General features: G+C 36.3%; 7 protein-coding genes across 7 annotated transcripts in view; 3 read left to right on the top strand and 4 right to left on the bottom strand.

Moving 5' to 3' along the window:
- Positions 1–7169: 7169 nt before the first annotated feature.
- Positions 7170–13334, bottom strand: LOC134650826 (uncharacterized). The gene is made up of 11 exons (XM_063505758.1): positions 12989–13334; positions 12709–12884; positions 11771–12424; positions 11400–11568; positions 11053–11216; positions 10657–10810; positions 10040–10191; positions 9406–9462; positions 8707–8791; positions 7816–7931; positions 7170–7404 (listed from the first exon to the last, which is right to left on the bottom strand). Exons 1-11 carry the CDS (start codon positions 13332–13334, stop codon positions 7234–7236), a joined length of 2244 nt encoding a protein of 747 aa, XP_063361828.1. The 3' UTR covers positions 7170–7233.
- Positions 13335–14070: 736 nt separating this feature from the next.
- Positions 14071–19466, top strand: LOC134650679 (zinc carboxypeptidase A 1-like). Its single transcript, XM_063505611.1, has 7 exons — positions 14071–14352; positions 14562–14667; positions 14766–14977; positions 17213–17370; positions 17713–17832; positions 18285–18423; positions 19338–19466. Exons 1-7 carry the CDS (start codon positions 14136–14138, stop codon positions 19445–19447), a joined length of 1062 nt encoding a protein of 353 aa, XP_063361681.1. The 5' UTR covers positions 14071–14135; the 3' UTR covers positions 19448–19466.
- A 1941-nt stretch (positions 19467–21407) lies between these two features.
- Positions 21408–34010, bottom strand: LOC134651009 (uncharacterized). Its single transcript, XM_063505979.1, has 12 exons — positions 33555–34010; positions 33272–33482; positions 32645–32768; positions 31338–31444; positions 30663–30860; positions 28620–28826; positions 27806–28269; positions 26986–27283; positions 24827–25066; positions 23342–23532; positions 22447–22576; positions 21408–21809 (listed from the first exon to the last, which is right to left on the bottom strand). Exons 1-12 carry the CDS (start codon positions 33755–33757, stop codon positions 21507–21509), a joined length of 2676 nt encoding a protein of 891 aa, XP_063362049.1. The 5' UTR covers positions 33758–34010; the 3' UTR covers positions 21408–21506.
- Positions 34011–35142: 1132 nt separating this feature from the next.
- On the top strand, positions 35143–40351 carry LOC134650999 (nuclear distribution protein nudE-like 1). Its single transcript, XM_063505968.1, has 7 exons — positions 35143–35446; positions 35667–35820; positions 36103–36239; positions 37243–37379; positions 38472–38624; positions 38878–38960; positions 39851–40351. Exons 1-7 carry the CDS (start codon positions 35373–35375, stop codon positions 40232–40234), a joined length of 1122 nt encoding a protein of 373 aa, XP_063362038.1. The 5' UTR covers positions 35143–35372; the 3' UTR covers positions 40235–40351.
- A 3612-nt stretch (positions 40352–43963) lies between these two features.
- LOC134651004 (phosphatidylinositol N-acetylglucosaminyltransferase subunit Q) lies at positions 43964–50256 on the bottom strand. The gene is made up of 7 exons (XM_063505974.1): positions 49700–50256; positions 49382–49507; positions 47293–47428; positions 46761–46905; positions 46357–46549; positions 44541–44655; positions 43964–44210 (listed from the first exon to the last, which is right to left on the bottom strand). Exons 1-7 carry the CDS (start codon positions 50249–50251, stop codon positions 44059–44061), a joined length of 1419 nt encoding a protein of 472 aa, XP_063362044.1. The 5' UTR covers positions 50252–50256; the 3' UTR covers positions 43964–44058.
- Positions 50257–50836: 580 nt separating this feature from the next.
- Positions 50837–56662, top strand: LOC134651013 (putative RNA-binding protein Luc7-like 2). The gene is made up of 8 exons (XM_063505982.1): positions 50837–51076; positions 51425–51519; positions 53682–53780; positions 54107–54325; positions 54766–54978; positions 55144–55384; positions 55502–55544; positions 56471–56662. The coding sequence occupies exons 1-8, from the start codon at positions 51016–51018 to the stop codon at positions 56604–56606; spliced, it is 1107 nt and encodes a 368-aa protein (XP_063362052.1). The 5' UTR covers positions 50837–51015; the 3' UTR covers positions 56607–56662.
- Positions 56663–66229: 9567 nt separating this feature from the next.
- Positions 66230–67105, bottom strand: part of LOC134650998 (protein PHTF1) — a 19171-nt gene continuing 18295 nt past the window's right edge. The window contains exon 16 of the mRNA XM_063505967.1: positions 66230–66450. Coding sequence (XP_063362037.1) covers positions 66301–66450 — 150 coding nt within the window. The 3' untranslated portion in view covers positions 66230–66300. The remainder of the gene's footprint in view (positions 66451–67105) is intronic.

Here is a 67105-nt window from a genome sequence, read left to right as displayed (position 1 = left end):
AAAGAAGAATTTTGAGTGATGTCGTCAATGTATGGAAATTGTACGATAGTTTACATTTGGGATTGAATTTCTGTGTTGTATTTGTGAGTAAAAATATAAGTAGATAATAATTTGCTAGTTTAGTTATCTAGCTTTCAAAATCACACAACAACTCAATTACTGTTAAAGGCAAAACTGTAATGCATGTTGCTCAAACGGAACCCCATATTTTGATTTTTGGATACTTTTAGTATCGATTTGTAGAGAATTACAGCAAATAAAAAATATTATGCCGTGAAGAGCCGGTACACGGCTTCTTCGTGAACAAATTTACGTATAATTTAATGCAGTTATTAAACATTTCTTGAACAAATTGATTGCACAAAGTGAGCTCTAAATCGAAAACGTCATATACCGTCCCCTTAATGAATAAATCGAATAATACTTTTTCCTGAAGGCAAATTCAACTTGTTTTGATGACAGCGTGTGACATGACGCAGTAAATTGTAATATGCATAGAATTCTTTGTAGTTTTTAGTTATACTTGTGTAGGCATGTAATTTTAATTTTAAGTTTATCACGAATAAAAAACGTGATTCTGATTTTATATTGTAAAAAAAACTATTTGGCAACCTCACAAGCTACCTACCTATCGAAACGCAACATGAAATAGCGTCCGAAGCAGTATACGGGACGTTACCTAAGTCATAGCTAGTCATTAATATAATAGCTAACTGGTGGGAGGCTTGTGATGAATGTTTGTGATCTTAATATACGTATTTTAGTGCGATGCTAAGGTCATCGAAACTGCAGTGTGTGCTGTGTACGTGAATGCTGATTGGATTTTCTTTCCTGCTTTATCAGACTGGTGTGTACCTTAATAAAATGATTAAACCATAAAATAAAGGTTTGTCGAGCGCACCGCAATATTTTTCTTGGGAAACATCGCAAACAAAGATAACATCAACATGACAAATATTGGATTGGTTAGTACGTACCTACAACAAAACACGCCGGACAATAAGTAGTAAGTGTAAGTGTAAAACAATGGTATATTTAGTATGTCGTAGAAAATATATCTAGATTCTCAGAATGCGTACTAAGTGTACCTACTTACTTGCATCGCTATTTGTAATGCTAACGTGAAATGAATGTTGGTAATAGTTTCAGGCCGCGTAGCCAACGTGCCAATCGCTTACGCTCCGTAGCGATCGAAACGCAACTGTCACTGTCGCACTAATATGGAAGAGTGATAGAGAGACATAAATCGTTTCGTAGTCGAAGCGATAGCGATTGTCAGCTTGGCTAGGCCGGCAGGTCTGCTGCCGGTCTGTATAGGTAGTATTACGAGTCGATAGTATCTAAATAGGTACAATAAAAGTTTCTGTCAATAAGATTCATTTTAGATACAACGTTTTATCGCTGACTGTATTACTTTGCTTTCAACAGGCAACTAGTACCTATTCATTAAGACAAGCCTAATAAACCCAAACACAATTCAGTTGCGTTTTTTATCACAGAGTTCCTATGACCACTTCCTGTCTCCATCATCAGATCATCTCGATGGTACTAGAATACTGCATTGTCATCCAATTTATATACTTACATATGTATGCAAATTTTCAGCTTTATCCGAAACCGGGAAATGGGTCAAATTTAAGATTTGCAAGATTTGATTACAGACAGACAACGTGAAGGTAATTAATAGAAGAGACAACCTTTGCGATAAGTGATTATTACTAATAGGTATTAACGTTCTAGGTAATCATATATCAAAAGTAAATTCATCAGGATTATGCCTGAACTTTTGACACAAGAATCTGATAATCCTACTAAAAACGTAAAATCGTGTTCATTAGCATAACGCAGAAGTGCTACAACTTTTCATGAATCTATAGTTTAATTTTCTATGCTAACTAAATTGACTTGGAACCCATGTCTAGACAAGAAGACAATACATGAAGGGAAGTATAGGTCATGTTCTTAATGCATAATACGGGATACGGGTCTTGAAAAATATTGTAATAGGTAGACGCCTAAGATATACCTTATAATTACCTTGGTGTCAGTAACTTCATAAACAATCTGTCTGAAAGACAAAAACTAGGAATATGAGTGGTAGATAAAGATACTTGCTTATGCCTTAGTAATAATTATAAAACACCCATTCAAACAGCGTGTGAACTACAAATAGAGGAAGTTCAGTAGGTAATTACTTCGCGTAGAAGAAGTTATGGTTTGTATTTACCGGCCTACGTTATCCTTATCATATATATGGTCGTTTAGTGTTGTATGGCGTTATATCTGAAGCATATAATTATTCCAATCTAGGTTTTATGTAGGTACACCGGTCATTTGTAAGATTATATCTTAGTTTTTAATATATTTTCAAAGAGGAAGTTGTCTATAATGACCATTCGTCGAGATCTTTGTTATTTTTATGTTGTTATGTCCTTGATATCTCGAAGACGGACCGTTATAGAAAATTATTTTTTGTTGTCATCACGTCAAGACCTGATTATTGGGTCCTGGAGAAATCGAAGGAATATAGTGATTAAGGTGTTTTTTTAGTAACTCGTGAATTTACAGTAAGAAAGCATCATTTTATGAAGTGGAACTGCTGATGAGGACCATAACAAGCAATAAATTAAATTAATTAAGTAGTGACTGATGACGTGATGACTACGGCTACAAAAGTAATAAGTAACAAAATACATAAAACGACTAAGACCAGGTTTTAATTTATGGAAGGAAAAATATAGTCACGTTCCTATTATTACTGTGAGAGTAGGTACGTACCTAACAAATTAAATCGTAGCGCACTACATCACGTGGAATGCAAGAGATAATACCGAATCTAATCAAAATAATAATGATTATCTATCGATTATTACACCGGTGTATAACGTACCTACAGACGATAAACCAACACGAAATTAATTACCTATAATAATAAAATACCTACCTGATTTCACATTTGAAATGGGTATTTACTGGTTTTTATCGAGCAGATAATTTTTTACTATTTTTTTTTCATGATTTCTTAGTTCCAGAGATGACAGAACAGAACCAATGAGAAACACTTTTCTGAAACTAATAATACATACTGCTAGTCGGATACAAAACTTATTAGTACATATTTAAAGATATTTGTAGGTAATTTATCTAATTAACAATAGCCTCAAAACTAATTAAGTATTGGATCTGAGTTAAGATTCGATTTTTCAGGATCTATGCACAGTCAAGTAACTTCAAAACTATCTAATATACCCTCACTTTTTCACGAAATAGGCGCCTATTTTGATCTTACTCACATCCAGTATCAGTTTATGAGTTTAACTATAGGTAAGTCTGGTAAACTTAATTATAACCTAGTGATTATCATATCGTTGAACTGCATGAGAAACTGTTTGTAAACAACGGTTTGTGATTACAAAAACACACTAAAACACGTCTGCAACTTGTTGCAAAACACACAAACATGGAGACACCACAACACATTTTTGACATACACAACTTCTCACCATTGTGATTCACTGTCACTTTGTTTAGCAATTTTTTTTTACTTTTCGCGAGCAAAGGCAACGCGCGCCTGTCGGACGCAAATGAATTCGTGCGCGTGGTCTTTCTCAGTTTTATATAAAATATATCGAGCGGCATGCATTGAAGGATGGCTTATCCGAATACCGCTCTAACTAATCACCCGTGTTGACGCATTTACGTTAACACAAATCCATCGCAACAAGGTGCCTTTGATTTGTTTGTGAGAACCCTTGTCTCACCAAGGTATTAACTGATGGGGATGACACATTTTGTACCTGTGCATTACACACTTAAATTATATTGACTTGGTAATCTAATCTGAAGAATACAGACAAGGAGCGGTTTTCAGTGTCTTGAAGAAGATGTTTAAACAACTTTTTAACTCTACAGATTGATCCAAAAATACGTGGACAAAAAATGTACTGCGGCATAATGTTCATAATTTTAACAAACGCTTGGGTTTGTTACCTATCATAATTTGTTGATAATACGTTTTGGTTTAGTTAATTTTATGTAGGTACCTAGTTTAAATTTAATGAAATTTTGTAAAATACGTGTAGGGTACCTAAAGGAAAAAAATATTCGTTAAAAATGTCATCGTATTTTTGGGCCATCGCGTAAAGTTGGCTTTCTACCAAAAAGAAAAATTAGCTTAATAACCTCCATGTGTGGTCGTAAAGGCCAGAGTACGCCGGCTGCGTGTCCGTAGATGTGCACTTGCGCGTGTGCTAAAATGTTTGAGCCGTGCACGCACACGCCACGCAAGCGGTGTGCCGTCTCTCATAAGGATCTGTGTATTACAACGTGCACGTGCACGTCTACGCACACACATCCGGAGTGCATAGGCCTTAAACGCGCGCCGCGAGTGCACACATATGTGTGCTATAGTAGATTGCGCGCTTTATACAAGCCTTGCTTCAGTTGCGCTAATTAGATATGCAATCTGAAGCAAACATAAAGCTTGTAACAGACTATCGGACCGGACCGCGACCTTGGAGCGTCGCACCCATAAGTGAGAGCGAGAAACATATATCTCTTTCTCGCTCTCACTTATGGGTGCGACGCTCAAGGTCGCGGTCCGGTCCGATAGTCTGTTACCACTATAATAAGTGTGCACTCGCGGCGCATTCGCTGGATTTAATCGCAAATATAGGGTTCGCTATGGGTTCGCTATAAGACGCATCATAATGGCTCGCTCCCTAGCGCGCTATTTTTTTTTAATCATTACCCAAATACCTACACCTTATAAAACTATATCACTACGAGTAAAAGTTTGTTTGTTCTGAAGTTAGCAAAAAATCGCAGTAAATATGTTTAATTAAGATTTAAAGTTTGCATAGGTACACCTACACACGTTGATATATTAGATACCTATATAATAGTAATCTATATGTGTGAATGTATGTATAATATCAATTTAATGAAATGTGTACAAATTGTAATCAAATCACCTACTTGTAGCCCTCTTATATTGCCGTGCCCTTGCAGGGTGTCACATGTATACCTTTATGTTCCATTCCATCCATGTTTGTAATGTGATATGCAATAAAGTATTCTATTCTATTCTATTCTATTCTAATCTCAACACTAATCTCCGCTGTATGCTGTTATCATTTCAAATATAGTTTACTGATTGGTTTTGTCCACCATCAATAGTGTACTTACCTACTTGTTATTTAGCTAACTGCGTTATGCAAGTGTGCATAGGTGTAGGTACTTTTAACTTATATAAACATACAGTTGTATGCAATATAGGTAATAGCAGTCAATAGGAAAATGAAAATTAGGGGAAATCTATAACTTGAGATCAATTATATTGGATATTTTTTGGAAGCGGTGGTGGCCGAGTGGATATGACGTCCGACTTTCAATCTGGAGGTCGCGGGTTCAAATCCTGGCTCGTACCAATGAGTTTTTCGGAACTTATGTACGAAATATCATTTGATATTTACCGCTAGCTTTTCGGTGAAGGAAAACATCGTGAGGAAACCTGCATACATCTGCGAAGAAATTCAAAAGCCCTCTCGCGCATGAGAGGAGGCCTGTGCCCAGCAGTGGAACGTATATATGCTCACATTATTATTATTATTTGTATATCACGGGCCTATAATCCTGGTTTTTTGATAGGCTTGCGTGGGGACTGGGGACACAGATCCAACACGTAGTCCCCTTGGAGAACGTTATGTTATGTAGAACGCCTGCTTATTATTATTATTATTTTCTTATAATTGTTCTGCATTACTTGACATTGTTTCAAAATTAGCTGTAGCCTTTACTTAAATAATATTGGAAGTAAAAAAAAATATATCATGAAAATCGGCTTTTTTACTATCTCGCGGAAATTCATATAAAAACGTAACAACCTACGAAAAAAATACAATTGTGTAATATTATTGTAACTTAGTATTTTGCCTATTATTTCCAATCAAAGCTTTACATCTAAACCTATGTCATCCAGAAAAAAAAACTTTTCTGAGACGATCTTTTTTTAATTCCAATATTTAAGTAAAGGTTACAGTTAATGTTAAAACAATGTCAAGTAATGCATAAGAATTATAAAAAAGATCCCATATAATTGATCTAAAGATATAGTTTTCCCCTAATTTTTATTTTACTATTGACTGCTTGTTTAAAAAGTAGATTCAAAAAGTCTATGACAATCTACATCACTGCTATTATATTGCACACAACTGTATATAGGTAGGTAATAAGCATTGAACCTGATTTTAACTTTCACTATAGGTACAACGGGACTTAATCGTATTGAACTTATTTGGAAATAAGTAATTTCCCTGGCCGTCAGGATTGGCGCCATCAGGAATTTCAGCGAAATATTTTTATACATATTGTACCTACTTTCTATGTACCGCTTCTTAATAACCTTTTCGATCACGCTTTGATCATTCTGGCAAGTGTCGGGGTAGGTACAGCGTTAAGTCATCTCATCTATGGCCTAATAATAGCAGGCCACCTGTGAAAATACCTCCTACCCTACATATAATATACCGGGTGGGGGCTGTCAGGAGCAAAAATTTTTACTGTAGGCTGTACTCCTTCAAGATTGATTATAAGATTTATAAGCTATATGTTGCATGTCTGTCTTTGTGTTTTCACAATCATAAGGTACCTATATCAATTACAACACTTCGTAATTATAGTATACCTAAACAATGACAATGGATATAATAAAATACCACTGATATACAATTAGTCATAAGACAAAAAGTTTTACAAATAATACCTAGTTTTAGCTACATAATTATAAAATAATTACAAGTCTCTTAAACAACTTTACACTCCTCCAAAGAAACTAGTTTAGGTTAAAAATAATATCAATCTTTGAAGAATCCATGCAATGAATAGGAATAACATATATCGACCATAGAATTAAAAGAAATTGCAAGTTGTTTTGTAAAAAAACATTATTATTTTGCCATCATTCGTAATTTCCAAAATGCCACTCAAGCCCCAACATCGTTGGTTAAATCGTTCGTCATGTGAGCAGTGTGGATACCTTTATAAGTAGTTGTCTTTGTGGTAATTGGATGTTTTACTTACCGAGAAAACATTTGTCCTTTTACGTTCTAGTTAAATGAAACATGGATATGAAACTTTCACTTGGAGTGTCCTTGAAAGTCCTTATATTTTTGACCCACTAAACTCTTCTGTAACTTTAACTAGAGGCGTATCTTCTATCAGTCTACCTTTAGTTCAACTGTTAAAGATGAGTATAGCGGCAGACAGAATGAATAGGTTTGGAAAAATGTTCTCGGCGCCTGACGGGGGTGGGGAGGGCGGGATGAACGCTTTAATTTCCATTGGTCCAACATTGTTTTCCAACAGTAGAGTGTCCATCGCTGCGTACGCTTCGTGGACGACGTTCTGTTAAACAAGAGAAAAAATATAAAGCATCAAATAGCAATCTTTTTATATTCAAGTTTTTGACACGTATACATGGGGTTTCGAGAACACTTGAAGGATCTAAGTAATTTAGGCTTCTAAGGTTTTTAGAGCTTGTTTTCACAAAGAACACAACGAAACCTATAGCAACGACATAGATATCACTGTAGCTTCACTAAGTTCCATGCCCACTTGTTATAATGCAATTTACTTTGCGATATTTGACTTGAGTTTTTATTACTAACAGCATAATATGCAACACGCTTCACAAATCGATCATGTTCATACTGTATGTACATTGTGCAGATTATGGTCCCATTCATTAGTCACTAAGCATCAACCATTTACTCATATCGTCATTACACAAACAAAATGTGCGCAACAATAACTCACTTCCGACATTAGTTTCGAGTTGCGGGAGTCAGTGGCTCGGAACATCATGATGGTGTAGGTATTGTCAATGCCTAAGTGGCCGTCGATCCAGTCTTCGATCCCGCCTGCGTACAGCGCTGTAATAAAATCAAAGTAAGTTAAAGGATCCTGACCGAATTGTTTAGTCATCCTTTTGTATTTCGAGAACTAGTTTTTCTGCTCTATAGGTTAGATTTGAACCCACGATTATTAACCACCACATCACATAGGTACATAACTGCAGCGGTTATGTTCTTGTGAAGTTGTGAATCCTGCTTCTCTGAATCCGTAATATCCGTATGTTTGTGGGCGAACGAAGGGCCTCCTCTAATATAGCAGCTCAGAAAGTTTTCAGACTTGACGGATATTGGGAGGCGCGTTGTTTAAGATCTGCACCGCTTGAGCGGCAATCACGTATGGCACTACTGGAAAACCACGCATGGAACAGTTCCAAATAATCTAAATCACCTGATCAAAACTAATACTATCCGTCTAATTTGTGCATCGTAGCCATATTCAGTTGGGTATTTCACAAACCGCTCACGTTGCATAACAATGCCGGACAGATCATAAAATGGCCAATTATCCGATCTGGCTAAGTACAACAGGTGATGTATGTAGGGTACTTTTATGACATCGTGAATCACTAAAGTAAATAGTCGCAACAATGTGTACCTAAATAAGTATAGGTATAATCAATAGTTATCTCTGTCTAGCGTGACAATAGTACATTACGATACAAGTGCGAAAAAGTAGGAAATACGCAACGAGTGGCGATAAATTAAAACACGACCGAAGGGACTGTTTTAAATCGACAAGAGTTGCGAATTATAATAGTATTATGGAATTATTTGAATATGCATGCATCCTTACGTAGGAATTCTGAAGTTTGTCCCGCGACGTACGGACGCCCGCTGATACCAAAGGCAGCTGCAGCCGCCCGAGACGCCCTCTTTCTCTGTAGGTACACACAGACGGTAGTTATTATAAAAACTTAAAAATAGGTGAACGTCTCTTTAGACGTTCGCCAACCACCACCAACGAGAAAACCAAAAATATAAACGTTTTCAGAGCTTAAAGCCCGAATTGGAAAATGCTTATGCTGCCACATTGGTTGCCGCTACGTGCCCTGTAAGATATGTTACGGGTACTAAAATAATAGTTTTTAAAACGGTTAGACCCCCAACAGAGTGCGGTCAGGAGATCCGCGTTCTACTGACCTCTGAAGGCTTGAAATACACACGCAATGTACGCACAAATTCTGTCCGTGCGTTCCATTTTTGTTTTTGTTATATAGTACGTACTTACGTAGATTTCTAATAAAGATTGAGATCAGAAGAGGCAATATGTTGGGGCACCTGATACAACAAAAATAAGCTGGATGAATGTACGTTACCCCGCCGACAAGACAACATATATGTCGTCGTTCATCTTCTGAAGGAAATATAGTGGTTTATTTTTTTTATGGAGCCTCTACGAACTTAGGTTAGATCGATATTTTACCTACCTAGGCCATAGGCTATATGTTAATACCTAGGCTTAACTGTAAATGTATGGCACAGGCATTCTTACATAATTAGCATCGAAGGCACGCTTCTTTCTTGTGTGCGAGTAAGGATACATGACCCCCTGAAATAAAAGATGGGTTTAAAGAACCATTCCAAGTCTTACACATTTCCTTATTGGGTTCTTATACAAGCCTCAATGAGCTTACCTACTTTGTGTGACTAGGTAGAACTGCGTAAGATTGTTCTATAATATTTGTTTATTTATTATAGTTGCACAAGTATGTGTTAGTGGTCCTTTTTTTCTTATAAATTTACTCAAAAAAGATATGGTAGCCCTGAATAATATATTTATGATAAATAAGTACCTATGTATTTAATTATTTTTGCACTTGATATAGTTAAAATTTAAAAATACAGTGTATATATACCTACTTCTTATTTTCCCAGCCTGTAAGTATAAATAACAATATCTGGGAGACTAAGCTCTGAAAACATATAAAAGCTCAAAAATGCGAATTTTACCAGAGATAAGACCTAGCTAGATCGATTTTTCGCTCCCGAAAACCCCCATATAGCAAAATTTATCGAAATCGTTGTAAGCCGTTTCCGAGATCCCCGAAATAGGTATGTAAATATATATACAAGAATTACTCGTTTAAAAAGGTATTAGATATGGTAGATGTGCTTCATGTGCTAACCAGTACGTCACCCTCCTTGAGTGCAATGAACGTGGATATAAGAATCTTCTGCCCGTGCAGGAAAGTGGTGAGTGCGCGTGTCTCTCGCTCGCTGACTTGTCGCGGCCCCGCGTATAGGTCTCCGCACGGATGCTCTGCGCGAAGCTCCTCCGCTATGAACAAAATTCATAATCAAAACATAAATACGAGTAGGGAAGCTCGAAAAATAATAAAATAATACAATTTTATACAAACATGGACCCTGAAAAGAATACTTACACTTCTTTAGATATTATCTACTGAACTATTACTTATACCTATTTTATATTGTAAAATAGCTACGTTAAATGTATTAGGATTAAATAGATTTAAAATATTATCACTTCCTTTAAGGAAGAAAAAAATTACACTATCTCCTTAATGTAGGTATGTAAATCATAAAGATAATGATTAGGTATTGATAATAATATAAAAATGTCTGCACGTCTTTTGTAGGTACCTATAATATTAGTGCGTAAAATGTAATATAGTACTTTAAATGGTGCGGTGATGATGAAAGATACCTACACATGCTGGTTTTAATTTAATGTACCTAGGTAGGTATGAAATGTACAGGCAAATTAGCAGCAGGAACAAACCTGGTATCCATTGGTATTCAAAGTTGCGGTCAAGATTCACGCCATAACAAGGGTGCACGATGCATCGAAAACCATACGACTCGCAGGGCTTGCACGATCTTCGCCCGTCGCACACCTCCCAAGATTGTTGAAGATTCTTCTTCCACTCACGACGCTGATTAATCCATTTCAATGTTAATTAGCGATTAGATTGTGTTACTAACTGAGATAATTACATACGTAATTGAAAAGGTAATCAATATAGACGGATAGGAAAAGACCTTCTAAAATTTTATTTAGTTATTCAATAAAAACGCGGATTTGAAAAACATGAACTGAAAGAAATAAAATAAAAAACTCCCAATACATTTAGGGAAAAATTGTGCGCCCAATTCAGGATTCACCTGTAAGACATACTTGCGTGAAAGTCATGGAGTAGTCATATCCATCCGGGTTGAACACAGGAATGACCCAAAGCCTGAATTTTTTGAGCAAATCCCTCTGAGCGTTAGAATGCTCAATCAGCTGATACAGGAGGTACATGGCTGCTGACACCGCATGGTGGTCCCGACCTTGAATACCTGCCAAAAAATCCATCAATACCACCCGAATGCCAACCTCCTCATCTGTCTATTCTGTCTATTATAGACATCCTCTTAGATTGACATATAAGTAGATCTGAATTCTAAATGATGAGAATTACCTTAAACTTATCAAGTTATCACATCGGATTAAACCTAATTAGAAGTTGGGCTGCACTGTACCTGCAACTATCATTACGATGTCCTTGGCTGATACGACCTGACCGCTGCTTGGGTCGTCTACTATCATCATGTATATTGGATTGTCCATGGTGGTTAAATTATTTGCTGTTATGTCAATCAACTTTACTATGGGGCTATTCGCTTCCCATTGCTTTAACTGCCTTACTATCTGTAACAAAAATCGATTCAGTTTACCTTAGGTAGGTACATTATAGTTTATTTTTGAATGGTACTTCTACCTATTTTTTAAGCAGTAGGTACCTTCGTGATGCCTCAGTGTAAAACTTTGTATGTATATTCAATTCAAGATTGTGCCAGCTATGTTCAATAAATCTAACACTAATAATATACCATTTTAAAAATGTACATACCTCTGGAAGTGTTTGAGGCGTATTAAATGTCAATGGCCTATAATTTAGCAAACTGCACGTGGGTTGCCTTCTGCTTCTGCTGGTCTCTACAGCCTTTGTTGTTTTCGATTTTAGAGGGATGGTAGCCGATTTCTGATTGCCACTAGGAATACTGTCAATACTGCTGGTTGTAGGCTTAGTGACCTCATTTCTTCTATTACTATATTTAAAATCAATATCAAGACCGTCAATTTCTTCATCCGACTCCGCATTCACAACCCTTTTTGCTAGTTTATCTGTTTGTGTGTCACCTTCTGGTAAATCTTCTGTTTTATTTTTACCGTCATCAACGTCACTATCATCATCGTTATACAACGTAATATGATAAGTGACCATATCGAGTTCCGTCGTTTGCCGTGTGGGAATATTTTCTGTTTCCTCAGTCATGGTGGGAAAATTGGTAACAAATTCAGGTGAATTTGTTCGAGTCGCCTTTGTATCAGTTTGGATTGCATACCTTGCTAAAGGTGATAGAAAAGCTTTTAATTCTTTTGCATCTTCTGATTGTGGATGTAATATATTAAAATCTTGCACGTCAAAGCTTGTTCGCGTTTGATCAATAATCGGCAAAGGCGAAGAGCGTGAAGGAGTAAATGGAAGAATCCTTTTCGTTACCTATTACGACATTTTAACTGATCAGTCATGTAAAATATCAACTGATATTGAATTTAATGAGGAGAAAAATGCACACGACATCATTTTGCAGCGACACAGGATACGAGAACGCACTGCAATCTGAGTCTGCTGATTCGATGCTGTTTCTCGAATCTTTCGGGCTAAAAGTGTGTGTGTTGCAAAAGAACTACATTCAAAGAGAACCATTGACAGTATGATACATGAGAGTGTCGCTGAATAATAATATGACCGTAATGAAGGTTCTAAGTAATTGTGGTACTTACACTAGGTGGAGTAACCGGTGATAGCTGTGGTGTCAGTCTTGGATAGAAAGCAACAGGGGTGATTGGTGCGAACTGTTGAGCAAGAGCTGGAGTTCTAGTAATGAAATGTGGACCAGCTGGAGGACTTTCATCCCTGTTAGAATGTTTTTGCAAAGAAAATGGTGGCAGTACGTGGCCTGTAATCAACAAAATTATCGTGATACCTACCAATATATTTTAAAACATACCTTAGTTAATCAAAGGTAAGGTAGAATAAGATTTTTGTAATTAAAGTAATTACCTTGAACTTCTTTTATTGGGGGATATATGATATCATTGTCTCCTGTTGTCCTGACAGTAGTCGGGGGAACAAACCGGGTGTACTCAATGGGTGTTGTATCAAATTCTGACACTTCTGACGTCGGCACTGGCGGCACAATGGGTCCTCCGATTATTATCCGTTCCCCTGCCTTGCTCCCTGACTGTATATTAATACCGACGACTGGGGTGGAATAAGTAGGACTAAAGACTTCGTCATCTACTTTAACGATGAATTCTCGCTTCGACGTCACTAAATTCGACTGCCACCTTGTGTACTCTGACAATTGTCTTTTAACGCGTAATACTATAAAACAAAAGGTAAACATTAGGTAACCTGCATTTTCCAATGAGAATTATTCAGTACCTACTTACACGTCATTTGTTCCCTTGGGTCTTGAATGCTGATATTGGTATGTATGCTGACACATATCTGTGTAAAATCTAAAAATATCAAAAATATGTGTAATTTCATGATAAAATTCTATCCATCATCATTTGACATATATCAAAACAAGTTTTCTTCTAGTTACTTTTTCTGATGCCGCCAGTGATATCAACATATTTTGCAAGAATATAGTGATTACATGATTATAGGAAGACTCGTTCTCTTTTCTAATGTTTAGAAAAATATACACTAAAGTACCTAAAGAATATTATATTCATTTTCTACCTATTTTTGCACTTGACTGACTTGACTTGGACTTTACACGAAATCTGTTTGAAGCGTTTGAAGCATGTTTGAAGTTATATTTTGACATTCGTTGTGAACATGTTGTTTGTGTTCTTACGAAAAGAAGTTACCTATATTTTTAGTTGCCTCTTTACTTTTATAGCCATGCGTTTGCAGTTCAAACTCTATCAAATTACAATACTGTATTTCCTTGGTGCTACATATATGTTATTTTTTCCGCCACGAAATTTCAAAAGGTCATTGATTTAGTTTTGTTATGATTATGATTTACCAGCGTATTTTACGTCTACAGTCAAGTCTCTAAAAAAAGGAAATGTGTGATGTTAAAATGTCAAATTCTAAAATGGGGTTTGGAATTTGCTGCCCGATCAGGAAAGTAGGTCTTACGAGGATAAAACAATAAACTATTGTGAATTAATTTAGATCAGGAGCAAAAATGCGCAAGATAAGGCGCATTGGACCTGAGCTTACATACAAGAAATACGTCGATAGCAACGATGTGGTGTTAGCGGCCGAGCGTATGGTCCGCGAGGCGCCTGACGTGGCTCGCCTGTTGTACCTTCAGCCGAAAACAGCGCAGAATCGCAGCCTGGTCGCTTTGGAGCTGCAAAGTGATAGACAGAGCAGTAAGCCTGGAATTCTTATCATAGCTGGTACGTACCTACAATCATACCTAGGACCTATCTAGAACACGCCCGAAGGGAACCATAAATTTGACATTCTGGTTTGACATTTTGGTATTCTGGTAGTATTTAAGGTGTGCTTGCAGTAGCAAGCACACCTTAAATTTACTAAATTATTTGTCAATACATATTATCAGATACTACCTAATTCGAACGATCTATTCTATTCTAAATTCTAGCACTAAATGGAATGGCATGGGGAGCGCCGAATGCAGTTCTAGAGCTAGCAGAAAAGCTTCTGTACGATACTAATTATCAGACACCCTTCTTCAATGACTACAATTGGTAAGATAGGAAAATATTCGTACATTGCATTGCATTGATTGCAAAATTATCGAATAATGTTAATATACCTAACGAATTTACTTGTCATTTCTCTCTAGGTATTTAATCCCAATGGCAAATCCCGATGGTATAAATTTCACTCAAAGCCAACGCTCTCTAGCGCCACTAGACGCTAACGAATGGGCTGTTAATTTAACAGCCAGAGCCAAGACCCGCGCTGATGAGTGGCACAAGAATGTGGATACCGGAAACGGGACGGACACATGTTTTGGCACTAATATCAATCGTAATTTCGCATTTCATTGGCAAGGTGAGATATGTGTATATAAATAATTTTGTAGGTGCTCAGGGTCTACCGCGAAAAATGTAAATCGAAATTTTGTTATCAACATCTCTATCGCTCTTTCCGTGTTTGCGGCAAGTTTGCGGTAGGCCCTCTGATATAGGTATTAGGTAGGTAGGTACAGTATATGTCACATAGGTATGTGCTTGGACAGCTTTAGTGGAGGCGTTAACCCCGTATCATAGTATACATGTAGTACATGTGTGTGTACCTAATCTAATAGCAAGTACGTGGTTAACAGCTCACTTTAGCTGTCCAAACACATTGTACTTATAGCTCGTAAATAAGTGTGAGTATTAGGTACATATGTCTCAAGGTTTTAAGTAAGTACCTAACGCTTTCCTTCTCAGTTGTAATTTTAGCGAATTACTTAGTACTTAAGTACGACGTGCTAATTTCCACAGGTTTGGCACGTTTCTGCCATCAAGATTATTACCTATAAATAAATAAAGTGCTTACCGTCGTTCGCTGTTAACTGACTATTCGTACACCTTTTAAGACAATCAGTCCAAATGGGAAAATCAAATTGTCAATTTTATCAGAAATTAAAAATTGTCCCCAAACGCGCATGTCGAAAATTTGCACCTCCTTATTCCTGATTTGATCGGTTACAATCGGATCAAATATCCGCGAGCCATGTCATTTGTGCGTCCACACCGCACAATTAAAATTTCAATTTTATTAGATTGTTTGAATAAAATCCCGCTGTGGATTTTTTTTTCGCATCATGGCAAGATCTGCTTACAGTCACTTAAGAGAAAGGGGACCACTGCTTCTCCATCCAAACGTAGTCCCCATTTTCCTCTCTTAAAGCGTTTTGCTATTTGCTGGCTGTACACAAAAATTGTCCCGTACTGTAAAATCACGTTTTTAGATATATTATGTGCCTACGTTATTATTATATAAATGTATTATGTAGGCATGGAATCAAGCCTCGAAAGTATCTACCTCCAGTACCTACCTACACTTTAATTATTTTATCGTAAAAAACCTTCGGATCCTAAATATCATTAAGTAACTATGTTCAATCTTATCATTTTAAAAATCATATTTCAATTGATTAGATAGTAAACATTCTAATTTTCACTGATCGCTTGAATCACGTTTCAACTTTCGTATTTACTGCCACCCGGATAACAAGAAGAACAGTAAATATGACTATTCCAAACAAGTGTTCCTCTTTCTTTGGGGTCTTTCTTGCCCGACCCCACCTCATACACCGCATGATTGTTATGGTTAAATTTAAAGATGATGTAGATGTCGGCGGTCGTTCGTAGGTAATTTCCGCCTAGCATAAAGTTCCTGAGTAATGTTTGGACGATAGTCACATTCAACCAATAAATAAAGATCCTAGAGATAGTTATATATGACTATGTATTATTGTATTAACAGTATAAGTGTTTTGGCATATCTAGAGCTGTAAACTTATACTTGTATTTATTTAAAGAATAAAGAATAAAGGTATAGGTAGGATAGGTTCGCTAGGTTGCTTTAGATGCACAAAGGGCAACCTGTTTAGAATTGTTGATTTTCACGTTTCACTATATGCCTAGGAATTTCATAATCTAGCGGATATAATGATCGGCCGCCGACATAGATATAACTAGTCTAGTGATCGTTATCAACGTGCAGTTTTCGTAGCAAAGGGTATGGTTGGCAGAAAAAACAAATACATTTGAATATTCACTTTTGTTCTTAACTATAAAATAAATACTTATCTTAGGATTACACGTCTAGATATAACTCTTTACGGTACAAAATCTTTTCCGCCCTTTAAAACAATGTACGTCAAATGACATTAAATGTCATAAAAATACAACTATAGTTGCGTGCAATATTTTAGAGACTTAAATTAACCTTCCTGTGACTTCCGTTAACGTAGAAAGGTAATTTAGCTATTTAAAATGGATTTTTTCCAATCGACATGAACAACTGACAGGTAAATATGTTGAGCAAAGTTTAGTCGTTTACCTATTCAGTATAATTTGTATAAGTGATTATAAATATGTATATAAATCTCATAATTTGTGAAATATATATATATATATATATATATATATATAATGTTTTAAATACTTCCGTATTTGATTTTTTGTCAACCATACTTTGCTACCAATACAGCACGTTGATAACGATCACTAGATATAACTTCTTGTAAATATTGTAATAGTATCCAATTATATGTGTCTTTTAAACATTCAGATGATGTCAGCAAATCTCCCGATCGTTGCTCTCAATGGTTTCCAGGCGTTCGGCCATTCTCTACAAACGAAGCACAATCTATACGGAAATATGTCGACAAACTTGGTGAACACATTCAGCTTGCTATTCATTTACACGCAAGCTTTGTCCCTAAGAAGGTAGGTACAAATACCTACTAGGAAATGAATTTTGGCACCCATACTTATTGGACAACCCGGATCCTATTCCATTCTTTACTGTTTTCGGGTTTGACTGGTGACACGTGGTACCTACCAAAGGTTTTACTTTCTCGGGAATCCTGTGTTCTAAGTTCTAAAGAACGTGGAAATTATATTTAGATACAAAAATGGTATATGAACAAAAATCTTAAAAGCCCTCAAAAGCTGATTTGATAATTTTGTCCGAAAGAGTATAGCTAGATTAGAGTCTAGAAGTATCTTTAGGTAGGTACCTACTTAGATTAGATATCCAAAATTCACACAATTTCTTTTCATTTCTAGGAGTTCATGGTATACCCGTGGCGGTATTCGCTACGGATGCCAAGTAACCATTACACTTTGCAAGATATCGGAGAATATGCAGCCAGGTTATCGCGTCAGTCCGATGGAAGAGTATATGAGGTCGGATATTAGGATAAATGTCTTAATTTCAATTGTTGATCGTCCTGTGTGTGTATTTTAATGCCAGTTTTTTGGATGGCCCCACGTTGGGCGCCATATTATAAAGCTATCAAAGGATGCAATTTAACACCGGAATTGTAGATTATACAACAAAGGCCAATCTATTTTCTCAGAGGCAAGGCGTGGATAAATGGGTATTTTTATAATTCAGCAGGTACTTATATATATCTACCTAATTATATAAAAATCTGCTCTACGGTACATTTCAATTGCAAGGAAAAGAAAAATAAAATTATAAGGTTTATTTATCGTAGGTAAAAGCGTAGCGAGTGGTAGCGATTGTGTTGTGGTTTGTGATTCTTGAGAGCTCTATTATTCCTATTCTATAAAGCTCTTACTCAGATGCGACGAAATATTTCTAACCAACTTTGCGATGTTGTAATTGTAACCAGGTGCACCAAAGTAGCAACGACGGGCTCGTGGCGGGCTCGGTGATAGACTACCTGTGTGGCGTAGTGGGGACCGATCTAGTGTACCTACTCAAGCCTTATCACAAGAAGTTTCCAGACTATGACAATACAAATCACCTCAGTAAGTTTATCGTGTTCAGAGTGTTCTAATTGGCCCCACGTTGGGCGCCATATTATTTACAATTCAGAGTATACATTCGTTGAAGCTATATGCATGTAGCGTTGTATATTGTATAGCAAAATACCTATGGGTGGGTATATCGGTTGTAGGTATGAAGGACCTTTGCGTCAAGTACCTATAACTAGTTCAAATAGTGCCTAAGATTTATTTCTCAACCGCTGGGGTGAAAACGTGTGTACACGAGGTGAGAATGATATATGTCGGTGATCATAAAATTCCCAGACATATTTTGAAACAATCCCATTACGATCCGTCGCCGACATCTACACCTTATGATTTTTTAGTATTTCGCTACGCTCCAGATTCTAAATGGATCTCGACCTCAGTAACTCGGAACCCAACTTCAAAATTGGGACTATAAGTGCTAAACCGGAATTAGCTCTCTTGTTGCACTTCACAATAACTATTTTACTTAGGTACTTTATTAGAGGTAGGTTTTGTAACGACTTGACTAAAAAATTTCATTTCAATAGATATTCTGCATCCTAAGCGCTGGTGGCCTAGCAGCAAGAGCGTGCGACTTTCAATCCCGAGGTCGCGGGTTCGAACCCCGGCTCGTACCAATGAGTTTTTCGGAACTTATGTACGAAATATCATTTGATATTCACCAGTCGCTTTTCGGTGAAGGAAAACATCGTGAGGAAACCGGACTAATCCCAACAAGGCCTAATAGTTTACCCTCTGGGTTGGAAGGTCAAATGGCAGTCGCTTTCGTAAAAACTAGTGCCTACGCCAATTCCTGAGATTAATCGCCAAGCGGACCCCAGGCTCCCATGAGCCGTGGCAAAATGCCGTGACAACGCGCGGAAGATGATGATGATTCTGCGTCCTACCTATCACTGTTGTTCCCACAGAAACGTACGTGGAAAAGGCGACGTCTGCCATCCTGAGCCTGGTCCGCGGCTGGCGCAGGAGCACCAAACAAAACACGCTCACCTTCTTCGGAGTTGATGTCGAATTCTAGACTAAACTCTTGTTATTTTTATTAAATCCTTACCTATATCGTTTCTTTATGTGCCTATTTTATTATTTTTTCTACTCCCGTACTTTTATTTGTCATTTAAAAGGTCGTACATACACACCTTTAAACCCCTATGTTATAGTTGTCAAGACAAGTCTTTAGTCTGTACCCCAAAAAAGTATTTGTGCATACACGCAGTATCTTTTTGGTACTTTTACGATACTTCGTGTAATCACCACTTAAAAAATATTGTATGAAATACATTGTTGCCAACCTAATTTTAATTGTCATCTCTGACAGTGAGTACTAAGTGCATGGCTGCCAATCTACAAAATATTCATTAGTTTCTATAGTAGAAACAATAAAATTGCTTCAGAAGTCAGAAACGCGCATGTGACACCCGTAATATAGCAAGATCCATAGACTACGAACACCGCTTAGCGTTGCTTGTTAGTTTCCATAGGCTACTGTGGCCAAAATCGAGAAAAAAACTGTCCAAAATTGTAATTTAACTAAGAGCAAGTACCAGGGCCTCATGAGTTACAAGAAGGTGTCGCTGACCAACCGGCCGTGGGGCGCGGTGGCCGGGTCGCGTATCTTAGCTGTATACTTTTGGTTACCTACATATATGTCTTATATGATTCCGCTTGTTTAAAGTATTATTTTTGTTGAATGAAAAATATTTGTTAAATTTACAATTTTTTGTTCAAAGTGCTTGGTAGTAGAAACAATATTGTATGCAACGTTGTTTAACTGAGTCAAAAAATACTCGTGGCGTCTTTATTAACAATTTTCGGCTTCGCCTCAAATTGTTACTCACGCCACTCGTCTTTTTTGACCTCTCTTAAACAACGGTTGCATAAATAGTAGATTGTACAACAAGGGCATAAAGTGACCCATTTTCAACCGAGGCAATTTTTTGGTCTGAGCGAAGCGAAGACCAAAATAGTAGACGAGGGTAAAAATGGACATTTATGCCCTTGTTGTACACTTTGCTTTTCACTTCGATTGCGAGGAAAATATACATACAAAAATATCCAATATTTTAGGTTCTTTTCCCGTATTTATTCAAGACTAAAGAAAATTTTATTCGGGCCGGTCGGGGGCGCGAGGCACGCCGGGCGGGAGCGCGCCGGTCGGGCGCGGGCGCGCCGACAAGGCTGGCAGTTTGTATGGCAGATTTTGGACTTTATTGCTAGGTCGATAAGGGTCGCAATAGATGATTTTACTTTATGCTCTACGTATAGAACATAATAAGCAACTTTATGTCGTCTACGCACGACATAAAGGTGCACTTTTTGAGCATGAGAAGTGAAATAGTTATTTGTACAACAAGAGATCAAAGTTTGATATTTCTTCGAGTGCTTATTTTGAGTCCCGTGCAAGCGAAAGATTCTATACTCGCTACGCTCGTGAATCTAATTTAGAATCTTGAGCGTAGTAAGGGACTCAAAAGCGCACGAGATGTAAATAACTTTGATCTCGTGTAGTTCACAAAACTTTTCACCTCAGCAGTGAGAACATATTAGAGAACCCGAAAAATGTATTCCTTCTTCATCACTTACCTCTATTCACTCACGTTTTCTTAAGATATACATGGATATACCAACAATTAAGTTTTCACCTCAGCAGCTCGAACAAGGGTACTTTGCTACTTAAAAACAGTGAGCAAAATCGCATTTTGCTCACTGTTTTTAAGTAGCAAAGTACCCTTGTTCGAGCTGCTGAGGTGAAAATACTATTTCATGTTTGTGATAGTCAATTTGTATCTGTGGATGTGGATAATTTTATTCCACGCCAGTTTCAGCTTTTACAAAAATGCTTTCATATGTCCGAATGATCTTGTCTACAGGCCGCATTTCTCTCTCTCGTTAAATTATTATTTTCTCAAAAATAACAACAACGACAACTCGATAACAGTCAAGACAAATAGGTATTGATCATAATAAAGAAAATTACAACATTTTATCGTAACATTTTTATTCAGCTCTTTCAGGCTCTATAAATAAACAACATAGATACAAATCGTAAAATGTACAATATATACAAAATAAACCTAATATCAACTAGTTAATTTCTGCGACGATGTATCATTTTTTCTTAACATCGATACGTCAATGTCCCAGTGATTAGACAAGTTACTAAGTGAGTCGAGTAAGGACAATTCCTTTTGGTAATTTCCCAGGTCAGTCGTGTGAAGGAGGCTCAGTTCTAGAGACACTCTGTGAAGGAACTGTAGTCTTTTGAAGAGTGCGTCTTTGAGCTCTCTGTTTTCGGTCCTACGCCAATATTTTAGGTTTCTGCCGATAACTGTAGTGATGTGTTCTCTTATATCTCTCAGGCAAGTCTTCTTTTCTTTAGTCGACTGAAAACAAAATGTGAGATTTGAGAAAATGCAAATTGATTGTATCCAAGGATTTCACTCAAATAGGTTCATTGTAAGCACTACATTATTGTAAACGGGATTTAATGGTTTAATATCTGGGAGATCGAGCTTTGCTCGGAAAACATATAAGAACTCAAAAATGCGCGTTTTCCCAGAGATAAGACCTAGCTAGGTCGATTTTTCGCCCCCGAAAACCCCGATATAGCAAATTTCATTAAAATCGTTAGAGCCGTTTTCGAGATCCCCGAAATATATATACAAGAATTGCTCGTTTAAAGGTATACGATTCAGCAACGTGTAAGTGAACTATTGATTTCACCACCACAGGTATTATAATTCATTAAACTAAAAATAGATCAAGCTAAATTAAACATTCTGTCAAAGAACGCACACTTCATGTGTAAGTTGTTCCATGATTTTTAAATGAAAATATGTTAGTATGATTTTTATTTACTACTACATATAGCCATAAACGTTCTTCACATCGGATGCGGATTCACATGCCTTTTGTAGCGCTATCTAGCTTACGCACCGGAGCGGTACGCGGATCTGTATCGGTGTGATAACTGTGTTAAAGTCAGTACAGTTTTATTGGATAAAGGTGAATGTTTTCTACCTGATGTCTTGCGCAGAGTGCAAGTCGTACGCGCATGCGCTGCGGCGCACGCAAGCCACGCAGCGCTAACGCCAGCAGCCCGCTACCAGACACGCGCGCCGTCGGCGGGTACCGCATCTCACCTTCCTCGCTGCAGGAAAACAGTACACACTTATACATATTACTATAGGGGCCGTGCTAGGAGGGACCGGAACCAATAAAGGAAATTGGATATGGTATTATAGAATTGTTTTACAAACCCTATCGGCTCTGAAATAACTTATCCGAACGGTAACCAAATCAATAGAGTAAATTTTTGGGTATGCGCTTACCACAACAAAAACCCTTAGGTAATAGGGAAATAAGTTTTTGGCAAAAATTTCATTTTTAGTACAAGCTTTTATCGCTGACTGTACTTTTCTTACGACAGACAACTAATACTCATCGAGACAATTCTAAAAACCCCTAACACAATTAGGTTGCGTTGTTTCATCACAGAGTTCCTATGGCCACCGCCTGTCTCCATCATCAGATCAGCTCGATGGTACCATAATATTGCATTGTCATCCGATTTATACATGCATGCAAAATTTCAGTCACTTACTCCGCCGATTTCGTCGCTTTGCTACAGGTAGCCTAACTAAAGTACATCCGTTCCACACCAATTTTGGTGGCTAGCCATAAGCCGCGCGTGGCGCTGTCGCCCCCTAGCGGCCATATCTGTGCTGATCGTAACAGACGCGTTTTGTTAGAGAGTGAGTCTTCTGTACCTAGTACTATTATTTATTCTGTGGCAATGTATATAAATAAATGCGAATGTACATGGTTGTGTCTCATGGGATTCGTTTACAGATTTTCTGGGGATGTATATTTTCAAGATGGCGGTCGCGCGTAGTGTTTAGCGGTTCATTATTACCTGTGCGGGGAGAACACGAAGATGGAGGGGTATGTGACGGCGGTGTAGTGCCAGGGCAGGTCGTGCCGCAGCGCGTCGAGCCGCGCCGCCCGCGCCGGCACGCCGCACGCCGCCAGCAGCCGCGCCGCCTCCAGCGCCGCGCGCGTCGTCGCCGCGCCGCACAGCCCGCCGCACACCGACACTATCGTTAACTGGAATACGGATGATGACACATGTTGAATTTTATAACAAAATCTAGTAAAATATAGCTGGTCAACCAAATCTTGTCAGTAACAAAAGGCGCGAAATTCAAATTTTCTATGGGACGCGATCCCTTCGCGCCTACATTTTTCAAATTTGCCGCCTTTTTCTACTGTCAAGATCTGGTTGACCAAGTATAGATAGCAAACGAGCAATTTATCACAATAATGTGGATATTAAAATAAAATATTGAAAAATTCCAAAATTAGAGGACCTGAAAGTTTCAAAATTTAAGTTTTTTTAACTTCCAAAAACGATAAAAGTAAGGGTACCATTCGATTCCTTACATTTCATCCAAAAAAATATTGTATAGCAACTATATACATAAACGCAATATTTCACAGACAAAAACGCAATTTTCTCGTTTTGTCCATACTACAAGATGGGCGATGACGTCACGGCCTCCGGCCGTTTCGTATAGGGCGTTTCGCGAGTGAAGTGCGACTACTTTAATGCAACGGGTCCCATATAGACATTTGATCCTAAAAACAAACCCGATCGATTGATACCATAAAAAAAAATTAGTCATGTAGCCTATTGTTACATTAGGATTAGTGACGTATACAAGTTTCGGTTTCGACAGGTTTCGGCATCAAAATCATATTTCGGCCGAAACTATACTGGGTCAACCAGATCTTGTCAGTAAATAGGAACAAAAAAAACTATACTCATCCTTTTCTTTTGGGTGCTAGTACTAAGACAAAGATAGTATGATTCTCTCTGTCTATGTTTGAAATCAAACAGACCTTTGACACACTATAGAACAGAACTGAACCTTCGGTTTCTGCAAAAAATCCGGTTTCGGTCGGACACTAAATACAGTCGAAACATAGAGCGAAATATAATTAAATAGAGCAATTTACTTTTTTTATTAAGGTTTAATTTTATTTCTTCTGAATCCCTGCCTAAATTTTTTAGGCCGCTAATAATTTACGTACGGTAACGCTAGCCGCCATGAATGGCGCCAGCCCTCGAAAAAATTGCACCATACCTTTGGCCCACTGTCGAGTAGATGGCCTTAATTTCAATATTTACAAATTAACACATATCAGTGAAAGAATAAGGATCAAAGTCAAATGGCGCTCTAATAGTTTTAATCTTCTGTCGAAAGATGACAGTAAATTTACGTGGCTACATAATTTACCATGACAGTAACTCTCTATACCTACACTCTATTTTATTTGCCTATTTGCCTTCTTTGCACAACATAATAAGTATAGATAGCTGAGTAAGACATAAACTTACCATCTGTGGTTTCCTCACAAGTCGCCTAAAACTACGCGTAGTAAGCTCCAACACATGCACAGTATGCTCGTCTATGCCCATCTGTGCCACTTCGCCATCCGACCCGAAGTAATGCGTGCGGTCCGCGTCGTCGACCAACGTGCGGAGCGAACGCTTCAAGCTCTTGTAGGTGAAGTTGTGGATGAAATCTCTTAGGGATTTGGCTGAGTATTCTTCTGACAACAGGTACTGGCTTTCGTGCTGCAAATGAAAAGCAAGATTGAAAATATACTTTATTTGTTCATTTGTTCAAACGAGAAAGCAAAGTATGCGTAGTAAGTAGTACAAGTTCCTGACTAAAAACATTTTTAGGTAGGTAGGTACAAGATTTTATAACTGTCTGTCCTAGTTTTTCTTCTACAATTGCCAGTTAATTTATCAAGACGGTTCTAACGACCTCAAACTCTATGACATTGAGAGTTCATATGGATACAAAGCTCTGGCTTCAACTGGCTTCAGAGTCCACCCTCAGACCAACTTGCCAATGAATAATTATACATATTATGTAGAAATTACATAAAAAGTGACCTGCTTTCATTGCTCTTAAGTGTAGCGGTCTTGCAACCGTAAGTGCCTTAAGCGTTTAGGTAAATCTCTTTCGATAAACCATTACAAGTCATATATAGCACACATCAGATTTGTATTCATCTTTACTACCACTTTATAATGTTACACATTTTATGGCGGCGAGCCAAGCGAGGTATACGGTCAGATATCGGTAGCATTATCATATTATCAATATTGACATACATTTTTATCAATGTTTTTCTGTATTCATTAAAAAATAAAACAAAAGCGCAGAATAACCTTAGTGCGCCAATATAAGGAAAAACTATAAGTATATGGCGATAACAAACGTAATAAAATAAAGCTATGCAGGATTGTAAAGTACTATCACGACTTCAATTGTTCAGGCTACGAGTCAGTCGAGACAATTATTTACAATGCATGCCTGAACAAAAGCAATTATGAATTTACCTGTATGAAAATTGGATATAGACTTTTACTGCTTCGACTATAAGGTTTAATTTAGAATATGCGAACTGAACGCTTATACAAATACAAAACAGTTGCAGAGAAACGCACAACAATAAACGTAAATAGCTTAGATATAGAACCTACCTTATTGTCCAATATAACAACCCAACCGCCGTTTTATCCTTCTTGCTATTCCAATAAATTCTGCAAAGTGATGGTTCCTCAGGCTGTCAACCGCCAACATGTTCAGACTAGAGTTCTGAGCACACGCGAGACCCCCACACGCACACATATACACAGAGATACGAGACATTAAACCTAATACCTTGCTATCCAATATGATAACCGCCGTTTTATCCTTCTTGCTAGTTATGTCTATGCCAAGAAACTCGGCAAAGTGATGGTTTCTCACGCTGTCAACCGCCAACATGTTCAGACTAGTGTTCTGAGCACACGCGAGACCGTGTTACAAAACATTGAAATTGAGCCTACCTTGCTATCCAATATGACAACCGCCGTTTTATCCTTCTTGCTAGTTATGTCTATGCCAAGAAACTCCGCAAAGTGATGATTCCTCACGCTGTCAACCGCCAACATGTTCAGACTAGTGTTCTGAGCACACGCGAGACCGTGTTACAAAACATTGAAATTGAGCCTACCTTGCTATCCAATCTGACAACCGCCGTTTTATCCTTCTTGCTAGTTATGTCTATGCCAAGAAACTCCGCAAAGTGATGATTCCTCACGCTGTCACCCGCCAACATGTTCAGACTAGAGTTCTGAGCACACGCTAGACCATGTTACGAGACATTAAACCTACCTTGCTATCCAATATGATAACCGCCGTTTTATCCTTCTTGCTAGTTATGTCTATGCCAAGAAACTCCACAATATGATGATTCCTCACGCTGTCAACCGCCAACATGTTCAGACTAGTGTTCTGAGCACACGCGAGACCGTGTTACGAGACATTAAACCTACCTTGCTATCCAATATGATAACCGCCGTTTTATCCTTCTTGCTAGTTATGTCTATGCCAAGAAACTCCACAATATGATGATTCCTCACGCTGTCAACCGCCAACATGTTCAGACTAGTGTTCTGAGCACACGCGAGACCGTGTTATGAGACATTAAACCTACCTTGCTATCCAATATGACAACCGCCGTTTTATCCTTCTTGCTAGTTATGTCTATGCCAAGAAACTCCGCAAAGTGATGGTTCCTCACGCTGTCAACCGCCAACATGTTCAGACTAGTGTTCTGAGCACACGCGAGACCGTGTATGTGCGACACATTGGTGGTGGCGCGCTGCGGGTACACCGGTGATCCCCACGTGTTGGCGAATCTCATGAGTTTACAGAAATGTTGAACGTTATCTTGAATGAGGTTTTCGGGGGAAAGCGGGTCGTCTTCGAACGGCAACATTGTGGTTCTCAATCTGTAATTATTTTATACATATTAGTGAGCAACTTTAAATAAAACTGTTATTTTTTAAACTTTAAATTACCTTAATAGCAAAATATCAGTAGTCGATAAAATGGTATTGCCATAAATATTCAATTAGAAATCTACCTTATTGATAACCTATTATTTAGAAATTACACGTTTAGATTTAAGCGATATGGTGTTAAAGGTAAGTATATTCTTTTATGTAACACATAACATAAATGGCGACAAATGCCACTAAGTTTTTACAAATCATGCAGGATAGCTAGGCACTTATCGACCAAAAAATATTAATTTTGTCACTCATCGTTCCATGAAAAATTTTTTTTATGTAAATTTTAGTTTAAAATGTGTACCTAGCGTGACGATCTCACTATTTGTGCATATTTTTGTTTGTATTAATGAAAATTTTGTATCGCTATTGAGAAATAAATAAATCTGAATCTGAATCTGAAAGTGAAGTGAAGTCAAGCAATTCATTAGTTACATGAAAGCGTGGTGTCTAGAAACTTACTCTTCCTCTTCCAATAAGGGTTCATTATCCAGCTTCTCGTTTTCCGTAAACCGGCACTGCTCATAATTATCATAGAAACTCTTTTCCGCCGGCATCACGGGCGCCGAACATTCCTCTACCAAGCCTAGCGTAGACATAAGGTAAGACTTCTCATCACTGCCCACTACTTTTGATATATCAAAACCTCCTTTAAACAAATAGCTGAACATTCCTCCTTTCTGGTTTTTCTGCTGTTGTGTGTTGTTATTCCAAGGATACTTATTGTTGTGAGATACAACTTCTTTCCTGTATAAGGGATTAGTTTTTCTTATAGGCTGTTTGAATTTGTAGTTTTCGCAGTATTTGAGGAAGTCCTTTTGCTGGTACATGAGGCGTTGGACTTGTTGGAGTTTTATAAGCTCGGAGGTCCAGTTCAGAGTTTCGTTGTGTTTGCAGTTATAATATTCCATTGCTACTTCCCTTAGCTAAAAACATACAGTATTTATATTAGGTTAAACACACTTGTTACTCTGGAGTTAAAACTAAAGTAAAGTCAGTTAGAACAAAAGTTCCGAACAACTGACTGGCCGATACCGTCCGGCGGACTGTTAATCAGTGGGCCCCTTAATGGTGCTTCGACAGATCAGTTGAAGAGCGTCGAGAAGGCTTTAGACAGTATTTTTAATTTTCAGTGCTAATAGCGTCAAGGCAATTTCTTTTTCTACTTTATTATAAGTCACTTTTTGTAAATGGAAGTTTCTGCTAAGTATACATTCAAATGATTAACCTAGGTATTGATAAATTTATAATTACGTAAGATTATGGGTGTCCTTACCAACGAATAAGATGGCAGTTGTTCATATAAGGGATTAAGTGGGGTAAAGAGTATTAGTAGCGGGCTGCCGTCCACGTATCTCTCGAAGGTGAAGGCTTTCCTCCACATAGGCACGATTCTCCCGGCGGGTTGCGAGAAGTTCTCTAAAACCCAGTTGATTAGGGAAGACTCGTTCCATGTGTTTTCACTCTCGTCTAGTACATATTCCTGTGTTCAAAAACGTACAAATAATTAAAATACTAACAACCTAACCTAATACTAGCTGACCTAATAGGCAGGTCCACATAGAACGCGCCACCTCGCAAGGAAATTGCCGCGCGAGGCAGGTCGGTTGGTGGAGACGTGGCTTCCCCGAGGCAATGCGGCCTCGAGTGCTCGAGGCACGTCTTCACAGACTGAGCTCCTTCGCGAGTCAATTGCCTCGTGAGGCCGCTCGTTCTGTGTGGACCCGCCTCATCAGAACAAAGTTGTATTTTGAAATAAAGTTATCGTAGGTTTTAATAGGTGTGGACCTTAAGTCTTTGAAATAAGGTTCACGAATTGCCACTAAACAGAATGGACGGTCTAATTGTATTATTTTTATCTGGATCTGATATATTTAAGTATTAAAACGCGATCTAGTGAATTTAGTTAACTTCATTACTCAAATGAATCATTGTAAGGAAAACTATTTATACAGTTTTCCTGCACATAAGCATGATGTATTTTGTATTTATTTGTTTATGAAAACAACGTATTTGGGACGAAACGAAGGTTATTAATATTGTATTCCTGATCGTATTTAGACACAAATATCTTAATAAGTTTACTGAATTTGGATTGGTTAAAAAAATAATGTAGAAAATTATTTCGATAAAATTTTTTCAAACTACTTAACTCAATGCAAAATGCGTGTTTGAATGCGATGTTGACACGATGTTGCTGCAATGTTGCTGCGATGTGGTATGTCTATGTCTAAACAGCGGCGGCTGGTAGCTATGTATTATGGGTGTTTACTCACAATAGAAAACTAAACCTACACATTCAATTAACCGTCGCAAAGTCCTAGATGTCGGTTTCCGTCCACCCGGTCATTGAACTCTCTCATAGATTTTCGGTAATACGAATATCTTGACGACCGATAGACGCCAACTGCAGTTCATTTTACAAATTGGTATAATGTTTTTATTTAAATTTTATGGAAAGATGTGCTAAATTGTTAACACGCCTGTTTCGGTCCAAACAAACTCACCGCACAGCCGTCGCCCGCGCCCGCGCCAAACACAAAACATATAGGTAACACGAAAAACAAAATAAGCTAGTTACTTTTATCACATTCACACAACACAACCACGGTGTTTTTGCATATTGATCTGATTTAAAAATATATAAGTTTTTGTTTTTGACTAACATTGTTACGAAAGTTCCAAGGTCGTCCATAATTTAACTCGAGTCGATTTTGTAATCTTTTTAACATTCTCACGTTAAATTCATTAATTTTAAACACCTCACAACAAACAAATTATGTGCACTGTTTAAACTCTTGTTTCATTATTTAGAATGAAAAAAAGCCAAAATTGCATTCCCGCGCGACACCGCAAGGTCAACCGGGCTCGGAGCGCCGCTCCGATTTTGCCTCTTCCCTCATAGAAAATGTTGTTTCACGCGCGGAGCTGTGGCGAAACTTCTCTTTCGCTCTTATTGAATTTCCTATTGATCGAATGTACTAAATCTTTTTCCATAGGATCGCATCCAAAGCGCTCCGCGTCGCGCGTTACCTTTGATTCCTATGAAATTACGCTGAGTAGGTAGTGGTGAGCTGTCTATAAACTTATAATGAATAAAGGTTATTATTTAATTGGTATTGAGTTTTTTACGATAGATCTTAAATAGTAATATATTAAATAGGTGCTATAATTTCATTTTGATTATTTAGGGGAGTGCACCGCACAAGCGCTCCTTAAGGCGAGCCGCGCCTGTGTCTAAACAATATCGGAGACAAGTACAACAATACCTACATATAAACTACTCCAAATATACAATGTATGTATGTCAATGCCATACCTTTGTATCGTTCCATAACATCAGCCTGGCACTTGGCACACTGTTGACTCCGAGATCAACAGCCAGGTCCTCCGACGTCACAACACCGAAGCAGACTTCGCCAATAAAGTCAAACTCGCGTATTTTGACGGCGACGTGGTACCAAGTGTTGTAGTAGCGCGAGGTATCAGTTATTGGCGTATATCCTACAGCTACAGCCTAAAAAAAATTTGGAATAAGCATTTTTTTTTATCATATGGAGTGCACCGAATTTATCGACACCCTGATGTAGACGCTACATATTCCAAACTATTTATAAAATAAACAGGATAATGTCAGACGTCGTGTTTTCGTTCGTTCATCTATTTGCCTATCTATCCATCATTTGAATACGTAAGGCTTATACAGATGTAGAGAGGCAGGCAAAAAATTTCGAAATTCGCGGTAGATCCTCTAATAGCGTTGGCTGTACCAAAATGAAAAAATAGAGGTTTCGTAAATTTCTCATTATGAAGTGTTATTTAAGAGTTTTGTTGCCTTAACAGTAAGGACTCATACCTAGTCTTAATACCTAGTAACAGATTCTTTTGTCAAAAGTTTATCTTTTATCATCTTAACTCAACCATAATTAGTATATTCATACTGTCTTGTATGAATATGACACATCAAATATAATCTGAATAAATCATCACTTACATCACAGATAGACAACAGTTGAACAAGATCTTCAGTAGTTGAGATCCTTTCTAAAGGTTTCATTACTAATTCCAGGAATCTAACCATACTATGAGCATCTCTTGGACCTGAAACAATAATGTGCATATCACAGAATCACAGCGTAAAAAGGAACAGTGTATATAACAGTAGTAACAGACCGACGCCTTTGATGTTTGCGTAAATGCCGACACCGCACAAGAACACAGTAGGATTGTCACAGACTTTTACACAACTGCCCAAAAATTACAAACATTTCATATAGGACACGCTAGCCTTGTAAAGTAGTACCGAGCTGCTAACAATAGCGATGTATGCAGCTCGGGTGCGCGCTACCCACCCCAAGGGGTCAAGGCTAGAGGTTGCATTACAGCTTTATCTAGAAACCATTGTTTTACTTAGTTTATAGTTATACTTAGAGATGAAATCAAAATGAATGGCTTATAACATTTCTTAATGTAGACTTACTGTGGCAACCTTACATCAAAGTTTGTCAACCCTTTGTCAACCTATGGACCCTATGGTATACTTAAGAAATTTGACTCTCATGTTGTTAACTTAAAGGAGCAGGAGCCGTTTTTTATTTATCATTGTACACAGTGGCGTAGCGTGAACTAATCTAGCCATGGGCGAAATTGCATCTGCGAGGCCCTTTTCCTTCACTGTGCCCGTAGGGGCCTCACGCGAGGCTCCCATAGGGGCGCGAGGCCGTGGGCGACGGCCCACTTCGCCCACGCCTAGCTACGCCACTGATTGTACATAATACATTATTAGAGAAATTATAGATATAAATTATACACCGTGTTTTTATTGAATTCCGTTAACTTCGGGGTATGGTTAAGTACGTTTAAGATAACTAAATGGAATAGTTAATTTAAAAAAAAAAATTTTTTTTTTGCTATTTTACAAAAAAAAAAGTTTAAAAAGTAATTAAATGTAGCATATAGCGTTGTTGTAACACGGGCATTACATTTAACTCAACCAAACAATTGAAATCTGTGACATATCAATGTCATTTCGAACATTGATTGACCGAGATTGTACTTAAGTTTAGTAGCAAATGTATGAACTCATTCTAAACACTAATCAATATGTAAACCGGCCCTAAGGCAAGTGTACACGCTTGTAGAGGCCTTATAGGAAAAAAATTATTGATTATCTCCGAAATGGAGTTAACTAGAATATCGGTGTCTTTGAGAAAGTTACTTGTTTTAAGCTCAGGAATGCACCCTTGAAATTAACGAAAATAAAAAAAAACATGGTGTATAAAAAAATAAACAATATCAAACCTTTATACAGAACACCTCGTGAAGTACTAGTGTAAGCAATCAGAATTGGCCACGAAGGAATTTTGTTGTGCTGGAGCCTACATTCGCTCCCCGGATTCCAACAGTTGATAGCTGAGAAGTGCACCTGTAAATTATAATTGATTAATTATAATAATACCGAACCAGCTAAAGTATATACATAAATCTAAAGCATGTACATCAATAAAAAAGTACATATCTTCCTAAGACTAAAAATGAAACAACATAAGGAAAAATAATAAAGTGTACAGTGTACACAACTAAGCCCAATTTTGATGAAATGAAGTGAGTAATTTCAATCAATCAATGGCGATGTATGCCAATGTCAATTTCTACTACTGTCTACTGTCCACGAGCATATATTTCTATGATTTTCAATCATAAGAAAAAAAAACATTTGCTTTTGAAACTAAAAGCAATTGCTGCTTTGTTGATTAATTTATCTATTTTGTTTGTTCTTCGAGAAAAACGCTAATGGACAGAATAGCCCTATGACAGAATTAGCCACATTGACCCTATGTAAAATTATGTCATCAATTTACAGTTATCAAAATCACTGTTCAAAAGTCCTTAAAAAGAAATCATTTGAACATATAAATGAATACTTACGCGATCATTTAATACCACTGCAGCCTCTTCAAATTGTCCTCTAACATACTGAGACTCTGCATCCCAAGGAGCATAGTACATGACAAAGGACAAATCAACATTGTTAATAGTGGCGTGGGCATTAGTTAGCTGCCCTTTATGCCAATCTATTACTAGTGAATCCGAACTGAAGAACTTTGTAGCTTTAGGATGCTTTGACATCTTAGAAGGCCTGTAAATAAGAAAATATCACAATATCTAATTAATAAAAATTAAATATATAAAAACAAAGGATAGAACTTACGAATTATGAAGAGCACCATATGTCGTTAACGCTAAAGCGGCGAAAAATACCATTTCTTTAATCAACATTGTGACTGATTCTTTATTATGCTGTTTGGACCCTTCAGAACTTTCTGGTCTTTGGGCATGTTTGGATGGACTAGATGTGTTACTCTGCGGTGCTATTTGAACAATGTTTTCTTCAGTTTCTACCGTCGGAAACATTTACACGTCATTCAAAAACAATAAGTAAGAACCTAAACTTGAAAAGCAGTATATTTGCATTGCAGTTGCTCCTTGTTAAAAGGTAACCGTTCAAAGCAAAAGGAGATACGATTGAACTGAGAAATCATAATAAACATTCACAGATACTGTTGGTCATATACTTGTTCCTAAATAGTTTTCCAACCTAATTTATTTCATTATAAAAGAGAACAATTTCTTATTATTTTGATAACAGGTCAAGTCAGCCAATCATTTGACAATCATGACAATGACAAGTACACGTCAACCTCTTAGGTTACGGTCGGATTTACGTCAATAATTAACATAGTTCCATAATATTATTATTGGTCAGTAAATTGCTAAAAATAATTAAAATCTTTATCATTGCCAATAAATTCAGTTAAGTTGAATTTTACATCAATGAAATTAAATCGCTAGTACCCATTTCTTCCAAGAGAAACTTGAGTATCGCTAAAATAATCAAAAATAATACACTCTTTAGCGTGAATTGGAACGAAAATATAAAGCATACTATTCAATACAAAAATGTATTTACTACATGAATCTAGTATTTTAACTGGATAGGGCATGAGTGGTGGGGATAACTGACAGAACGGGATAGTCTTATGTATCTTTCAGTAGGAATAGCAGCGAAAGCGCTATTATTGTTTGTCCTTGTCACAGTCTCACATTTTTTTATTCCCCACCGTAAATTATACTTCGTTTTTTTTAGCATTAGAAATTTGGTAAACAATCTTGATGTGTCTTTTAATTGAAAAACACATTTTAAAAATAAGTTACGGTAAATATGTAACAATTATGAATCTAATACGATCTTTTATAGTCTTCTGCTTTCATAAGTAATAGTTATTGATTTTTAAAAAGTGTTTTTCAATTAAAAGACATGTCAAAATCGCTTACCTTCTTTCAAGTTCTTTCTAATGCTAAAAAAAACGAACTATTGTATGGATTATGGTGGGCAACAAATAAATTAGACCAATATAGTGTCGCATTGCCGATGTTTTGTCCCTCACGGAGGCACACGTATACCACTTCTATAGGATCCTACCTTCTATGATTTGCTAGCACTTTCTTCTCATAAATATAGCTGGTCAACCAAATCTTGTCAGTAAATAGGAACCAAAAAAACTATACTCATCCTTTTCTTTTGGGTGCTAGTACTAGTGTAAGACAAAGATAGTATGAATCTCTCTGTCTATGTTTGAAATGGAACAGTCCTTTGACACACTATACATCTTCATGCAAATACGAAACCAAGGTTGCGGTGCGGTAGTCTGTTATGGCTTTAATCTCATGGTGAAATATTTTTTGAACGCACCGTATGTATTTTTTACAGCTGGCAATACTTTGCCAAGCGCCATCTTGTTGCAATTGGCATTTTACTTGTTTTTGGATGAGCAAAAACTGTGTCACATTTTGCGTTTTAACGGCTTCTAACAGTCTTAGTAACAATTTAGTATTTTGTGTAGATACTCATTTTAAAATAGTACATCTTTTGATTAATATTAGCTACATGAGTGTGGTGTAAATCCCATAACATACTTTTGTTATGATAAAGGTTTACCCTTGAGTATTTTTTTGGAACATAGAAAACATGGAACCTCCGCGACAATCAGAATCAGATACTGTGGAATACTGGAAGAAACAAGCTAAACACTATGAGCAAAAGTAAGTTTGCTTATGATTGTGATCAACTTCGACATAGTTCTTTCGCCACATGTTAATAATAAATGAACTAGAACAAGAACATCATAAACTCCATAATATATCTTTTTACCCTTGTATTAACTTCCGTATCAGTGTATATGTATATTCTAATTACAGTTAACACTATAATATAAACTGCCTGTATAATTTTTTTGGTGTCTTAACTTTGTTCTATTTCAAGGGCAATTGATATGCAACAAGAGTTGGACGAGTACACGGAAAATTCAGCACAGTTGGAAAAAGAACTTGAAGCTTCACTCTTACAAGTTGAGAAACAGAACAGAGATCTAGAACATCAAAATCAGCGGCTAAAAAATGAAATAGAATCACTAAAGGTAGGTCATAATCTGTCATAGTGCATAATGATGACTCACATTGTTATTATACTTTAGTCATACTTTGATGGCTCTATCATTGTTGATGACAAAAGCAGAATTAATATCAATAACACAATAAATACACTAAAGTAAAAGAAATAGCTACTGACTTTGCATCTCTTGTCTACAAAAGTAAACCAACTGGTTTCATATGGTTTTAATTCATGTATTTGGCAATCTATGGGAATAAAACTAAAGGTGTATTGTTATGGTTTCATTGTTTTGCATATGACATTTTAGAATAAATTAGAAAGAAGTCAACATGAAACAAATGCATTGGAAAATGAAGTGCAATCTCTCAAAATAGAGCAGGACAAAAAAGCTGAATACATCAGAGAGTTGGAGCAAAAAAATGATGATTTGGAAAGAGGGCAAAGGTATGACCTGTATTTTTCAAAATAACAGTATTTGTGGTGCTTTGGTATATAAAAACACACAGTGTCCTGTAGACTAATTTAACCCTTAAATGCATGACTTTTTCTTTTTACCCGAAATTAATATATGTATCACATAATTGTTTGCCGATTCTAGGAAAAATAGTTAAAAAAAATATAACTTCGATTTTCACTGCGAAATCAGTGTTAGAAGTTGAATTGGCTAAATCATATTTATGTAAATATGTAATTTTCAGTAATAGATACATGAAATTTTTTACTACCATTAGAAAGGTACACTATTTGTGATATACCTATGATAAAGTTTTTAAATATAAAATAATTACAAACCCCGAAAAATCTGCCCAAAATGACATACTAAAAATCATCAACTTCCAGGTTTTTCCAAGTTTGCCGACATTCCGTCTATAAACAAATGTAATTTTTATAAATTAAAATACTGCGTAAATTTATGTAATGATTCGGAAAATTTATTAGTTTTACTATTGAAATAATATACAAGAACAAATAGAATTTGTTTAATAATGCATAACATTTGATGTTTATGTTGTGTGTATAAATGCATCACTATGCATTTAAGGGTTAAAGATACTACTAAAATATACTAAATTACAACTGGGTTAAAAATTACAAAAAAATATAGTAAAAGTAGCACCCCCTTAATATTCCTGTGGGTGTAGAAAGTAGTTGCAGAAATTACATTTGGGTGGATCAACCTTTTTGTGTTGTTATTCTGAGTTGCTGTACTAATGTATCACACTCTACTAACAACATGCCTAGATGGCCCATTAAGGAAATTGCTTATGGGTACCATGAAAATGCATGTTTAACTTGTTAAATTTAAACTTAAAGTCAGGATTTTTAAGAGTTAATTTTCACCTGGGTAACTAACCCTAAACATGGTAGCGAGTGACACTAAAAAGTTTATTGACCAATTTATTTTATTCATATTACAAATACTAAATTTATTTTACAATGATTACAGGGTTGTATCTGAATCAGTGTCTTGCATAGAGGCATTGTTAAATCAGGCATATGAAAGAAATGCTGTTTTAGAAAGTGAAGTTGATGAAATAGAAACACTAAAAGTGAGATTACAACGAGCTACAGATGAAGCTAGAGGTGTGTATATTTATTTTAACTTAGAATTTGAATAATTGCCACCATTTATCTATAAGTTTTGTATTTGTATACATTCGAATGGGTTATTCCCACTAGTTACTACCAAGTTGTTACCAGTGGTACTACTGGGAATTTTTTTCCCACCTTTTACCACTGGTAACTACTGGGAAAAATTATTCCCAGTAGTTACCACCAAAATTTTGTTAGAGTTAAATACTAATAAAAACAGTATAAAATAGTATACATAGTATAAATATAGAGTGATTTAATAAACAATTATAAGTCGATTAGTGTTTTAGTAAACTGCCTTAAACACGACCAAGAATATTGAAACAGTTTAACCGGTACTAGTTACTAGTACAAAAACTATAAAATATGTAAGATAAATTTAATAATCCATTTAGATTTTTTTTCAAGTGATTTTATTAGGTAATTCAAAATCACTATATATTTGTACTATATTATTTTTATACTGTTTTTATTAGTATTTAACTCAAACAAAATTTTGGTGGTAACTACTGGGAATTTTTATTCCCAGTAGTTACCACTAAACCGAGTTGGTGGTAACTACTGGGAATAATTTTTCCCAGTAGTTACCAGTGGTAAAAGGTGGGAAAAAAAATCCCAGTATTACCACTGGTAACAACTTGGTAGTAACTAGTGGGTGAGTAGTGGGAATAACCCATTCGAGTTTGTATGTCAACTTAAGTTTTTTTAATCCTATAAGCCATTTCTAAAGATTTATCCTTATGTTTGAGAAAGCATTAAAATAAAAGAAAAGGTACTTTATTTAGTTTATGAAAGGTCCTAGTTAGATTGGTCCTTGTAAGTTGTAATGCAGATGACAAACAAAACTTACTAATAACAAACATAATTTCATAACCATACTGAACCATACTTACACTGAAATAAGGTTGATTTTCATTTATTTATCTTTTAGTAAAGTATTGGTAAAAGTTTACTCCAAGAGGCCAATAGTCCAAATCTATTTTTGGGAAGTTAGGTTTAAAACTTCTAATATGTAACTATAATAATATGTATTTACATTTTGAAGCCAGTTAATCTGAAATACTTAATATTGTGCATTTTCAGATCTGAAGCAGGAACTGAAAGTAGTAGAAAAAATCCCAGTGCACAGAAAGGAAGATGATAGTACAAATGAAAATGCATTGGTCAATGGGCACAACACTTCCGCCAGAGCAGTGGAAACAGAAACCCAAACGGGCTTACCTTCACCACATAAACGTAAGTTGTGAAATTAGACTGATAGCACAGATAAGTACTACCGTACAGAAAATAAACTTCCTACAAAACTGAAGTTTGACAGTGATTCAGGGACGAATGATGCTGTCCTTTTGGCTATTTAGGGTTGTGTTGATTTCATACATTCATTTTACTAAATGGGAGCGAATCATGTCCGATCAGATTTATTTGTATCATGGCTTAGTTTCTAGTTATTGTTCTATGTTGTAAGCTCTAAGCTCATGTTTTTTTACAGGCGAAATCAATGGAAATGCCATGACACCGTCAGCCAGAGTATCCGCTATCAACATTGTGGGTGATTTGCTCCGTAAAGTTGGGGTAAGTGATAGCCAAATTATGCAAACTTTAGTTAAAGCTTTCTTAGTTGTTGTTGTGGTGCTAGTTACTTTTCAATACTTTATTGAAACATTTTGAAATTACTATTAAGTTTTAAAGTAAATTATTTTTGCCAGAAATAACTTATGAAAATGTGTGATATTAATACAAATGCTAGTTATTATTATATGTATTATATTATTTATGTTCTGTGTATATTATATATTATATTATGTATTTTAAGAGTTATTGTTACATGATATTTTTATTTTGATATTGTTATCAAATATATATTGTTTAACATAAAATATAAACATTGTTATATTTGCACTTTATTTTGCTTATTTATTTAAATACAAACGCCTTGGTAAGTATTTTCAACAACCTTTAAGGTTGACTAATTACTATTTTATGGTTAATATTTTATGTCATCAACATCATACAGCAGTTGACTAAATAAAGTTACATGAAAGCCATCATGTCATTTTATCTCAGTCTATTTAATTCTAAAAGTAAATAAAAAACACGTGTGGCTAAACAACTAAGTCAGGTGTTTTCTCATACTATTTAAGATCCAAAATAAATAAGATCTATGGAATAGACTAATACACTGTTAATTAAAAATATTTATATGTATCATATTGTTTTATACACAAAAGTTTTACATGTAATTTTAATATGTTCCCATTATTTAATATTATGTATAATAATTACCAAAATTTTATCTGTGCATTATAACAACAACCCATAAATAGTGTTATTATATATAGTTAAGTTCACAAAGCACCAAGTAGAAATGTATGTTACACATTAAAGACCAATATTTGCATTTGCATGTTAATTTTAGTTGTGCTTAAATTGTATGTAGTGTGCATGATATTTATTGCTTCCAGCTTGAAAGGTTTCTTTGCCGTGAATGTGGTATGATCAAATGCTCGTGTGACGGTCAACCTCCAGACTTGAGTGATGCCGCCAAGTCAACCGAGATCTCCCATGCCTGCGATAATACCGATAACAGCATAGACGCTTCCATAGAATATAGAAACCCTAAAGTGTTCATTCGACAATCTTCTGGGCCCGATCCAATAACAGAAAAACATCAGTTAAAGCACAGATCCTCAGAGGAAGGATTTTCTAGGCCCGGCGTGGGAGAGAATGGGAAATTGAGACGATCTTTCGCTGTGAGGTCTAGGGAGGGGCTTGAAAACCTGTTGAGCTTCGCCTCTATTCGGAATGGACAGCCGCGAGCCAAGCCAAAGCAGACTTTAGCACGATAACATATACCTGTAGTAGTGAATTGTCTTGTGGCTCGTACACAAATACCTGTTTAATACTACCCAGAAGGGTCACCTCTGCTTCTAAGAATATTAAATACTTAGATGGAAAAATTGTTGATATAGTTGTAATTATAGTTTTTTTCTTATATAGGTATATGTATATTCCTCAAAGCTAAGGTGGTTTACAGAGCACACAAACATACAAACGTGTTTAGTATTTAGCCGTAATCTTGAACTGACCGGACAGAATTTAATCACGTATTCCTGTGACCATAGAGTAAAAAAAAAATAGGACTATAACGTAACTGGGAAAGAAATGTTTATTGATGATTTTTTAGTGCACAAAAAAGGATTATATCTTTTATGTGATACGAAAAGAAATCCTTTAGATTGAACTAGTCAAGTTTTAAATCGATAAAAAATCGAGTTATAGCACAGCATTAATAAAATTGCTTATTATTTCTACACCCAAATCCTGTATCCAATGTGACATTTTAGTATCTTATCGTGGTCGGGAATACATTATTGAAATCTGTTGAATGTAGGTAATATAACTTACTTAGATTACGGTGATTACTTAATTGCAGTGTACATAACTAGATGTATAATATTGTATTGTACAATTTTGTGCTGTTTTTCATTATTGAAATAATATTTTTAGATGCATGTTTCACACATACATTTATTATAGTATGTATTGAGTTATGTTTCCCCAGTTATCTTTTGTGTGTGCTGGCTGTGCGTATAATTAGTTACGGTGAAGGCTTTAACCGCACATTATTTCCCATCACCTACTAATAATAGTATCATTCATATGTTGTACTTTTCTTCATTGTAGGCTTTGGAATCAAAGTTAGCATCGTGTCGTGGTACGGTTAGACCTAAAGAGCATTCACCAAATTCAAGCTCAGATGTGAATAAGGACTACAGGTGTGTACTCAAGAACTAATACGCTGTTTGTCATCGGCAACTCATCGCCACTGCACTGCAAAACTTAGTTGCAGACTTAGCACTTAGTGTGATATTGGTACACAAGTAAAATATTGTAGATTGGATGTATATTTTCGTAAAATTGTTTGAGTTAAGCACTAAAAAAATATATCAAAGAAGCTTTAAATCTGCTTCATACTTAAATATTAACTAACTTGTGTACTAGAATTAACATCACTTTTCCTATAATTTGCTAAAAACTGTGATGATAAATGAAGATATTTTAAGGATTGGTAAATGTAGTACTAATTATCTAATTTTGGCCTACCCACCGGCGACAAAACACGTTATTTGCGGCACACAAAGGCTTTTATAGATCTGTAGAAACCATTGGATTATGAGTTTGAGGGCTTCGCGGCATAGCGTCTAATATAATGGGCCATCATTTAAGTACCTACTTGTAAAAAAGTGTGCCGTCCGTCTAAGATCTGAACTATATAAATAAAAGTATAATTTAATTTACCGTAATATAATAAAATCGATTATTCTATCAGATATATGTATTCTTTATTAATGAACTATATTGCATTGGCGCCCGAATCAAATCTTGATATGGTTATCTGCCTGCGCGCGTGTAAGCTATCGCTAGCTTTAATTGGTGGACAAAATATTTTGGAGTGATACTTTATGTAAATAATTAGAATTCATATGAAATTGTTAAAATTAGATTATTTTATAATATTAATTCAATTAATTTCATGAATATACAAACAAATCTGTAGAATCTTATACTCACCGGACTGATTTTGATATCTTGTTGTTTTAATTCATGTATGAAATAAATAAAAGAACTAATAGATGCAGATAACAAAAATAGGTAGACAAAATATTACAGAAAAAGTTAACTTAATGTTACATTTCCTTGCAGTTAATACCCTACGTGTTTGTTTTTAACAAAAGCTTGAATCATTCATGTAAAGAATTGAAATATCGTGACCAACACAGACAACTATTTTATCTCCCATAATTCAGTTCGTGGTATTTATGGTTTACGCTATTCGCATCTATATCCTCAATATTAGACCAGGACCTCTAGAACTGTGTCGTATGCATAATTGTTAGACCGCAGTTTGACTTCTGATCCTTGCAGCAGTGCTCCCAGGCTTCAAGGAACTCGATGTTGCCAGACTGAAAAGTGGTGCCGTTTCCACCACCAGCCCCTTGAATTTCCCCCTTACAATTCTCATACATGTCGCTGTCGAAAAAATTACACTCTTTTCACAAATAGGACATAGGTGGGGCTAGCTCTTAGCGTATTTGCACTACCTAATTAGGATTGGTATCTATTGAAAGTACGTTTAATTACCTTTATAATGACATATTTTGTGTTTCATGTCAGGTTGCTTAGGCTAGGTGTCATGTGTAAAGGCAGTTAGTATACCTTGACATACATGTTGTTTGCCGTGTCTTTTTCATGCAGCTGTCGGACATGTATATCGGTCGTTTCAGTTGTCTGTGTTCATATTCATTAGCAATATTTAATTAGAATTACACTAATTTCAATTCTTTACTTTAATGTTCTCCTGACTCTTATTATAAAATAACGAATGGGCATTAAGACGTATTTTATTTAACATCGTAATTAACCATTGTCATCTAAATTTATATCTATTATACATATTTTTAATATTTAATTTCTATAATTATTGGTCATCTTCATTGTTAATCCATTTTGACCCCCATACTCCATTTTGTAAGCATGGTATGTCTGTCGTTCTGTAATCTGTAAGTAGCCTTTCTAACATAAAATACTATGTTCCTCAGTTCCGATTATAGCAATAAAATAATTTCTAATAGATATAATTACTATTGTAAGCATCGTAATTTGTGCTCTCACTATTAACTGATGTAATGATCAAGTTTATAATAAATTATAGATTAAATAATACATATATATACTCTTGTTACACATAGTCTTGCCTTATTGTACTACGTCAGTATAGATTTCATTTATATGACAAGAGATTTAGCCTCTCTCTTTAGCTCTAATAGAAACAACTAGTTTTTTTTTAAATTTGTGTGGTAATGATATCTAATGATATGAATTGACTGTAAATTTAATAGTTTCCACGCTGTCTTACTGCCACGCCTGTTGTCACAAGTGTTAAGTAGATTATATTGAGATAAAAAGGGAAAGTAAATAATGAAGACTTACACTTTATTTTAGAAAACCATAATCGAGTTTGTAAAATAAAGTGTTAATTGTAGGCTTTACTTTAACAAGCTCTCAGTCCTATATAATATAAATGTGTTTGGCCGTCGCTCTTGTTATAAAATTATTGCTTCATCATTCAAGTTTTAGATGCCGTTATAATATTTACAAGCAAAGGCCAAAACGTTGCTTGCGAATGAGACTCGACTAATGTGATGCTATCAACAAATGAAGAAAGCACAACTTATTTAAATGTTTAGCAGTCTTCATTATTTACTTATCTTTGACTTACATCGTAGCTGTCTGTAACACGTTATTGATAATGCTAGGCGTGAGAATTATTTTTCAACCAGTTACTTTAATTCAATTCTGATGTTTTGTTAAATTTTCAAGCATTTATTCCAGTTATTTTGTGCGCAATTTAATATTGAACAATATTAAACCATAAGTCAAAACATACTGTTTTTAATTTGTATCTATTCGTATTCTTCCTTTCTATACATAGACAGATATAGTTGAAATTATTTTAAAAGGTTTATCACACCTTTACAGCATTGTATCTTCTTGCTAAGATCGTAATAAGGGCGATATTTTCACGGATTTGTTTCTTACAAATTTAGATCTCCAATAATTTCAACTATTTTAATAACAATCAAATGATTTGGTTTCCCATTAACAAATTTTAAAATAAATTGGTCCATTCTATTTGCTTGGGGACTTCGACAGGGGGTGTGAAACTTTTCACCAAATCGTGTATCGATTTTTTAAATAGCTTAAGTTTGAGTATCATTGGTGAAGAATCTTCATTGCTGACCACCTCCAACAGAATATTGCCTGTAAAAATTGTAAGTAGAACTATTTTACATTATCCATTATCTGGCGAGGAGTGTCATTGCGCGACGTAATCTTGCTGTTTTTAAACAGGATAGGTGGAATGCAACGTACGGCCTGCGATCGAACTCTGCCTGTAGCAAAGTAGCAGAGATCCTTTACAACAATTAAAATTGTAAGGCAAAAATTCGTTGACTAAAAATTAAAGCATTTCGAAAAAAACGTTCGACAAAGCGTAAATAATAATGGGACTACATTATAATCGTATAATAGTAACGACAGTAATTGCAATTCGAAATAAATACCACTGTATTATCAAATAAGTACACTTACCCGCTACTTTAGACGAGTTAGTAAGCCACAGTGCGACTACATAAATTGACAGCGTATGCATCAAGTAAATTAATTTGGCAAGGACATGTTGCAGCACCAAGGACAGCAGCCGGAACTGAAAAAAATATGTAAGTATTATTATTGTCAGGGTTAACTAACTGCTCATGAACCATATTGCAATAGAAGGGTTATTCCCACTAGTTACCACCAAGTTCTTACCAGTGGTAACTACTGGGATTTTTTTGAATAAAAATTCCCACTAGTTACTACCAAACCAAGTTGGTGGTAACTACTGGGAATAATTTTTCCCAGTAGTTACCAGTGGTAAAAGGTGGGAAAAAAATTCCCAGTAGTTACCACTGGTAACAACTTGGTGGTAACTAGTGGGAATAAACCCAATAGAATAAGGTTAACGATAGACATTTAAAAAAAAAACCGGCCAAGTGCGAGTCGGACTCGCGCACGGAGGGTTCCGCACCATCAACAAAATAGAGCAAAACAAGCAAAATAAAAAACCGGCCAAGTGCGAGTCGGACTCGCGCACGGAGGGTTCCGCACCATCAAAAAACAAGCAAAAAAACGGTCACCCATCCAAGTACTGACCCCGCCCGACGTTGCTTAACTTCGGTCAAAAATCACGTTTGTTGTATGGGAGCCCCACTTATATCTTTATTTTATTCTGTTTTTAGTATTTGTTGTTATAGCGGCAACAGAAATACATCTCTGAAAATTTCAACTGTCTAGCTCTCACGGTTCGTGAGTTACAGCCTGGTGACAGACGGACGGACGGACGGACGGACAGCGGAGTCTTAGTAATAGGGTCCCGTTTTTTACCCTTTGGGTACGGAACCCTAAAAAGGGGGCCGCTATGTACTGTATTTTGTATTTAAGTACCTTTTGAATACATTACATTACAGGATTCGTCAATCTATGCGTCCAAACTATAGCCGGCCCTAAACGGCCGTTTTTGTTTTGAGTTTATACGAGATCGACGAATCCAGCAACATAAAAATTAGTTCGATTCATTCAAAAGGTACTTAATACAAAATACAGTACATAGCGGCCCCCTTTTTAGGGTTCCGTAGCCAAATGGCAAAAAACGGAACCCTTATAGATTCGTCATGTCTGTCTGTCTGTCCGTCTGTCTGTCCGTCCGTATGTCACAGCCACTTTTCTCCGAAACTATAAGAACTATACTGTTGAAACTTGGTAAGTAGATGTATTCTGTGAACCGCATTAAGATTTTCACACAAAAATAGAAAAAAAAAACAATAAATTTTTGGGGTTCCCCATACTTCGAACTGAAACTCAAAAATTTTTTTTTCATCAAACCCATACGTGTGGGGTATCTATGGATAGGTCTTCAAAAATGATATTGAGGTTTCTAATATCATTTTTTTCTAAACTGAATAGTTTGCGCGACAGACACTTCCAAAGTGGTAAAATGTGTGTCCCCCCCCCTGTAACTTCTAAAATAAGAGAATGATAAAACTAAAAAAAATATATGATGTACATTACCATGTAAACTTCCACCGAAAATTGGTTTGAACGAGATCTAGTAAGTAGTTTTTTTTTAATACGTCATAAATCGCCTAAATACGGAACCCTTCATGGGCGAGTCCGACTCGCACTTGGCCGCTTTTTTAAATATCTATCGTTAAATTTAAAAAGTTACAAGTATTTAGCAGTGGTGCTAGTGAGCACGTTGATGGGCTCTTAAATCACAAGCATCCTGAGTACTTGTTTCTGTTTTGACTAGATATAGTTTATACTTTATTATTCCGAAAATATTTGTAAGTAAAGCTGCTATACATACCAGTGTAAACACAGCATAATACATAACAGTAGTTGGCAACAAAAGCAACAGTATGGTAAACGCAACTGTTCCAACAAATAGCTCTTGATTGGTATATTCACAGGAATCTATGCCACCTCGGAGAGGATTGTATTTGCGGCCAACAAATAACCTCAATAAAGCAATGAGTCCTGATACTTGTATGTTGAATAGTCTGTGGAAAAATGGTAACATCAGATTTTCAACCTTAAGCAAAGGGCATAAGGTAGTAATTTCTTTGTTGCATACAGTGAACTAGCTAACTTTGTCCATCTTGAAGCCATGTATACATTTGTAATAAAAAGCCATTCAAATATAATTTTAGTGATACATAGTAGACACACATAAAGGGTAAATTATTATTTTTGTTTGTATAATTAAAGTACCTTGCAGCATATACATAGATACAGTATGAATGAAATGTTGCTATGCATAGCATATCTGAAATGATAGCAGCTTGAAACGTAATCCCAGCATATCCAATATAGTGAAATAACTGTAATATGACTTCCAGTTTTTCACCAGTCACCTCTGAAAAAAAAAGAGAAATCTTGATAGATTGTACTTTTCAATAATTCACATACAAAGTAAGGTCAGTATGGAGTTAGTTGTACAAACGAAAAAATAAAGGTAATAAGTTGAACTTCAACTGTGGACACTGTATGAAGATAAGACCTACCATTTAACTGATAATCTTAGCTTCATCCATAATGGTCCACTCAGAACTGTCAAAAATCATACTCCATTTATAAGGATGCCACCATGGTATTGCCTCCAACCATGAATAGGCACACTAGCCTTAACCCGTGGAGCGCCCTACCAAGATACGTGTGCCGGTAACTAGTATAGGAGTTCCATACTACGGTAATTCTGGGGCGCTCCACGGGTTAATAGTAGAATGAATTGATTAAAGCTTACCTAGAAACAGCCACCAAAGTTGTATATGGTATGAGAAATACTTTCCAAGCATTTTATTGAATGCATTGTTTAATTTTAGACCCGCAGGAACACCCATCAACCATTTTAATAATGTGTACAAGGAGTTGACTAAGTTCTGAAACACAATTTCTCTCATAAGTTAATAGGTATTTTGTTATAAATCAATACACAAACTTCTCTGTTAGCCAGAATAGTAGTGGGTCAAAGTTTGAAAAAAATCTCAGGTACCACTGGGGTTCAGGAGAGAAAAAAAATCTCAGTTGTTACCACTGGTAACAACTTGTTGGTAATTAGTGGGAATGACCCGAAAATTTAGATGGCAGGTTCCTTTATCAAATTACATTTATATTTTGGCACATGGGACATAGCTGCAGTTATAATGTCCAACTTACATAGTGTAAATCCAGAAGAAATATACAGAGATGTGACTTATTTGAAATACTTGTATTTAAAATGCAAATACTAAATGCAAAATACCTATTTTGTATTTTGTATTTAAATACCTTTTGAAGAAAACTATTTTGTATTTTATTTGAAATAGTTTTTGGGACCTATTTTCTATTTTCAAAATACAAAATACTTTATAGTAGGTAATGTAGGTAGGAGTTACAATCTCTTCTGATGTTACAATCCTGGCAACTCTCTCATACTGTTGAATCTGTTTAGTAACGTCGCACATGACCACAAGCGTAGCGAGTGGTTAAAAAAGTGGAATCTTGAGTGTTGCGAGGGTTTCAAGGTACGAGAGGAGAACAAACTTTTCTGCCCTGATGAAACTTTTCTGCACAAACGAGACGTTTTCATCACACTAACGAGAGGCATTATACTAGCTGTAAAACATTACAAATCTAAATTAATGCTTTTAAAAATTGTCCGTTATAAACCATCATCCATCCATCCTTCCGGTTAATATGAGCAAACAACTAGAAATTTGCACTTTAGATAGAGGACTGATTGACACACTGTTTTCAAAGAATGAAGAGAGTCTTTTCAATTCGGATATTCTGAGTAATACTTTTTAATTCAGACTAGGTATTCACTATTCAGAGTACTTTTTATCGCAAAGTATTTGTATTTTTAAAAAGTATTTTGAAAATACCTATTTCGTATTTTGTATTTTAAATACAAATTCAAAAACTATTTTGTATTTTGCATTTCAAATAGTATATCAAGGAAGTATTTGTATTTTGTATTTAAATACTTTTTATAAAGTATTTTTCACATCTCTGGAAATATAGGAAGTAAACCTAAAATACTTATATGGGACATTCCAAGGGAAAAGGTACTTTATGGCGGCTGGCGCTTACTCTGTAATTCACAACGCTCCTATATGAACAGGTATGCTTTTTTTTTAAATCTACTTATTTAAAAGAAGCCTTTATCAAAAAGACATGTTGGCTCCGTTGGGCCTCTATAACAAAGAATTTCAACAAGTGTTACTAAACAAAAACATCAAAAAAACTGTACACAAATATTGCACTTTTTGACAGCATACAACAGGTATGCTGCTACGCGTCGTAAACGCCAACCGCCATAAGGCACCTTTACCCATGGGACCTCACATACATTACATTATTATATAGCCTTTTATTATTATTCCTTTATTCATTTAATTTCTTAGATTAGGTTATTTATAATATGGATATAAAAATAAAATACAAAAACACTTACAAAAACAATACAAAATACTTATAAACATATTATAAAAAACCTAACCTAGGGTGCCGCCAGCAGCGGGGCAAGGCCCAAGCTGCCGGTGGTCAGGGCTGCAGAGAGAGGAACCGGCGGACTATCCGCGCCGTGTCCAAGATCATTATTATTATTATTATTATTCTATAAGCAGGCAGGCAGTTGTGACAACTGATATTGCCTGTATCCAGTAATCATTGACAGTTGTCATTGACAAGTAGATGTATAGGACGTATTTCCACAAATTTTTACATTTTCTTATGAATTACTTAAAGATTCTTCTTTTAATTTGTGGCCCCTTTTCGGGTTAAGGCCTCCTCCAACCTTTTGTTGATTATTCTTCATATTTTTATTTGGTTCTTAGATATACATTACATACCTCAAGCATATTCATCAACATGTCACTAAGTTCTTTTTCATTTATCATAACAAATTGCAGGGCAAGATACCCTAGAAGAATATCAACAAGGACCGCTAATATGAGATTGCCTTGTTTTATAGATATCTGAAACAATATAGTGAAATAAAAAGATGTAGTGATTGTAGTGAAACACCAACATTAAAAAAATCAGGTTTTATCATGTTAACTCCTCCCATCCCAGCACACTTAATATAATTTAAACTTGGAATATTTACAATCAAGTTGGATGTAACTTTGAATTCATACTACTTTTTATATATTTAGAACTTTGCTTACTTTCTTGTTTCTCCATACACTTATCAGGAACCAGTGAGCCAAATTTAAGTAATTACTAACATGCTGGCCAACCATGGAGTATGATAACCAGAAGGGAGGTACAAAAAATGGCTCATATGATTCCTCATAGATTTCAAGTTGATTCCTATGTTTTTGTATCAAATTTTGTAGATGCATCAACTCTTCATTTGATTTAAACTGAATTTCCGTGTGTTTAATATTATGGTATTCATACAGCATCAATATACAGTTGTTTGTAAAGTCTATTGGGCGTCCATGTATTGTTACCGTTTTTATTGGAGTATGACTTTGATTGTTAAAAACAATAATGTTTTTAAGAATATCCAGATTCTTCTCTTTTTTTGTTGGGTTCCAGAATCCATAAATAACATCTTCCTGGTTTCCACTATACTTCCACTCTATGTAAGAATATTCCACAAAATAAACTACAATGGTATTCTCCGAAAAACTATAATAACCTTTAAGATAAATGGTATCTTTCAAATTCGACAGAAATGCTGGAAGGAATATTCGTATAGTTCTTTGTAACATTGTTATCACCAGTAACACGCGCCGTTCACTAATTAAATATGTATAATTGATAAATATTTAATTTACTTTATTTTAGTTCTTAATTCTTCAGTTGTTTACAAAATTACATATGTTTGTAGACTCGATTTGACGTACGGATGACAGTGACATAAAAAATATTGCCATTTAAAAAAACCTATGGACTCTACAGACGTTATCGAAATTGTATGCGCTGCATGCGATTTTTGATTCATTGCAGACTACTGAGATTATTTGCATTTAATACTGAGACTATTTGCATAATTTAATTTAATTTATCGATAAAATGCTTCAACGCAATGTATTGGTAGAGCCTGTTTAATCTGTGCGAAAAGAGTCGTGAAATGTATGGGATCATGGGATCCAATACATTCTATTACTCTACGACTCTTCTCTTTCCGCACAAAATCTAGCAGTCAATCAGTCGTAGAATACCAATAGAATACTTGCTCGCCTTGGCGACCTTGCTACATGTTGCTAAACTTGGCACTGCCAAGTTCTGTTGCAAGGGTACATCCCTCTTTTTGTTTCATCTGTGTTGATGTGACGTCGCGTTTCGTTCGCCATCTTGTTTAACTATTCAATAAATTTGGCTGTATTGCGAGGATTGTTTTAAAATAAATTTTATTTAGTTGTAAGGGTGAAAAATCTGACGGTTTCTTTTAGAGGAGCGCCTCGTAACTCACTAGACTTTATAGTCTAGTCCACAGTAAATAGCTCCTACCTTACCACACCAAGCATTCAGAATGTCTGCACACGAGCAAATGAGGGCGATGTTGGATCAATTGATGGGCACAGCTCGCAATGGTAATTATATCAGTTATAATTGTTTTTCAATCCGCAATTCTGCTTAATCTGACTAGCTAACTAATAGCTAGTAACTTAATTTATATGTTGAGTATTTCGGAAGTTGGTAGTATGTCGGCCACATCCAGCCGGCCTCGGTGGAGTGATGAGACCGCTTTGAGCATTAAGGATGGTTTGTCGCACTGGAGAAGTAAGTAGTTTATTCACAATGCTCAAGCCCCTGCTTCCTCTACGAAGTCCACATCGGCAGGTTTCAACCATAGTTTGCAGACTGCTAATAGATATATCTATTTGTAATTTGACAATGTGAATTCCACTGGATTATAAAGGTGCTTTCATTGCTTCTAGGTGAAGCTGACAGGCATGGGGTCAAGTTTTTTGATGATTCTGTGTGTAAATCATTTTTACTACAATGTTGCCCACATGAAATTCTATCTTCAACGGTAAGTTTTATTATATTTTTTTTTGTGTTCCAAGGGAAAGCTGCACATACTGAATCTCTGACTAATAATCACAAGATTATATTGATTTTTACATATTTTATTCTTTTTTTCTCAAGTTAAACATAATTCAGGAATTCAGAATGTAAGAGCTGTATATATGGGATTGAAGTGTTCTTTAATAATATGCAATGGGATTATTTATGCGATGTAGACACGATTTTGTGGTGTTATTATAGTTGAGTCAACCAACTTAGTCACTAGAAAACAGCTATGAGACTTATCTGGTCTCATACCTTACCATTATCAGTCAAAAGAAAGGGATGAATATTATATATTGACTGCTTTTAGTTTTCTATTGACTCCGTTGACTGGCCAGCTTATATACTATTATGTAGTATTTGTTTTGATCATCCCAATGTGTATACTGCCAAGTTTCATCCCTTCCTATTTCGTCTGTTGCCATGATTCTGTAGTACCTCTGGAAACGTCTATTGGAGTGGCATTAACTGTGGTGAAATATGCTTTTCAGAAAATGCCCAACACTAGTCTTTATTGCTCATCACAATACTTAACAGATGAGGGATAGATTGTATGAGTTAGGCTGTTCTGTAAGTACCAAGATGTACGTATAAACATTTATAGTTAGCTGACTGTACACTTACTGCTAAGCAGGTTTAATTTTATAAGTCTCCCGGGCTTTATATAAAATTGATTAAAAATCAACGGTTCATATGCTGCTTTGGTGAGTACAAGTAAAAATTTTAGGAACAAATTGTAAAGTCGGGTGAGAGCAATTTGGTGATATTCTAACTACATTGGGTACGTACTGAGCTATATACATAGCTAGAAAAAAGAAAACATATGATTGCATGAAAAAATTACAAAATTATTAATTAGTAAATTAATGAAATGTTAAATCAATAACATGGGTTTCCCTACAATAAAACAATTTAATTGATCACATCATTTTCCTACATTGCTCTATTTTATGTAAATATTCCTTTGGTTTTAAACTTTCACAATAACATTGTAATGAACTTAATATGATATTATCTTGATATTGTACCAGTGTTAAAAAATATATATATTCAATCAGTTTAGTTATCAAAATTAGGATCTAAGTTATAATGGCTGGGTGTTTCCACTATGATTTGTAAGTACATAATATTTGTCATTTTCCGTCGGGTGTGCCAGGCGCGAGCTGATGGTGTGGATTGTATGTATTCTATTCCAACAATAACTTATGAAATGGTTTATAAAATGTGCTGGAGGGGTTTTCTATATCATTTAAATATTTAACATTCACTGCCAGTAGTTTCTATTCGGAACATAAAATAGACAATGCCAAAAAATGTAGCCACTAATTTGCCAGCTAAAGTAGATGGTGCTGTTGGGTGCTAGTCTGGGGTAACCGGAGTGAGGTACTTTAGCTGTGACAATTTTGGCTTACATATTTTGTAACTTTTTCCTGTTACTGGCAGTGGCTGTTTGTATTTTTCTTTTTTATATCCATTGACAATCTTGATATGTTATTTTTATGATTTTGGCCATAAAATATGTATTCACTGAGAATAAGTACTAAAACTTTGTTAAACAAAATAATAAGTAACCCATCTATTTTAGAACCAATTTGCTCTATCTTACTAATTTCTCAGTGAATATATAAATGTAGTTGCCATCTTTTTCCAATTGCTCAAAATTATGTCTGACATGACAACTTCATCTTAATAAATACTTAACAATTCCATTGATTTGGGGCTGAGCCATCAGGAGGGTGTGCCTGTGCCTCGCGCTCATTTTGCTTCCTCTCACTTTTCGAAGTTTAAGTATTCGTTTTCTTGATTAATACTGTCATATAATTAGTCACATTTGGAAAAAGATATACCTAAATACATGGCCACTTATATGACTACATTGTTTGACACTTAAAGAAAAATATTTTTACAACTGTAGAACACTGTGGATGTCAACCGGTGTAGTTAAATATTTTGTTTTTGTAAACATTTATTTGAGTATAGGATCTAAACTTTAGATTTCTATATTGTTATTGTATGTCCTTGATTATAGGTAATTATTTGAAATATTCAATGTGCCCTCTATAACCGGGATGAGCATATTATTGAATTAATTTATTTACGTGGTTTGACTTGTTTCGTTTGCAGCGAATGGATCTAGGTGAGTGTCCAAAAATACATGATCTGGCACTGCGGGCGGATTATGAGTTAGCGTCAAAAACCAAAGATTATTTCTACGACATCGACGTAAGTACTAGCTTAATTTACAAAAAATAAAGTTAGTCTTAATTATCATTTCTGAAATAACTAACCAAATTGATAAAATTTCAACTACATAATTTCAATCATTTGGCTATACTAATAATGGTTCTGTTAAAATCATTTCCATATACTTTTAGAAGAATATTGTCGATTATACCACATCCTACACTCGCGAGTTATAAGTTCGCGGTACAGTTATGTTATGTGAGTACAAATATAAAAAATACGTACCTACATTGACTTTTATATGTGACATATAGTCTGATATATACTCAAAGATATTTTCTAATCCGTTTTGTGTACTCGCAAAGGCGACGGAGCACTTAGAGGCATTCATAGCGGACTGTGACCGTCGGACTAACGCCGCCAAGCAGCGCCTGGCCGAAACGCAGGAGGAGCTGTCCGCTGAAGTGACCGAGAAGGCTAACTCGGTGCATGAGCTCGCGGAGCAGATCGGCCAGAAACTGGCGAGGGCCGAGGCTCTCGGAGAGGAGGGTATGGTGGAAGAGAGCGTCAAACTGATGGGAGAGGTGTGGCTTACTGTGCTGTTATCGTAAATATTTGTATGGTTTTTAAACTAAACAAAATAGTAACACTTCAAAATTAACAGAGTTAAATTTTGAGAGAAAGCGTTTTATTATCTGTGTACAGGTACATAGGTAGTGCATGCGATAATTTGTGATATGCGTAAATAAGTGATTCGTAGTCACTAATCGTAACCTACGACGTAGTGATTTCACTGTCTGACATTTAGCGTTTATAAAAATAATGTCTAACTTAACCTTTTTCTACAGTAAGATTTATCTACCAAATACAGGGTGGAACATTTCTAGAGACTGAGCTGAAAGTAGTGTTATTTAAGTGACCTACAATCGAGTTATTATAATCGTAAAGCTGACAAAAACATGTTTATATCAGTGACAACCCTACAGAGTTATTTACATTTTAAACTGACACATGACACTTACAGATAGACGAATTGCGTAAAAAGAAAGCGGTCGCGGAACAAGAGTACCGCAATTCGATGCCTGCTTCGTCCTACCAGCAACAGAAGTTGCGCGTCTGCGAGGTGTGCTCCGCCTACCTCGGCATACACGACAACGACCGGCGGCTCGCCGACCATTTTGGAGGGAAATTGCATCTCGGATTTATCACTATTCGCGAAAAGCTCGCCGACTTGAAGGTAAGGTAAACGACAGCGTGCGAGTCATTCGTACATAAATGCAAATGCATTTTTAAGTTTTTCTTTCTATCTATAGGACAAAATAGGAATCGAGAATATAAAATGAAATTAATTATATTTTGTGAACGCGAAAAAACACCCTGTAATTCATGTTTTTTTCTTCAGAAAAACGTTGAGAGTCGTCGCGAGGAGCGCGGCGCGTCGGAGCGCGAGCGCGGGGGCGGGGGCCGGCGCCACTACGTCGGCGGCCGCGAGCTCGACCGCCGCGCGCGCCGCCACCGCGAGACCGCGCGCGAGCGCCGCGACGACCGCAAGGACGAGCGCGACCGCGAGCGCAAGGACGACCGCGAGCGCAAGGACGACCGCGAGCGCAAGGACGACCGCGAGCGCAAGGACGACCGCGAGCGCAAGGACGACCGCGAGCGCAAGGACGACCGCGAGCGCAAGGACGACCGCGAGCGCAAAGACGACCGCGAACGCAAAGACGACAAGCGCGAGCGCGGCGAGCGGGAGCGGGACAGAGGCGAGCGGGAGCGGGACAGGGGCGAGCGGGACCGAGAGCGCAAGTAAGTCAACACTATCATCTGATAATCTGGACGTGATTGTGACCATATGAGCTGCTACCGCGCAGAAACGCAGGATCATAGATTGCAACGGTAAAGTGCTTAACAGATTTATCGGCACTACAGAGAGAAATAGAACGATATTTATAGTGAGATAACGCGCAGTCGATATAACGGAAGCCAAATTTTTTACAAACGATCGGCCTGCTTTCGACGTTTCGTTTCATCGATAGGTACTAGATCTAGTAGATCTTCTAAACCAGTGGGTGGGCCTCCGTGGCATTGCGAGAGGGCGCGAAATACTTTATAAGTTAAACGAACGCGTAGATTTTCTTGCTTTTCCCTACCTGAATAAAAATAAAAGAGTATGATTTTGTTTTCAAAAACCGGCCAAGTGCGAGTCGGACTCGCTAGAGGGTTCCGCACCATCAACAAAAAATAGAGCAAAAGAAATCGTGTTTGTTGTATGGGAGCCCCCCTTAAATATTTATTTTATTTTATTTTTAGTATTTGTTGTTATAGCGGCAACAGAGATGCATCATTTGTGAAAATTTCAACTGTCTAGCTATCACGGTTCGTGAGATACAGCCTGGTGACAGACGGACGGACGGACGGACGGACAGCGAAGTCTTAGTAATAGGGTCCCGTTTTTTACCCTTTGGGTACGGAACCCTAAAAAACGTTCTGGGACCTAGAAATTCTCTAACTGACTATAAAGTCATAATGTCTTCTAAAATGTCATTCAATAGAACTTGCTAACTATGTAAACAAACCGCCATACTAAAATTGACACTAAATGTCAATTTACTAGTAACTTTTGTTTACATTGTTAGCAAGTTCTATTGAATGACACTTTATTCACGAAAGTATTTTAAATTCTCGAATTAGTACTGAATACCAAGTTCTCACTTATACAACTTTATTAACAGGAGGAGTCGATCGCGCAGCAAAAGCAAGCGGGACGGTTCCCGGGAGCGGTCTCGGGACCGGGACCGCAACCGCGTGCGGGACACGCGCCGCAGCCGCTCGCATCTATCGTCGTCGCGCGACCACCGGCGGGACTAGCACCGCCTTCCTACGATATTAATACAAGAGAATATTGACGCGCCATACCAATCTGAAACCTGAAGATTTAACTGTTTGATTTTGACATATGAATGTAAAGAAATATAGTTCGTTTTTTTAGCATTAGAAATAAGGTAAACAATCTTGATGTGTCTTTTAATTGAAAAACACATTTTAAAAATAAGTTACGGCAAATATGTAACAATTATGAATCTAATACGATCATTTATATTCTTCTGCTTTCATAAGTAATAGTATTTGGTTTTTAAAAAGCGTTTTTCAATTAAAAGACATGTCAAGATCGCTTACCTTCTTGCAAGTTCTTTCTAATGCTAAAAAAAACGAACTATAGTTATTTACGATACAAGTGCGGAAAGTAGGAAACTCGCAACGAGTGGTGATCAATTAAAACACGACCGAAGGGAGTGTTTTAAATCGACACGAGTTGCGAATTACCTATTCGCACGTGTATCGTACAACGTTACAGTACATATGCCCCTTTAAATTTTTGACATAGGCACGGAAAATGCTTATTTCCGCACTAGTGCGGGAAACTAACATCATATGTACTGTAAACTTATTATTTATACCAGGGGCACATAGAATTTAGTTGCATTAGCCTGGTTGCTCAGCTGTCGATGATAATTCAGGCCGGTTTTAGTTGCTTCATTACATTTTTCTAATAATAATAAAAGTTAAAAATGCGTCAGAATTACATTGAGAAAAAAAGTAGAGTAGATTTAATATATAATGAGTTGAATGACGAAAAATGTTGTAAATGATGTTGAAATAAATGATTATTCCATTTTTTACAAACGCCAAAAACGATCTTACAGGCGTAAGATCAGTGTTGGCCGAAACGTTAATGCAATCGATTATTGCAATTAACGTTCGGCCAACACTGCGTAAGATAAACTGATTTGTCGGAGACGGATATAAGTAGTTGTCTAAAGTGCTGTCATGGTGTTTATAATGAAATAATTAACAGTTGTTACGTATAACTAAGGTATGTTCGACTAAGATCGGACACCGGGTAAGATCGTATGATTCAAATTTCTGCCTGTTGCGGGGCTTTTTTTCAATGCTGGCAAGGTGATGCAATGCGCTGTTTTGTCCCGGGCATTGCATCACCTTGCCAGCATTAAAAAAAAGCCCCGCAACAGGCAGAAATTTGAATCATACGATCTTACCCGGTGTCCGATCTTAGTCGAACATACCTTACGTCACAAAACCAATTTTTGTTGCCTAGTAACAAATAAGGGTTTTCTGAAACATTAATGCGTTAGCAATTGTAGCAGGTGCCTAAGCGCCTACCACGAACATCGAAACTTGTTTTTTTTATGTACGAGGTAGCCCCACAAAGGTATTCCGGAGTGAGTATTACTACGGCTAAAGTGTGACCGAAAGTGAAGTCATATTAGAGGATTGCATCTCGTTTTGATTACGGAATTAACCACGCCATTTGACAATAATGACGTGACTAAAAGCAATAAATCAATATAGTGACGTGTAAGTGTGACACAGTCCTCTAGTTTGATGATCTCTTTCGGACCGTTTTCTCTAGTCTCCTCAGATCACCAGTTTTGCTCGGTGATAAGGATCAATAGCAAAATAGTGACACTCCGGGTCTAAAATTATCCTTGACCTTCAGTATTGCCATCTAGTGCGAAAAAATGTCGAATAACTCATTGGTTTTAGCAGGTTCAGTTTAGGAGTTTCGTTATATCGAAATATTTCCATATTCATTAATTTAATTTGAAGTAAAACAATTGGAAGCCAGTTCTTGCGCGACTGTTTAAAAAATAGGAACTTTAGTGTAATTAATGTTTAGGTTAGTTGTTTTGTTTTAAAATAGAGAATATAGCAAAAATGAAATAAAGCAATAAGGACACGCACTATTTTTGTTTGATGTTTTGTTAGTATTTCATACAAAACTTATTGTAATAGGTTTACCAATAAGTAAGTGTAAAAGGTTTTATCAAGTTTTATGTATCAGCTCACATGTTTGTGTTAAAATCGGACCGGGAGTAGGTAGCAACTTGTATAAAGATTTCTGCTATGCACTCGTTGATTTAATAAATTTTTACCTATTAAATTGTGTTTCATTTAGTTTATCGCATCTATACCTGTTTGCTTTTATCGTGGGAACTATAAGTACTGAATAATATTTAAAGTCCGTCAACCAAATCTTGTCAGTAGTCAAAGGCGGCAAATTTGAAAAATCGCAGGTTAGCAACACTGTGTTCAAATAATTCCAAAACGCGTGTCATCAGTGTTTTATCTGTGGAATGTGGATCGTGAATGACAGCCGTCACCTTATTTGTTTTCATTTGGTTTTCATTCTGAATCATTTCTGTTTCAAGAGATATTTCTGCTGTCACCATTAAATACCAATACATTAAATAAGAATAAGCAAAGCTAAGGGGCCTACAATGTACAATCATGCTCGTTGATGGTAAACATTACTAAAAATGGAGGTTATGACAAGTACTGGAAGAACTCTTTCGAACTTTTAAGATTATGTTCAGTTTTTTTTGTTTTAGGGTTAAAAGGCATAAATAAAATGAAAACGTATGCCTAAATCTATCCAACAAGACCATAAATTGTGTCCTGGAAACCGTCCATAGGCCCACATGTCTAATATTTTCAGCAATCAGTTGTGACTATTTACAAAGGTAAACCTTTTAAACAGTATTAAGAGCCTTGATTATATCGCCGTTCTTTCGCAATATCTACCTAATCCATACATGTTTGTTGCAGGATTAAATCTTGCCCAATATAAGGCGTTCGTAGTAGAAAGTATCTCTTCAGACAATACTTACCTATGGCGGTTTATATACGTGTACAACGCAACCAAGTCGAAAAGTGCCCCTTATCTTATTTACCTTTAAATTAAATAAACACCCAAATATCAGTTGTTTTATTTTTAATATGTATATTGTACAATATATACCAATCAAAAAAATTACACAGGTATGTCATATTCATTCAGAACAGTACACTAATTTACATTAACAAGTGGCATATTATATTGTAAATAACAAATATATGCACTATCTAATTATCTGCATTTTGATATGATTTTATTTTAGTAAACTTAGAAGACATAGGGAACAAAGAGAATATAAGCACTACGATAGAGAGTTGTTTTTGATATCTTCAAATTTGTTCATCATTTTGATTAACATTGTTTTAACATCGCTTTTAAATTGTCCGTCCATGTTTCAATTTTTTTCAATAAACCGCGAGTGACAATTTGAATTGACGTACGCAGGGCGCGCTCAGCGGAAAAAAAAATCTTATGGTTCGATGTACATTGCTGCTTTTCTTAGCGCAATACTGCTCTTTGAGTGTTGCCCTACTTTAGTTTGCTTTACATTGCTACTGACAAGATTTGGTTGACGGACTATATATTCTATGTCTATTAGGTTAAAGTTTAATTTTGCTTGGAAATAATGGAGGAAAACGTGCCGAGCAAAAGGCACGGGGGTGTTTTCTGTCCCTTTCTAAATATTTCCATTTAGTTTTGTTGAAGAAAGGGACAGGTACCCTTCGAGCTATCTCGCTCGGTACGTTTTTGAGCCACAGCAGCAAGACGGCAGACACAGAAGCAAATTTAATCTAGGCAGGCGTGTCTCACTCCGCGATTTACTTGCTTTGCTACAGGTAGCTATAGCTGGTCAACCAAATCTTGTCAGTAAAAAAAGGCGCGAAATTCAAATTTTCTATGGGACGATATCCCTTCGCGCCTACATTTTTCAAATTTGCCGCCTTTTTCTACTGTCAAGATCTGGTTGACCAAGTATAAAAGTACATCCGTTCGGCCCCAATTTTGGGGAAAGCCATAAGCCGCGCGTGGCGCTGTCGCCACCTAGCGGCCATATCTGTGCTGATCGTAACAGACGCGTTTTGTTAGAGAGTGAGTCTTCTGTACTTAGTACCCCCTGGAGCGCCCCAGAATTACCGTAGTATGGAACTCCTATACTACTAGCACACGTGTCTTGTTAGGGCGCTCCACGGGGTACTATTATTTATTCTGTGATGTAGGCAAGGTACATTTCGGGAGGCCCTCTGGTGGCCGAATTATGCATAAACCATTGGGGTGTCCCTCTAGAGAGATTGCAGACTAATAGTAATGTCTATACAGAAATACATAGCTACAGGAGCTGTCCAAGTTCATATGGCCAAGGGGAGAGGGAGGGGCATAAGGGCCACCCCACATCTAGCGTCTTTCGAGCGTCGGCGTCGGTCAGCGCCATGGAAAATGACGTCGCTGCGCAGTTGCGTCGACGTTGCGTCGAGCAGGGCCATAGAGTTGTAGACGCCGACGAGACGCCGACGCTCGAAAGACTCTAGATGTGGGGTGGCCCTAAAGGCCGTGGCAGGATAAGGGACCATCTTGTGCCTTAACAGCTTTTCGGCCTGATTTTTTTTCTGATGATGGGTCACGCCATTAGTAAGTGTTATACTAAATTTCAGCATTCGCCTCGTCTTATTTTTGAACAAAAATAAATAAATAAGAAAGTAGTTATTTTCGATACAAGTGCGAAAAAGAGGAAATTCGAAACGACTGGCTATAAATTAAAACACGACCGAAGGGAGTTACCATTGTTAGAAGCTTGAATTAAATATATGTTATAGCTCATTAAAAAGCCTATTATAAGTAAAAAAATTGGATGCGTCTCTGTTTCAGAAGTTAGAAAAAAAATATGGAAAAATGTTGACACATAAATTTTTATTTTTTTATATGGAGTGTTATCCGGTTTAATAGGGACAAATTGCGGGTATTAACTAAGTGTACTATATTATAACTAAGTGTACGAAGTAATTCGTTGCATTTAATTTAAACGGAACTATTCATGAAAATTAATTTTTCTTATTTATTTATTTTGTTCTAAAATAAGACGAGGCGATTGCTGAAATTTAGTATAACACTTACTAATGGCGTGACCCATCATCAGAAAAAAAATCAGCCCGAAAAGCTGTTAAGGCACAAGATGGTCCCTTATCCTGCCATGGCCTTTCGTTAGAAAGTTTGTTCTCTAGCTGCCACTACCCCCCTCGGCAACGCCCATGGAATTGAATTTGTTTTGTTTTAAAATCGAACGAATCAAAACAAAAGCAACTCTGTTTCATTTAATAACTATTTAAATTCATTAGAGGTTAGAGGTAATTTGTACTATGTAGTATTAACCGTGGGCTGTTAAAGGTTTCAAAAACTGTAGGTTTAAATTGGTAATTAAAAAAAACGAGTAGGTAGGTGGATAAAATGTATTTAAATTCGCATTTCATGCAACTTATTCTAGCTAGATTATCGTCACATTATTTTCAAAAAGTTATTTTTGCACTTTAATGTGCAACTACAAACAAAATAATAAGCACCTACTTATTCCACGATTTCGAAGTGTCCAAGAATCACTGAGAAATGTTTATATTTCCAACATCACGTTTATGTCAGACAATACCAATTGCCGATAGGGAATTAATCATAACATATTTTGCTCGTTGTATATTCTACGATATATAGATTATTAATCCCTGACCAGCAAGTATGTAAATAAAAAGTCGTAGCACTCGCACCTAAGCTCGTCCTGTGTCTGATATAAGCGTGATCGAGCTGGCTAGACTGGGCACATGCTTATAGGTAGGTATATGTTTTCATACGTAAATTATTCGAGTTAAGTAGAACTCATATTCAGTCCTAAAATACGAGAAAACACATCGAAGAAGCCATAAAATTATTTAATAGAAAAATACAGTCGTGCCAGAAAACTGAGTTGAACTGAGTTGAGTCTGAGAATTTGGACTCTGGGAATTTGGCAAGTTTGTTAACCCTTTTCCAGGTCGTACGTAGAAGGTTTTCCCAACAAATCCAACTATAGTAAACCGAGGCGAATCGAATCACAGGGTAAATCGGATCAGGCTCAAAAATCTATTGATATTATTTCTTATGACTGCATACGGTGCAATTTTAGTGTGCTCATATCAATGCAATCTTTGAAATTATCAACGGATATTTCATCGCGACGATTCGTCTCGTTGTATTATGGTGATTCATTTGAAGACAAGCCACATTTCCCGAAGGCCAATCTAATTTGAACCATAAATCGGATTGCTTAGGTTAAAATTCAATTGACACGTACCTATGTGGTCGATGAATCGTTATATGCTTGGAAAAGCGTTAATTTACTTAGGTACTTTTTTGCAAATTTAATGAATATCTTACGAAAAGCGACTTCGCTTACAATCCGTTAAAATATCGTCAAAACGGTCGGATATTGCATAGAACTTCCCGCAACGTAGACCCACTTTCTATATTTTAGTTTATAGATAATGTGTATCTACTTATGAAAATAGAATAGCAATATTAAAGTGTGACTAATTATTAACCTACACATAAACTAGGAACAATTCGAAACTATCAAGAATCTACTGTACTGACTAAATAACCAACATAATGGTTGCTCTGAATTTGTTGGCATGACAACCTGTTAAAAAAGAAGTACCCACTTTTAAAACATGATGTTGCATTATTTATATATTTTATTCTCTAATAAAAAGTGTCTATTACTTGAACATCTACTCGTATAACCAAAAAGACACGACTACGTTTAAACATTAATCGTAATTGGATACGTAGATTTCATGAATTATAATTGTCCTGTACTGTAATTGTACCTGTGTCCATAATACTTATTACTTGTTGCTACTTTTGCATCTTAACCCAGTCCATAAAAATATCACAATTTTCACATTGTAAAAAGAATTATTTAACTACTAACACACCTACAATGGCTACAATCCTACATCTACTTACTAATTAAGATAATGGTCATTTTCGCCACGAGTTATTACCACCGAGTAAATGTAATTGTGCTCACAAGATAATATTTGAAACGTTATCAGGCAAAAGATCCATTTTATCAGTTGGCAATAAGACAGACATATTATCGACAACCGACATAGACATAGTTAAATTATATTTTTTGTACTAACACTATACCGTAAAATGGGGTGAGTAGGGTTCGCGGGGAGAGTTGGGTTATGAATGGGGAGAGAAGGAATGCAAGGGGGGTGAGGTGGGTTTTTAAGGCTACTGCTACAAAAATAATGTATTCCAATTTAAAATGGAGATATAGTAATACTCATAATAAAAAAAAATCGATCCAACAATCTTCCAAAATCACCTTTGTATGAAAACCCAACTCACCCCAAATACGAGGGACTACGGGGTGAGGTGGGATTTCCTGTTTATCGTCAAAGTTATGAAATGGAACTACCCAAAATAAAATAAAAACTAGAATACAAACGTCCGGAACACTTATTATATACACCATTCAGTTTGCATATGTAAAAATAAATGTTATCGAGGTTTGAACGTCAGTTTTGCACCTACTCACCCCATTTTACGGTATGGGATTTGTGCCTGAAATAAATAATTTCAATTTACATCATTGATTTAGATAAATAACGTCTATGTTAATCGTACTAACCAGATATTAGATAACTAATGGCGAAAAGGCCGGAATTACAACAATATTTAGTTCAAAAAACCTTGATAAACTCAAAATTTACTATTATAATAAGGCAGAGGTTACACAGGTTTTCGATATCAATATTAACTCAAGTCAACATATAATCATAGTGGTAAATTGAGATCAAAACTATAGTGAAGTATCAAAGGAAATTTTTAGTGTACCGCACAAACCGCGGTACACTTATGGGATCACATCGGTCTTGCAAATCAGTTATTTTTCTGCTATTATGCGTCTACAAGAAGTTGATTTTTAGGGTTACGTACCCAAAGGGTGAAAACGGGACTTACTGGGATTACTAAGACTCCGCTGTCCGTCTGTCTGTCACCAGGCTGTAACTCATGAACCGTGATAGCTAGGCAGTTGAAATTTTTTACTTTATTAGGTGCCTACATATCTACAAATATATAAATCAGAGTCTCGCATTTATGACCAGTTATCTTGAAAAGCAACTCGGCTTCGGTTAACCATATGTCATTGCAAAAAGGTTTACAAACTGTCAGAAATGTAAAATATGGTATAGTTGAAGAAATATTATGTGAACCGATTAATGTTATCGCTCGAAATGACTTCAATAGTATTTTACAATAGGATAATAAAAACAATAACAAACACGAATATGGCATGTGCTTTGCCGAGACAGCTTCTTGTATTTGTAAAGATAAAGTTTGATGACTAATCGGTGCAAACTATATTTCGTCAACTATATATCTCTTGTCACAGGTCACAGCAGAAATATAGCTGGTCAAGCAAAACTTGTCAGTAAAAAAAGGCGCGAAATTCAAATTTTCTATTGGCCGATATCCCTTCGCACCTACATTTTTCAAATTTGCCGCCTTTTTCTACCGACAAGATCTGCTTGACCAAGTATAGCTAAGTGAACAATATAATAAAATCTGTACATTATGTACTCTATTATCAGGACAACATGGCTTCTCTGATTATTACTTTCATAACTGCTCCTGATGCTGTAGATTAATTTTGATAATTGTGAAATATCGATTTTACACTTAGAAAGAATGGGTAACTTAAAACTATTTCTTGTTATCTAGATTCTAGACATTTAATAAAAACTGCACATTGTAGAACAGCACAAAAAGGGAGTAGGAACACTGAAATATATGAAACAACTTTGTGCACTAACTATTTTGGCTACAATGCATACACTGTAGTACAATAGGCTGGCTACAATAGTAGACACAAGGTAATAAAGCATAGGCTATCTTCTACAGATTATACATTTTGGAGTACCATTCAAGACACGAAAATACAGCGAAAAACGAAATATCGTGGTTTCTTTATCTGCCTCTATATCACTCTTGCATATTCGAGAAATAGAGGCAGATAGAAAAATTTGATTTTTTCGGGTCGCGGTAGGCCCTCTGAACTGATCGTGGATAAATGCTCCATATATGGCTTGGCTTAACCAACCGTCACCGATAATCGTATGCGAATTGCAATACATTGCGGCATTTTGTCGATCGATTGAATCCGTTGCTCCTACTTAGCTAGCATCTGAAATCGCATGCCATTTGTTGCACGTTTTTAGAAGCCTTACGTTATGTTCTAGCTAGACAATGTGACGTTATTTATGAAAAGGAACCTTATTGTCGATGGCGCTTACGCCATTATTAACGATGCTCCGATATAAATACAATGCCGCGCGACGCTGTGCGGCGTAAGCGCCATCGACAATAAGGTCCCTTTTCATAGAGAATGCCCCATATGTATTCGAAAGTTGTTTGTAATTCGCTAAATAGTAGCGGTTTCATTTTGTAACTAACAACATCAACTAGAACTGTAAACAAACTTGATAAGAAAATTACTATAGTTAGTTTTTTTTTTATTAGCATTAGAAACAAGGTAAACAATCTTGATGTGTCTTTTAATTGGAAAACACATTTTAAAAATAAGTTACGGTAAATATGTAACAATTATGAATCTAATACGATCTTTTATAGTCTTCTGCTTTCATAAGTAATAGTTATTGGTTTTTAAAAAGTGTTTTTCAATTAAAAGACATGTCAAAATCGCTTACCTTCTTTCAAGTTCTTTCTAATGCTAAAAAAACGAACTATAGCTTAGTTCATATCATATCTTTTTCTTGTGACCTACTTTAAACAACGTGCATTTCACAACAGTAGAATATTTCATTTATATTATTTGATCTTGATTTTGTGTAGTTTTAACTTGAAGCCTAGCATTTCCGATAACACCCCAGAGAGGGCAGACAGTATGACTACCTTTGTTATAGTGTATAAGTAATGATTGGCACATATTCCGGATATCTTGAAAGGCGAATCCAGTTCCTGCAACAAAAACATTACTATTAACAGTTTAATTGATTGCATCAAAAGTCTTAAGACAAATTTGTACTTTGAATTAGTTAGCAAATGTAAGTGGCGCTGTATGGCTCCGTACATTAACTGCACTGCAGTAACTCTGGTTGCCGATAGTTGAGGTTTGACAATTCAGTTACAGTGTCATCATCTTCAAACTCAGGCCATGATTATTCCTTCCTTTTCTGAACATTAAACGCGGAATAAAATTTATGTCAAGTACAGTTTACACACTAGCACTGTGAAATAGCACGGTAGCCCCGCTTGCCTGCGCCAAGGCCTACCAAGGCGAGGGGGGCCTGTGGCACGAGGTCGATATGTCAAATGTTCGATAAAATTGTGTGTCCATGTTTATTTATAGCAATGTCACAAATTCTCTCGTCTGTCATATGTCACAATTAGTTTGTCAGACTCGCAGCCACGGTACTTGCGGTTCACGTTGCTGCCCAGCGTCAGCAGGAGGACGCCGACATAGCTACAGACTAGTGCAGTACCTTGAGCAAGTCCGCGGCGAGTTTGAGCACGTTGTTGGCGACCGTGAGCTGCTCCTTGCTCTCCGGGCGCTGCTCGATGGCGAGGTGCAGGTTGATCTGCTCCGTCAGTATGGCGGACAGGCAGCCGCGGT

This window comes from Cydia amplana, chromosome 9 (assembly GCF_948474715.1).
Source record: "Cydia amplana chromosome 9, ilCydAmpl1.1, whole genome shotgun sequence".
Taxonomy (NCBI): domain Eukaryota; kingdom Metazoa; phylum Arthropoda; class Insecta; order Lepidoptera; family Tortricidae; genus Cydia; species Cydia amplana.
This window is presented reverse-complemented; position numbering and strand designations above follow the sequence as displayed.

Bases quoted from the DNA above. Each gene is read 5' to 3' on its own strand.
- LOC134650826 (XM_063505758.1), bottom strand. From the start codon at position 13,334: ATGTTTACCTTTTGTTTTATAGTATTACGCGTTAAAAGACAATTGTCA. The intron at 9,463-10,039 runs GTTAGCACATGA...CTTTTATTTCAG, and splicing joins TCAAGGAGGGTGACGTACTG to GGGGTCATGTATCCTTACTC. The intron at 7,405-7,815 runs GTGAGTTATTGT...CTTGTTTAACAG, and splicing joins ACTCGAAACTAATGTCGGAA to AACGTCGTCCACGAAGCGTA.
- LOC134651009 (XM_063505979.1), bottom strand. From the start codon at position 33,757: ATGTTTCCGACGGTAGAAACTGAAGAAAACATTGTTCAAATAGCACCG. The intron at 27,284-27,805 runs GTAAGTTTCTAG...AAATAATTACAG, and splicing joins CCCTTATTGGAAGAGGAAGA to ATTGAGAACCACAATGTTGC. The intron at 21,810-22,446 runs GTAGAAAACATT...TTTTGTTTTCAG, and splicing joins CACTCTGCGCAAGACATCAG to TCGACTAAAGAAAAGAAGAC.
- LOC134650679 (XM_063505611.1), top strand. From the start codon at position 14,136: ATGCGCAAGATAAGGCGCATTGGACCTGAGCTTACATACAAGAAATAC. The intron at 14,668-14,765 runs GTAAGATAGGAA...ATTTCTCTCTAG, and splicing joins TTCTTCAATGACTACAATTG to GTATTTAATCCCAATGGCAA. The intron at 17,833-18,284 runs GTCGGATATTAG...AATTGTAACCAG, and splicing joins CCGATGGAAGAGTATATGAG to GTGCACCAAAGTAGCAACGA.
- LOC134651004 (XM_063505974.1), bottom strand. From the start codon at position 50,251: ATGTTACAAAGAACTATACGAATATTCCTTCCAGCATTTCTGTCGAAT. The intron at 46,550-46,760 runs GTACTTTAATTA...ATTTTTCCACAG, and splicing joins ATCTATGTATATGCTGCAAG to ACTATTCAACATACAAGTAT. The intron at 44,211-44,540 runs GTAAGTGTACTT...CAATTTTTACAG, and splicing joins TAACTCGTCTAAAGTAGCGG to GCAATATTCTGTTGGAGGTG.
- LOC134651013 (XM_063505982.1), top strand. From the start codon at position 51,016: ATGTCTGCACACGAGCAAATGAGGGCGATGTTGGATCAATTGATGGGC. The intron at 54,326-54,765 runs GTGTGGCTTACT...TGACACTTACAG, and splicing joins GCGTCAAACTGATGGGAGAG to ATAGACGAATTGCGTAAAAA. The intron at 55,385-55,501 runs GCAAGGACGACC...AGCGGGACAGAG, and splicing joins GCGCAAGGACGACCGCGAGC to GCGAGCGGGAGCGGGACAGG.
- LOC134650999 (XM_063505968.1), top strand. From the start codon at position 35,373: ATGGAACCTCCGCGACAATCAGAATCAGATACTGTGGAATACTGGAAG. The intron at 35,447-35,666 runs GTAAGTTTGCTT...TTCTATTTCAAG, and splicing joins GCTAAACACTATGAGCAAAA to GGCAATTGATATGCAACAAG. The intron at 38,625-38,877 runs GTAAGTTGTGAA...GTTTTTTTACAG, and splicing joins CTTACCTTCACCACATAAAC to GCGAAATCAATGGAAATGCC.